The sequence below is a fragment of the Bos mutus genome, chromosome X (assembly GCF_027580195.1).
Source record: "Bos mutus isolate GX-2022 chromosome X, NWIPB_WYAK_1.1, whole genome shotgun sequence".
NCBI lineage: Eukaryota > Metazoa > Chordata > Mammalia > Artiodactyla > Bovidae > Bos > Bos mutus.
The window spans coordinates 28,712,574-28,784,662 of record NC_091646.1 but is presented as its reverse complement, the minus strand read 5'-3'; the positions used below and the strand labels follow the sequence as shown (position 1 = coordinate 28,784,662).

The window sequence follows — 72,089 nt, the reverse complement described above, 5'->3', positions numbered from 1 at the left end:
ATGACCACAGTGGAGAGCAAGATGGCCTCAGCAAGTAAAGAATGCCGAGCAGAGACCCAGGCTGGTGCCCCATCTGAAGGCCGCGGTGAGGAAAGGAGGGCCTGGGGTGGCCACATCTTCTTAGTCATCCAGAGAGGCCAGAAACTTCTAAACAGGACACTTTCTCAACTCTAAGCTTAAACATGCCAATCCTTGAATCTAGTTAAAACTGTACAAGGCCCTACCTTGTGCCTGAAAATAGGTTTTAAAAGGTTTGTGCCCTTTTCCCCCATACAATCCCTGTTTTAACATGTTCAAAAGTAATCTGCCACTGAGTCCATGTATACCTATGGCCGATGTATGTTGATACGTGGCCAAAACTGTCACAATAATGTAAAGCAACTGTCCTCCAATTAAAATAAACTAGTTTTTAAAGATAATAAAGCAATCTGCTGCTCAACATCGCTAATTATTAGAGAAATGCAATTCAAAACTACAGTGAGGTATCATCTCACACCAGTCAGAATGGCCATCATCAAAAAGTCTACAAATAAATGCTGGAGAGGGTGTGGAGAAAAGGGAACCCTCCTACACTGTACATGGGAATGTAAACTGCTGCAGCCACTATGGAGAGCAGCATTGAGGTTTCTTAAAAAACTAAAAATAGAGTTACTATATGATCCTGCAATCCCACTCGTGGGCATATTTCTTGAAAACACAAAAACTTTAATTCAAAAAGATACATGCACCCCGATGTTCATAGCAGAATTATTTACAATAGCAAAGACATGGCAGCAACCAAAGTGTCCTCTGACAGCTGAATAGATAAAGAAGATTACACACACACACACACACACACACACACACACACACATATATATAAATGATAATCTCTAGTTCCATCCATGTTGCTGCAAATGGCATTATTTCATATATGTTTTTATGGCTTAGGAACACATATATATGAAATAATGCTTTTTGCAGCAACATGGATGGAACTAGAGTTTATCATACAAAGTGAAGTAAATCAAAGACAAATATCATGATATCATTTATATGTGGAATCTAAAAAAGATAATACAAGTGAACTGATTTACAAAACAGAAACAGACTCAGACATAAAAAACAAACTTATGGTTACCAAAGGGGAAGGGTGGGGGATGGATAAATTAGGATATGGGGATTAACAGATACATAGCGCTTTATATAAAAGAGATAAACAACTAGGACCTACTGTACAGTACAGGGAACTATATTCAATATCTTAATAACAATCTATAATGGAGAAGAATCAGTTATATACATATATAACTGAATCACTTTGCTGCATACCTGAAACTAATACAATATTGTAAATCAAACATCCTTCAATTTAAAAAGGAAAATTACTTTAAATTACATATATTATTTAGTAGATATAGTTACACATTTTATGCATATTTATATTTATTAATAAAAATGCATGCATGCTTAGTTGCTCAGTTGTGTCTGACTTTTTTGTGACCCCATGGACTATAGCCCACCAGGCTCCTCTGTCCATGGGATTTTCCAGGCAAGAATACTGGAGTAGGTTGCCATTTCCTCCTCCAGGGGATCTTTCTGACTCAGAGATTGAACTTGTGTCTCTTGCACTGGCAGGTGGATTCTTTACCACTGAGCAACCTGGGAAGTCCATTAATAAAAATATATCTACTCAAATAGGCAAAATCACTGAGATCAAGTTACCAGGATATGATTTAAAATTGATTCTTTAGAACAACCTAATTTGCCCTCCAAAATCACTGCAGATGGTGACTGCAGCCATGAAATTAAAAGATTCTTACTCCTTGGAAGGAAAGTCATGACCCACCTAGACAGCATATTCAAAAGCAGAGACATTATTTTGCGAACAAAGATTTGTCTAATCAAAGCTATGGTTTTTCCAGTAGTCACATATGGATGTGAGAGTTGGACTATAAAGAAAGCTGAGCGCCAAAGAATTGATGCTTTTGAACTGTGGTGTTAGAGAAGACTCTTGAGAGTCCCTTGGACAGCAAGGAGATGCAACCAATCCATCCTAAAGGAAATCAGTCCCGAGTGTTCATTGGAAGGACTGATGTTGAAGCTGAAACTCCAGTAGTTTGGCCACCTGATACGAAGAGCTGACTCATTGGAAAAGACCCTGATACTGGGAAAGATTGAGGGCAGAAGGAGAAGGGGACGACAGAGGATGAGATGGTTGGATGGCATCACCAACTCAATGGACACGAATCTGGGTAAACTCCAGGAGTTGGTGATGGACAGGGAGGCCTGGTGTGCTGCAGTCCGTAGGGTCACAAAGAGTCGGACACGACTGAGTGACTGAACTGAACTGAACTGAATATACCCTCTAAATAGTTTTTTAAAAATTGAGGTAAAGGGATTTATAACATTATATAAACTGTATGCATATAAATTATATGTCCACTACTGAGTACTCTACAGTGTGCTTAGCACCAGAAATTTAGTTTCCATTCAACACCATACAGTTGACCCCTTTATAATTTCACCCTCTCCCCTGCACCTTTCCCTCTGGTAACCACTACTCTGTTCTCTGTATCTGTGTGTTTGCTTTTCTTGGTCTGCTAATTAATTTTAGGTGTTGGTTTGCTTGTGTTTTATACTCCACATGTGAATGAGATCTTTTGGTATGTGTCTTTCTCTGACTTGTTTTACATAGCATAATACTCGATACAAGAGCCGAAACCTTGCCATCTGTGACAGCATGGAAAGACGTTGAGAGTACTATGCTAAACTCCCTTTTAATATGTCTGTGCTTCAATTGATAGTCATGGTAGAACTCATTAGCAATTTCCCCATCATTTTTACTAATCCCTGTCATATGCCTGATATAAGCTGAGCCCTGAGGGCAAGGAATGTCATAAGTATGGCCGTCATCAATGATTCAAAAATTGAATTTTAATCAAGATTTTTAACTATTCCCATGCTCTAGTATGTTCTACCATGGCCTCCTAGCCCCCTCACACATACACATATCTCTCTTCTAGCCTTGTTATGAAAAACAACACCACTGAGATCACTCATTCTTCAATGCCTTTGCAGAGGCAAATGAGAACTCCTCTAACCTTCAAAAATTAGAGTTATTCAATAATGTTTACACAGTGCACATTCCAGCAGTATCTTGTGTACACAGCTCTACCAAAGCATTTCACTCAACCAGTTCTCAACACGAGAACATTTCTAGCAGCTTCTCAGAGAACCGTGGCTGCTTTCTCTAGTCATGGGTCCGCCCCATCTTCCTGCCTCTATAGCTAGTAGCAAAGCTGACTAAATAGCAGCAGAATAAGAGACTAGAGAAAAGTAATCAGTTTTGAGATATTCCCTAAAACGGTTGTTTGAACCTGCAGTGAAAAATCAATATATTCTATGGGGTCTGCAAGCAAAGTTCCTCCAATACCTTCTCTCATTTCAGAAGATACCAGAGGGAGGACTCTGCTACACCTCAGGTGTTTTAGATCAGAACCATGACATTAAAAGAACCTGAGTCATGAGCAAAGTATGTTTCATTCATTTTCTCTCCCTTTTTCTCACGCTCATAAATACTCACTGTCAGGGTGCTAGGAATGCTATTTGAATGAGGCACATTTTTTTTAAAACAGTGAAAAAAAATAAGGCCATCTGCACAACTCAATATCCTCTTTCAAAGTGGTCCTTTGCTGCCTTTTTTCTTTAGGCTTCTGAAACTTAAAGTTAAGTCATTTTGAAAGCATTTAAGATGTATAAAGTTATATTGACATATTCATTGTCAACAAGGCAGCCAAAATGTCTTTGGGTCAAATCAACCTAGTCAATTTCCAATTTCTCAACTAGTACAGAATTCCAGTAAGTCTTGACCAAATAGAGGAGTTCCCTGGTTTTTCAGTCAAGAGGTCATGGATGAACGTTCAGGTGTTCTGATACATCATTAACCCGAACTATAATTTTTTAAAATACTTGTCTATTCGGCTGTGCCAGGTCTTAGTGGCAACATGCAACCTCCCTTGTGGCAGGTGGGATCTAGTTCCCTGACCAGGGATCAAGCCCAGGCCCCCTACATTCGGAATGCAGTCTGTCACCAGACCACCAGGGAAGTCCCCTGAACAACAATTTAAAAACTGAGGCTGACCATATGCTCTGATCTTAAAAGTCTTTAAATCACGTCATTAAAATGAGCAGCACACAGTGTTGCAATAAGAGGAAGACAACCAATCTAGGATCCACCAAATGACTAAATTCTCAAATTAAGATGGTCCTAAAGGGCTTATTGTGGCTCTGGGGGCTTTCAGGGCATAAAAGAAGTGACTTTTTGGAGATCCACAGCAATGACCAATTTGTGACCATGATATACTGCAGTCTTACTGAGAGAGAATCTCTTCTACCAGCACAAAGAAAATCTGTTCTAAAGTACGGTTTAGTACAAGAAATTTTGATCTTGAAATGAAGAAAACTGGATTCATGTTAACTCACCTCTTTCGGCAACTTAATTTCCTGTTTTTGTTTCCCTCTTTTAAAAGATCATATGAATGTTCCCTTTATGTGATAATGTTGGGGAAAGCAAAGTGTTTTTGAGAGTAATAAAAATAAATTAACCCAATTACTCAGCCATAAAAAGAATGAAATATTGACATTTGCAGCAATGGAGACAGACCTAGGGAATACTATGTTTAGTGAAAGAAGTCAGACAAATACTAATACTGTATAATATCACTTATATGTGGAATCTAAAAAATAATACAAATAAATATATATACAAAACAGAAACAGACTCAGACATAGAAAATAAATTTATGGTTACCAAAGTGGGGAGGGAGATGGGGAGGGACAAATTTGAGGACTGGGATCAACAACTACATAAAATAGATATGCAACAAGGATTTACTGTATAGCACAGGGAATTATACCTGATACCTTGCAATAACCTATAATGGAAGAGAATCTGAAAAAACACTGAATCACTATGTTATATACCTGAAACTAACACAATATAGTAAATCAACAATACTTCCATTAAAAAAATGTGTGTGTGTGTGCTCAGTCACTAAATTAACCTAAAGAAAGGTTTGTGTTAGGACTTTCAGTGCAAATACATTTATGCAACTCTGTTAGTATGAGAGTCAGTCCATGGTTGCAAGGGAGGGAGCTGTTATTTAAAATAGGCACATGGCAAAAAAAAAAAAAAAAAAATAGGCACATGGCAGTTGGAACACCTGTCTGACCAATCTTTTGGTCTTTGATCCCCTTTTCCAACACCTAGAACATTTTTGTTACAAAATCTCTCTCTCTAGACACTTCCAGCTAGGAATACCGCCTTGCTGCTGCTGCTGCTAAGTCACTTCAGTCGTGTCTGACTCTGTGAGACCCCATGGACAGCAGCCCACCAGGCTCCCCCGTCCCTGGGATTCTCCAGGCAAGAACACTGGAGTGGGTTGCCATGTCCTTCTTCAATGCATCAAAGTGAAAAGTGAAAGTGAAGTCGCTCAGTCGTGTCCGACTCTTGGCGACCCCATGGACTGCAGCCTACCAGGCTCCTCCGTCCATGGATTTTCCAGGCAAGAGTACTGGAGTGGGGAGCCATTGCCTTCTCCAAATACCGCCTTAAACCTTGTATTAATTTACTATGACGCTACTGAAGTAGACACATTGCTTTCTCTTCTTCATATTAGGGGGAAAAAAGCTATCAGGGATTTAATGGAATGTGGTTGGAGTATCTTCTGTACGTCTGCCTCACTCATTGAAGAGTCAGAGTACTTTTGTGAGAAATACTATTTGCATATCGTCAAGTCACCAGTGTTTTGCTTCTCAGGTTTCATCTTCACAACCTGAAAATTACCAGCAAGATTCCTGCCCACGAGTCGCCACCTACAGGGAAAAAGCGACCTTTACATGGGACCATGTTTTGCACTCCTAAGCAGTCTGTGAGAGCCACAGTATTTCACCTTTTTAAAATCCCAAGGGAAACTTATCTGAATACACATCCTGCAGGAGAAGATACTTTCCAATACCTTCTGGCAAAAGTGTGATAAAGGGAGGAAAGACTGGAGAAGCCACAATTCATGTGAATCCTTCATGGTGGACCTCTGTGTCATAGTACCCTGATCACCAAACACTGCCAAGGAGAAAGGGGGACAAAGTCAAAAGCAGATGCAGTGGTTTGAAAAAACAGGGCAACTGTATATTTATGATTTTCAGCATGAATAGCATGTGAGGTTTACACAGTTGTACTTACGGGCCTTCACAATCTGGGTTTGCACCTGTTGAATCACAATTCCAGAAATGACATAGTCAACACATTCCTCACTTTTTGTGCCTATAGCAAATTCTATATAGAGAGAAATTCTATATAAAGAGAAAGTCTACAGAAACTCTTTAGAGTTACTATATATTTGGTTAGATAGTCCCCTTCCCTTGGAATCTGTGCTGTCTTTTTTCTTTTCCAGGAGAGTGCCACTACCACTCTGTACTACTAGTATGAGAACAAGCACCACTAATGGAAATCTTTGTACAAATCTTTTAAAAAACTGTTTCCTCGAAATATGTTCCCATGTCAAAGGCCAGAAAAACATTTGCATGGCTCATTACATATTGTCAAGTTGTTCTCCTGAAAGATAAAGTCAATTTATCGTGCCAACGCCAGTGTTAACACGCCTGAAAGATAAAGTCAATTTATCGTGCCAACGCCAGTGTTAACACGCCTGATCTTCTTGCAGCCCTGCTCATGCTGGACACCTATTGGGTTTCTTTTTCACTTTTTATTTTATATTGGAGTTTAGTGATTAACAATGTTGTGCTACCTTCAGGAGCACAGCAAAGGGACCCAATCACAAATATACATGTATTGGGTTGGCCAAAAAGTTTGTTCAGGTTTTAGAAAAATCCAAATAAACTTTTTTGGCCAACCCAGTATTTATTCTTTCTCAAATTCTTTTCCCACTTAGACTGTTATGTAACATTGAGTAGACTTCCCCATGCCATACAGTAGGTCCTTGTTGGTTACCCACTCTAAATAACAGCACTATGTACATGTCAATCTCAAACTCCCCAACTATTTATTAGCAGCAACGTGGATGGACTAGAGATTGTCATACTGAGTGAAGTAAGTCAGACAGAGAAATATCATATAATATCGCTTATATGTTGAAGCTAGAAGGGATGGTACAAATGAACTTATTTACAAAGCGGAAACAGACTCACAGACTGAGAACAAACTTGAGGTTGCCAGGGGCGAAAGGTGGAGGGGAGGGATGGTTGAATCCTCACAGTCCTGATTTCCACTACCTTTGTTAGTTGCCACTATATAATAGCAACTTACACTGGCTCTAACTTGCATTTAATTTTTCTATAGGCTGGAGCTCCAGCCAACCCTAACACTGATATTCAACCACCCATTCAATGTCTCCAAGCTAAATGTCCCATTTGCACCTCAACCTTAATTTTCCTCCCCCAAACCTGTTCCCTACCTCAGACTACCCCCCACCCCCACAATCCAGTAACTCTTATCTCCCTAAATAGAACCGCCCTTCACTCAGGCGCTCAGGCTACCAGGCATTCTTCCTCCTCTCCTTTCAGATTCAATACTGCAGCAAGATCGTTTCCACTCCATTCCTTTTTTTTTTTTTTAAACTTTACATAATTGTATTAGTTTTGCCAAATATCAAAATGAATCCGCCACATGTATACATGTGTTCCCCATCCTGAACCCTCCTCCCTCCTCCCTCCCCATACCCTCCACTCCATTCCTTGTTCAAACATTCCAAATCCATCTCCATCTTCACAGCTACTCCCCAGGTTCACGCCACCATCGTCTCTAACCTGAATGACTGCAACAGCCCCCTGCTGGTCTCTCTCCTTCCATCCTTGCCCCCCATAGAGTTCAAGCTACACAACAGTCAAGATGATTTTTTTTAAAAATCCTAACTCAGATGGTGTTGCTCCTCTGTTCAAAACCCTCCAGTGGCTCCCCAACATGCTTTGTACCAAATCTAAACTGCTTCCCTTTAAACCCAACCCCCACCCACCTCTTTCACCCCATTACCCTTCTCCCCTACTGCCCCGTCCTCTCTGTTTCAGCCACACTGGCCTTGCTGACTGTTCCTTGAGCACAGTTCACCCCTCACAGAGCCTTTGCCCCCATGCTGGGTTCTGGCCGCAGCACTCTCCTCCAAGCTCTTCTCATGGCTGGCTCCTTCCCATTTTTCAGATTCAACAGAGAACACTGTTTTAAACAGGGCTGCCCCCACTCCCATCAGGTTGTAGTGTAGCAACCCATCTTATTTTCACTGTAACACTGAAGTGATCACGTGGACTAGTTAATCTGCTTTTTATCTGCCTCACCCCACCCCCATCCCCAGTTTGGAAGTTCTGTGAGAGTAGGGAGGGACTGCATGTGTCTTGTTCATCATTTTCTCTTCAGAACCTAGAACAGAGCCTGGCACGTGGTAGAGATTTAACAGTACTAAGTCTTTCCTGAAGCAAAGAATTTGCTTATCAACTACATTCAAAACAGACTCACAGATGTTGTAAACAAACTTACAGCTAATGAAGGGGAAAGCCAGGGGGAGGGACAAATTAGGAGCTTGGGATTAACAGATACACACCACTATCTAAATAAACAACAAAGACTTACTGTACAACACAGGGAACTACATTCAACACCTTCTAATGACCTATAATGGAAAAGAATCTGAAAAATATTACAATGCACAAATATATTTATATAAGTAAATCAATTTGTTGTATACCAGAAACTAACACAACATTGTAAATCAACTATACTTCAATTTTTTTTAAAGAAAAAGTGTTACTCCCATATTGAAAATACAAATAATAGCACCTGGAAATGAATAGTGAAATGCTAAAACAGACTTGTTGTTCTTTCAAGGCCCCCAGAGCTACTAATATTAATCAGTGAATGTGGAGATCAGTTAAGTGCACCTATAAGCAGCTACTCCATTTAAGTGTTTAAGACACTTTGGAAGCTACAGTGATGAAGTGAAGTGAATTGAAGTCGCTCAGGCGTGTCCGACTCTTTGCGACCCCATGGACTATAGCCCACCGGGCTCCTCCATCCATGGAATTTTCCAGGCAAGAGTACTGGAGTGGGTTGCCATTTCCTTCTCCAGGGGATCTTCCCAACCCAGGGATTGAACCCAGGTCTCCCGCATTACAGGCAAACACTTTACCATCTGAGCCACCAGGGAAGTACCACAGTGATGAGTTACCCTCAAAGAACTGTGTCTAGAAAGAGAAAGAAATTAAGACCACTGCAATCTGAAGAAGCAAATGGTGAGCACCATGGGAAGCACAGGATATACTCTGGGCCATAGAGAAGTGGTAATGGGTTTAACACTCTTCCTCGTGAAATGGATGTTAGAATTCCTGGGAATAGACCTCAGTGGTTTTCAAATGTGTTAGCACTGTGCCCTTCCAAAGTGGTGGGACAGGCATAGTTACCGTTGATTGTAGTTGACACAACAACTGGCACAGGGACAGGTACTGCTGTCACTGCGTGAGCAGAGGGCCAGAACTGCTAAGTGTCTTGCAGGGCCTGTAGAGACCTGCACCAAGAAGCCCTCTCACCCCAAACACCAGCACAGAAATGGCTCGTACCTGTCCCCCTAGAACATACATAGTGTCTTCAGTGACTTCCAGATTCACCTTTTTAACACGATGCTTTTCAGGTCACCATCTCCGAGTAGGTTCTTCTTCCCTCTGAACTCTTTTCATCATTTTGACCCAGATTCTCAGGAACAAAACCTGAGTCCAAGCAAGGCCTGCCAGACTATCTCTTTGGGACCCGATCAGAGCAGGCTTCGAAATCCCAGCCCAGAGGAAAGGTGCCACGTCAGGATGCCGCTCAGTTCCTGGTTAGTAACCCTTCCCCAGACAGGGCCACAGCACTCCTGCATGTTAAGAATATTCACATTTCAGAGTCGGGCCTTCTGCAGGTCTGACAATTCCCTAATTACACAGTAAGACACGAAGCTAATCCTAAATTAGCATCTTCCTGTATGAGGGATTGCTGCCCTGGAGTAGGGGTCTGGGGCCCACCAGGTCAGGTGTGTCCCAGGATGTGGGCGATGTGACCCCAGCCAATCAGCACTGCACGGTTCTGTCTTCCACGGGCAAAACCCCAGCCAAGTCTCTGGCATTTCAAGAGAAGCTCTCTGTTCACCTGAAACTATTGAAGGCAATGGCACCCCACTCCAGTACTCTTGCCTGGAAAACCCCATGGATGGAGGAGCCTGGTGGGCTGCAGTCCATGGGGTCACTGAGAGTCGGACACGACTGAGCGACTTCACTTTCACTTTTCACTTTCATGCACTGGAGAAGGAAATGGCAACCCACTCCAGTGTTCTTGCCTGGAGAATCCCAGGGATGGGGGAGCCTGGTGGGCTGCCATCTATGGGGTCGCACAGAGTCGGACACGACTGAAGTGACTTAGCATAGTATAGCACAGCAATACAAAATGTTTTGGTGTTAAAAAAAAATAAATTAAAAAAATTTTTAAATTTTAAAAGAAGAGAGAAGCTGGAAATCCTGATTTTTATTAGGCTCTTTGGTTTTTCAACATTGGCCCCTAATTCAATTGCTTAAAAAAAAATATTGTACAGGCTGAAGCACACCCATCTAGGGCTGAACTTGACCCCAGACTCCCAGCTTGCTCCTTCTGCTTGGTTGCATGTACCCGGTGCTCTCCAAAGTTTCAGGAAGTTTTAAAACAAGAGTTAAATATACTGACAGCTAGGCAAGGGTCTCAAGAAAGAGTGAGGCAAGGACAGGCCCGGGGACGCAGGTAGGGTACACCAAGGAATGAGGACTGGCTTTGACCTGCTTGTCTTTGCTCAAAAATTCTCAACCTTGCCCTCATTCTTACTGCATCAAGTCCCAAGTTCCTTTCAAGACTCTTCAGAGCACAACCCTACCCCCACCAGCTCTATTTAATCATGCCCTGTGTCCATCCCACATTCTAGCCAGGCCAGTCTCCCTCGAGTTCCTTCAAACCCCTCTCACTAAATGTCCTCTCTCCCTACATAAACCCCACCCTTCAAAGCCTTGCTCACATCCCACCTGGTTTCTGAAACCTCCTGTGTGACATGAAATGGTAAAATGTTTTCAAGCTCAAGGGCTAGTGTCAACCAGACCCGGGTTCAAACCCCACCTTTGCCACTGACCAGCTGGATGATTTACCTAACCTCTCTGAGCTTCAGAAGATAATAATGCCTACCTTACAGAATTGTCAAGTTTACAAAAAATGATGCAAGTATTTAATACTCATAAACGCTCAATTAAAGTGAATGCATATTATTATTATGGTTGGCCTTCTTCTGCTGTTAAGTGGTCCAGCCTTATGGTGTCTCTTCTGAGCAAACCACCACTGGATTCTATGCGGTCCACATCTGCTCAGACTGTGCCTCAGGCATTGGTCTACCTCAACCTCCAGCTTGCTATTAATACATAGCATCTTACAGCTTTAGGAGCATGCTGGCTCTAACATAGAACTGATACAGGCCCAACATGGCCACTGAGAGAATTACACAAGTAACACTACCCTGGCTCTGAAACACCTCAGCCAAAACCCCTCTCTCTAGCAAAAGTAGGAATGCAGGCTGGGAAGACAAACCCATAGCCAGGCTTGGTGGCAGAGAGCTGCTTTAGCATTTGAAACAAGTTTCTCTCCCTCACACATGTGTGCACACACAGACACACACCACCACCACCACCACCACCACCACCAGTGCCACCACTACGAGCTAGCTTCACATCCCCAAATCTCTGCACCTCATTTTTCCTTCTGATGCTGACGATGACACATGAAGCCAGTCAAAGGCCACGCTCTTTGCATGAGTGTATGGCAGGGAACCCAGACAAAAGGGCCACACTGCAGGTGTGCTCTCTGGCTAGGACTACATGGAAAGCCCTGAAGGAGGGTATGGCAATGCAATCCAGTATTCTTGCCTGGAGAATCCCATGGACAGAGGAGCCTGGCAGGCTACAGTCCATGGGGTCGCAAAGAGTCGGACCGGACTGAAGCAACTTAGTGCAGGCACCCACACATGGAAAGCCCAGGTGCCCTCACAGGAGCCAAGATGGTCTTCACTGGTTCCGCACCTTGGCTCTGTTACTCCACCTGCAGTTGTGCTCTGATCTACACCATAGCTGGGATCCCCTGACACCCATGCCAGCAGGCCTATTCCACTTGCTACTTTTCTCTGTGCTTAGCAAAAGCCAAGGTAAAAATAACTTCACGCACGTTATTCCACACTTCAAGCTACTCAATGCTTTGAGTGACTCCTCCCACCCAAACAGAGAAACGGAGCATAGAAAAATGTGACTACTGGAATGTCACATTCTTTAAAAAGCAAACAAACAAACAAACAAAACAGAACTGGAGAGACCCCAACTATACTATCTCAAAGAGTAGTTTTCTCAGCATGAAGACTGAGCCCTGTCCGTGCGTAAATTTGCTCTCAACAGAATGACGTTCCAAAGTTAGATGGAGGCAGGCAGGAGAGAACACAGCAAAATGGGCCTGATCTTTGAGACCTTAGTCCTAATCTAGACAAGATGCAGAGAAAATGGAAAAGTCAAAAGGGTGACCAGTCCTCATGCTGGAATCCAGTGTTCCAATAAAACTCACTCCTCGGAGTTAGCAGCATTCAAAAGTTCTCCAGTAACGGCTGGCTTTAAATAAAATCGCCAAGTGCAGGAGACCACGTGTAAAGAAGGGGTGAGTCCCACGCACCAAGACTACCTGACTTCGCGTTCGGCGACAGCGGTTTCTCCTACCGCCTGGGCCTCTCCAAACTGCTCTTCCCTGGCCCCGCTCCCCCCAACCCAAATTCAGAACCCCGTGCCATGGGTGGGCCCTGTCGTACCAGTCAGGTTGGGGACAGTTTTATTCCACACGCGCTGGAAACCTCTAGCGAGACTCTTGACAAATCCCTGAAGCCCAGGACCGGGTCACAGGGGGGCGGGGGCGGCGGCGCCCGGCTGCTGGTTAATTGGAGGAGTGCACCGGAGCCGGGGGTGAAGCTGAGCATCCGGCCTTTGGCCTGTGGATGGTACCGGAGAGGGCACCTTTAGTTCCCACTAGTGAGACGCCACTGTCAGCGTACCCCAGGGGAATGCCTCGAGTGACCTCGGCGGCCGAAGCGAGCTCTGGCGTGGGTGCCACAGCCGACCCTAGTGCGGCGCCACGGCCGGGGGAGGTGCGGCAAGGTCTAGGGTGAAAGGAGAGGACCAGGGGAAGAGCCCCGGCGCATCTCTGGGAACCCTGACTCTGCAGGGGCAGGCGGAGCGACCCAGGCCTCCTGAGCATCCCCTCCCCAATCCTCGCCGTGGGTCCCGCGTGGCCCTGTCTACAGGCACCCAGCTCCCAGCTCCCGTAGGCCAGGCCGGCCGGCCCACCGATACGCAGCGGGACGTGGCTGCCGCTCTGCAAGCAGAGCGGAGGGCATTTACCGGGATCCTGGGGTGCTGCTGCGTCTCCACCCGGGTCTCTGCTGGCGTACCCCGGTTGCCGCTACTGCCACCGCGTCTTTCCAATCGCCGCAGTCTCGACCGGCAAAGCTCCCAGTCGCTTCCTACGATTGTAGCCCGCGAGGCCAGCTGTTGAGTGGCTCGCGTCGAGCGCACGGGGAGCAGAAGCGTCCCCGCTGCATCCAAGTCGGCGACGCAAGCGCGCGTCCCGGTGCCAACGCCCCGTGCGCCCCTCGCCCCGCCGAAGCCCCAGCGAGCTCGCGCAGCCGCCTCCCGGCTACTGGCTGCGGACTCCCGGCTTCAGGCTCGCCCGCCTGCCGGCCAGCTCCCCTTGGTGGGCTTTAGCCTAGCCAATTGCCTTCCCTCATGGACTCCGCCCCCCTCGCTGCCATCCCTCAACTTGCCCTCAGGACCAATGGCAACAATAGACTAGTCCCGCCCCTTGGATTCCCCGGGGGCCAATCGCCTTCTCCTGAGAATCAATTCAAGTAACCCCGCCCCTCTCGTGCGGCAGAGCCCGAGCCAAAGTTTATCCCACGGTGCGGTTGCTCCTGAGGATTGCAAGGCTTTGCCGGGCTCCCCCAACCCCCCACCCCTGAACGAAGTTACAGCGATTTAGAGCCTGCAACTCACCTGGTCTGCAGACCGCGACGCGAGCCAGTTGCTTTGAATAAAGTAGTATAAGAAAGCGATCGGGAGAGGTACCATGCACCTCATTCATCCCTGAGGCAAGACTGCTGAGAAATGTGCACCCGCTTGGCCAGAACTTACACATCACAGGGTCAGCAGGAACCTCGAAGGTCGCACTGACTCTACCCTCGCACTGGTTGGTTTCGCTTTGGGTTTTTGGTTTTCTTTTCCCACGTACAGGGTCCCTGCCCTCTAGTCTGAACAACTTCCAGTGACAAGAACGCACTAGCCCCACAGACTGCTGCTTGTGTCTCTGCCTCATAGCTTGAGGCCAAGTGAAACCAGCCCCCTAGTTGCTGCTGCTAAGTCACTTCAGTCGTGTCCGACTGTGTGTGACCCTGTAGATGGCAGCCCACCAGGGTCCCCCGTCCCTGGGATTCTCCAGGCAAGAACACTGGAGTGGGTTGCCATTTCCTTCTCCAACGCATGAAAGTGAAAAGTGAAAGGGAAGTCTCTCAGTCGTGTCCGACTCTTCGCGACCCCATGACTGCAGCCCACCAGGCTCCTCCGTCCATGTGATTTTCCAGGTAAGAGTACTGGAGTGGGGTGCCATCGCCTTCTCAGAGCCCCCTGGTAACTTCACACAAAACTAAATTTGCCCCTCTTCCCAATGGTGGTCCAACAATTTGAAGAAAAATCTGGTCCCACAATTCTACCAGACTAGAGTCTACTCCAGAGACCCAGGTTCAAGGCTCTGCTTTCAGTTTAAGCCAATTCCTTTATATCTTTCAAAAGTAGAAGGCTGGAACTGGGTCTAACCTCCCTCCCACCCCTCCACAACCCCAGGGCACAGACCCTTCTGCACCATCTTGTCCCTTGTCCAGACACTAGATTCTTCTCCTCTAGCTTCTTAAGGATGGCATTTGCTTTCTTGGCTGCCATATCACATGGCCAGTGCATATTACATTTGTTGTCAACTCACCTCGGGGGCTATATCTCACTTCTACTGTTATCACAAGACTGTTTTCTACTTCATTAGCTGGTAAATGTCATCGAGTTTTGATTCAGGAGGGGGGTGCTAATTTCACTCTCTTCTATGGAGACCTCTTTGCCTGATAATTCTGTCCTAAATATTTCTGCATTCCTGCTTGCTACCTAACTGCCTTGCTCTGGTTCCCATGCTGTTTTCACAACTGCCAAAGAGCTTCCTAACCTGGCCCCTTGCCTCTAGCCTTGCGCCCTCCTAGCTGGCCCCTCAAAGCTCCTCTCCTCATCCATTTTACACCAGAAGTCAGAGTTGTCCTTAAACACAAATATAATCACACCACCACACTCTAACTTCAAAGCCCATCCCAGCTTCAAATCCTTTTTTACTTCCTTTCTGCTCTCCTTTGCTTTCAGGATAAGATCCAAAACCCATGGCAAAGCATATATAAAATCCTTGGGGATCTGGCCTCAGCCTCATTTCCAGTGGTTCCACCTCCACCACAGAGCACTGTACACTTCAGGTCAAAAACTCCCTGTTGTTTTTCAAATGATCCATGGTCTCCAACACTTCTATGCCTTTGGTACAAAGTCTAGAATAACCTGCTTCCCACCCTCCTAATCCTGACCTGCAACACTCTGATGTCTTTTTTTTAATTGAAGTTGACTTACAATATTGTGTTACTTTCTTTTCCATTATACGTTATTATAATATATTGAATATAGTTCCCTGTGCTATACAGTAAGTCCTTGTTTATTTTATATATAGGAGTATATATCTATTCATCTCGAACTCCTAATTCATCCCTCCCTCCTTTACCCTTTGGTAACCATAAGTTTGGTTTCTATGTCTATCTTTTTCTGTCTTATAAATAATTTCATTTGTATTATTTCTTTAGATTTCACATATAAGTTATATCATATAATATTTGTCTGACTTACTTCACTTAATATAATAATCTCTAGGTCCATCCATGTTATTGCAATTGGCATTATTTCATTCTTTTTTATGGCCAAGTAATAATATTCCATTATGTGTGTGTATGTGTATATATGTGTGTATATGTGTGTATACACCACATCTTTTTAATCCATTCATCTGTTGATGGACATTTAGGTTGCTTTCATGTTTTGGCTATTGTAAATAGCACTGCAATGAACATTGGGATTCATGTTATTTTTTTAAATTATGGTGTCTGAAGAAAAGCTATATGTTATAAAAATGAATCAGTTGGAATCACACAACAACTTCAGTATTAAAGGGGCCTTTTAAGCTAATGAAATCAAACCCCACCCTAGATGCTAGAATGACTGTGTGAGCAGTTTTTCAGGTTCTTTACAAAGTTCTTAGCTCCCTGGCCTCTGAAAACAGGTTTTGTTCTTACTCCTAAAATATATGGCTTTGCCTGGCTAAGTGCTTTGAGGGGCACCCAGAATGCTTCTCTGTCCATGTTTTCCCTCTAGGCTTAGATGTGTCCTTGGGATCCTCTCTTTCAAAATGCAGATCCCTTTTGGAAGATCCAATGCTAACATTTATTAGTTATTAACCCTTAGCATAAGGTAAAGCAGCATAGCTTAATTTAAAAAATTAAGCAAACTCCAGGAGATAGTGAAGGACAGGGAGCCTGGCATGCTGCAGTCCATGGGGTCGCAAAGAGTCAGACAGGACTTAGCGACTGAACAAGAACAACCAAAATGAACAGGAGTTTCAAAGCATTTTCATTTAGTCATATTTGATCCTCATAGTAACCTCAGTAAATATCCTGATTTCCATTTCACAGGGGAGGAAGCTAAGATTCATTTTGGTTAAATCACTCCTCAATGTATTTGAACTCCAGCTCCACTATGAACTTTCAGCAAGTAACCATGCCACTCTAGCCTCAGTTTCCCAATCAATAAATTCAAATGATTTGCTTTTCAAGGTTTCTTTCAGCTCTGTCTCTAATCCCTTATCTCTTGCTGGCTGAGATCAAGGAACTGGGGGCCTGGGCATTTTCACAGTGGCAGGAAATAATTTTGGCACTAGAGGTACGTTTTGGAAAGGACAAGCTCTGGTGGAATGCCAAAGCAGGCAGCATGAGAGCAGTGAATACTAGAAGCAAGACAATCTGAGAAAGGAAAGACAAGGGGCCTGAACTCCAAACTCACCTACTTGCTAAGCTATAATACAACCACTGGGATTCCAATTGTGAATTCAACATTCCAACTTGTTTCCTTTCATGATTAAAGAATCTTCTCTGCAAACTTTAATTAAAGTCGGCTTTGGCAAACAATTTTATCATATTCAGACAATAATTACTGCAATAAATTACATAAAGAAATCTATTGTGTCCACTGCTTATTCCACACAGCAAAAGGGCCGATAAGAAATTGCAGCCGAAGGAAGTCATTTGGAAGGAAAACCAACAGGCAAATAGATGCATTCTAATAATTTATGCAAGTCCACTGATGACACCCACCCCCTCCCCCACTCCATCATTCACTGACGACTAGAGGGGCACCGAGAAGCAGCCAATCTAAGGGCTATGCATTTGCTTAATCTTACCACCAAAATACAGGCTTTACGCCTAATATAAAAGGAATTTAAGATACCAGGTGAAAGTGGTGATCTTTAAACTGGCTGTGCAAGAAACTGAAAGCTAATTCTTAAGATGATATGCCTACTTAATAGTTTGTTCTTTTTGGAGTGATTAAAAACCTGTTTAATTACAGTAGAATTAGTTTGGGCTTCCAGACACCTAATCACTTTTCCAGTAAATAGCTCTGAAGTCAGAATAAATAACACTAACCTACTTCCCTGAGTTCTTACAATTAATTAATTGATTTTAAAGGGTTTCGGAAGTTTCATAAAACAGTGGCCTAGGAATTAGGAGACCTAAATTTAGTGCAGGCTCTGCCCTTAATAGCTGTGTGGCCTAGGTGGTTGACTTTACTTCTCTGGGGCTTAGCTTCTCCACCTGTAAAATAAAGGGGAATTGGGCTAGACAGTCTCCGTACTTTGGGTCTAACATTATAATAATACTCTAGGACTCACCATCATTATAGCCTTTTCTCTTAGTAGCTTAAGACCACAATAATCTACTTTTGGTTTTCCAGTTTTCCTAAAATTGGATTCCTGGAAAAATTTCCAAAATGTCTGCCTGTTTCCCAGACACAGTCACTTAGGCATACTGACCCCAACCAAACTTTCCAAGTATGAATAGAGAAAAATATAATAAAGATCCAGAAAGAAGAAAAAAATAGAATCTAGACTTTCACACTCATGAACAAGTAAATGGAAGCCATTTCTTAGTAACTGCAGACCCACACTTTTTTCTTCCCAACTATTTTCCATGCTTTTCTTTTCCACAGATTTTATTACTCTTTCTTTTCCCTAATGTAAATCTGGGGCCCTCATTACCAGCTTTAAAAACACTCACTATGACTATTTATAAGAGGACTTGAGATGTTTAAAGGGAAAATAACATTATATGGAGCGGAAGAAAAGCAGAATACAAAATTTTATGTACAATATAATCTCAACTGGGCTAGAAAATGGTCCATATGCTGAAGACTGGATAGCCATACACCAAAAGGTTAATAGGCTGGTCTTTAGCTGGCATAATCCAGGGTTAGATTTTCCCCTTCACATTAGCTTTTTTTTTTTTTTTTAACCCTCAATTAGCGTGTATTGTGTTTGTTAAAGATAATATATAATATATGTATGTGTATATATAGCGTGTCTTTAGCAAAAGGAGGAAGAGTGACTCCTTTTTATAGACATCATAGAGGCATAGAGTAGTGGTTAAAATGGTGGGATTCAACCTCTCTGAGACTCCATTTCCCCCTCTATAAAATGGCAATAATACTAATAAAGGACCTACTTCATAGAGTTATTTTCCAGATTAAATAAGCTACTCCATGTAAGTGCTTAGAGCAATGCCTGGCACCATTATTTGCCATTATTTAAAATGTTAAACCTGGAGAAGGAAATGGCAACCCACTCCAGTACTATTGCCTGGAAAATCCCATGGACAGAGGAGCATGGTAGGCTACAGTCTATGGGGTCACAAAGAGTCGGACACGACTGAGCGACTTCACTTTCACTTTCAAAATGTTAAATGTGACTATGCTCCAGTAAAAAATGCTAAACATTTACTGTAAATATAATGTGTGCAAGTGGTGGAAAAAAAAAAAAAAACGTACAGAAGACTTTAAAAAGTAAAGTGAAAAAGTAGAAATAGTTTTCCCTCTTTAACCCTCAGCCTCACTCACTGTCAACAGCTTCTTATGTAGACTTCCAGAATTTTTAAGGGCAGGCACACACAGAATCATAGCATTCATGTTATTTTCACCTTGTTTTTTAACTTTTTCAGTCACACACACACACATATGGGCAGGCACACACAGAATCATAGCATTCATGTTATTTTCACCTTGTTTTTTAACTTAATGATCTTTTTTGGAGATCTTTCCATAGCAGAACATCTAGATTTACTCCTTTTTTATTGTGGTTAAAAGACACATAGGGCTTCCCCAGTGGCTCAGAGGTAAAGAATCTACCTGCAATGCAGAGATGCAGGAGACCCAGGTTTGATCCCTGGGTCAGCAATATCCCCTGAAGGAGGGTATTGCAACCCACTCCAGTATTCTTGCCTGAAAAATCCCAATGGACAGGGCAGCCTGGTGGGCTACAATCCATAGGGTCACAAAGAGTCAGACACGACTGAAGCAACTGAGCACACAGCACACACAAAAGACACAACATAAAATGTATCATCTCAACCATTTTTAAGTGTATAGTTCAATAGTGTCAAGTAGGTCAACACTGTTTGTGAAACAGATCTCAAGAGCTTTTTCATCTTGCAAATCTGAAATTTTATATCCATTCAACAACTCTTCTTTCTCCTTCCTCCAGCCCCTGGTAACAGCCATTCTACTTTCTGTTTGTATGAATTTAGATAGCTCATAGACGTGGGATCATACAGTACTTTTTGTGACTGGCTAATTTCCCTCAGCAAAATGCCCTCAAGCTGCATCCATTGTGTAGTATGTGACAAGATTTCCTTCTTTTTTAAGGCTGAATAATATTCCACTGTATGTATATGCCACATTTTGCTTATCCATTTATGTGTCAGTGGGCATGTGGGTTGCTTCCAGCTCCTGGTTATTGTGAATAGTGCTGTTATTAACGTGGATGTACAAACATCTCTTTGAGAACTCATTTTCACTTCTTTTGGATACATATCTGGCAGTGGGGTTACTGGATCACATGATAATTCTATTTTTAATTTTCTTGAGGAACCTCTATCTTATTTTCCCCAGCAGCTGAGCCACTCTGTACATTCTCAACAACACTGTACAAGGGTTCCAGTTTCTCTACATGTTCACCAATAGTTGTTATTTCCTGTTTTTTTAAAATAATAGTTCTTCTAATGTACGTAAGGTGATTTCCTCCTTATTTCTAACAGTTACATAGTGCTTTGTAATGTGGAAAAATCTCTATCAATGGACAGTTTGACCCTGGTCTTCAGGTATTTCAAATAATGCTGCAGTGAACACCCATATATCTTTATATACATGTGGAGTACTTGTAGCAAAGGAATTGCCAGGATAAAGTGTATGTGCTATTTTTTTGGGGGGGGGGTACTGCAGATTTCAGAAGTTTCAACTGGTATCTTTCAGTGAATATATTAATGCTTTTGATTTAAAATAGTAAAAAAAAAATGTATGTGCTTTTTGGGTAACTTTTTATTATAAAATAATTTCAGACTTACCAAAAAAGTTGCAGGAACATCCATGTTCCTTTCATCCAGCTTCCTCTATTGTTAATAGTCAATTAATTTATCATTTCCTTTCAATATATATGCATATTTCTCTTTTTTCTAAACCACTTGGGACTAAATTTTAGCCATGATGTTCCTTTAACCCTAAATATTTGAGCATGTATCTCTCAGAACAAAACAAATATTTCTCTTACATAAGTACAGTGCAACTATTAAAATCAGAAAATTAATATTGATAAAATAGTATTATCTAGCCTACAGAAAATATTCCTAGTTCTCCTATTGTACAAATAGTATTTCTGTATCAAAAAAGAACTGGCAGGAGTGGGGCAGTTCCAGGATATAATTCAGGATCAGACATTGCATTTGTCATTTCCACCTGGCCTCCAAAAGTTCCTAAGACTGTTTTTGCCTTTCATGACCATGACAGTCTTTTCATTATTTATTATTATTATTTGGAAGCAATCACAAACTTACAGAAAAGTTGGAAATACAATATAGAATGTCCTGAATTTTTCCTCCTGAACCATTTGAGTACTCTCACCAGCCTATGCCCGATCATCCCTGAATAATATTGTGTATATTTTTTTAACCAACAAAGATATTTTCCTATCTAGCTATGATACCACCACCATCATCAGGAAATTCACATTAATAGATTACTAACATCGAATCCTCAGGTCCCATTCAAGTTTCATCAGTTGTCCCCAATGGGTCTATTATGGCAAAAGGATCCAGTTCAGACCTGTATGGTGCTTTTAGTTGTCACGTCTCCTCCATCTCCTTCATTGTGGAAGAGTTCCTTGGTCTTTCATTGACTTTTAAGACCTCGGCACTTCTTAAAATTTTATTTTTAATTGGAGGATAACTGCTTTACAATATTGTGTTGGCTTCTGCCATACAACAACATCAATTAGCCATAAGTATACATTTACTCCCTCCCTCTTGAACCTCGCTTCCACTCCCCCATCCTGCCCTTCTAGGTCGTCACAGAGCACCAGGTTGAGCTGTTATACAGCAACTTCCCACTAGCTATCTGTTTTACGTATAAGACTTAGGAATTTTTTAAAACTCTGAGCGGGTTGTTTTGAAAAATGTCCCTCAATTTGGGTTTGCCTGATGTTTGCTCATGATTAGATTCAGGTTACACATCTTTGTGAGGCCTATGACAGAAGTGACACTGTACACTTCATTCTGTCAGGTGGAGCGTGATTTCAGTGCATCCTGTTACTGGTGATGTTCGTTCTGATCGCTTGACTAAAGTGATATGTGCCAGGCTTCTTCACTGTGAAATTATTCTTTGTAATTAATTTTTTGTGGAGAAGTCCTTTGAGACTGTGCAAATCTTCCATTTCTCATCAAACTTTCAATTTATTCATCTGTTAATTTATATCAGTGTAGACTTATGTCTTCCTATTTTATTCAGTGGGTTATAATCCATTACGATCATTGCTTACTTTGACGCCCAAGTTATCCTTGATCTGACCACTGGGAACCCCTTCAAGAAGGCTTTTGTGTCCCTTCGATGTGTCCTCATCATTCTTTGTGCACTTCCTTATTTTCTGGTACAAGATAGTCCAGGTTCATCTTATACTTTCATTTATCCAGTCCTGAAACCAGCCATTGTTCTGAGACGTGGTTCTCTTTCGTGGAAAATAGTATTTGGAAGCCAAATCTGGGCACTAGGTATAGATAATGCCATTGTTGTGTTGCTGCTCCCTGACTCTCTAGAAGCTTCTTTTACACACTTTTATTCACATGCTTACACACACACAATACTCACAGATTTTATATCTCTATCTCTATCTATCTGGCCATGAGTTCACTCTGCTATATTCAAACCAACACCATAAAATTCATTCTAGCTTTCTCCCTTCCCATATTTGTAACAATTTATGATAATGAGGAAACTTTCTATTATTCTGAACACATTTTCTCATTTTATCAATCACCCTTATGCAATTGATGGAGAAGGAAATGGCAACCCACTCCAGTGTTCTTGCCTGGAGAATCCCAGGGACGGGGGAGCCTGGTGGGCTGCCGTCTATGGGGTCGCACAGAGTTGGACACGACTGAAGTGACTTAGCGGTATGCAATTGAACTGGGAGGTTTCTTTTTCATTTTTAATAATAACTACCATTTATTGACTGCTTATCATGTGCCAAGCACTGTCATATTGCTTGACAGCCAAAATTTCATTTACTTCTCACAAGTATACCTTGTGAGACAAGCATGATATCCCCATTTTAGAGAGGAAACTGAGGCATAGAAAGGGTAATTTGCTCAAGGTACAATAGCTAATTAAAATTAAGCCTGCCTGATTCAAACAAAGATCTAGATGACCTCCTAAGCACCATGCTATGCTAAGTCGCTTCAGTGGTGTCTGACTTTTTGCGACCCTACAGATTGTAGCCCACCAGACCTCTGCCCATGGGGATTCTCCAGGAAATAATATTGGAGTGGGTTGCCTGGAATCCTCCAGGGGATCTTCCCGACCCAGGGACGGAACCTGAGTCTCTCATGTTTCCTGCATTGGCAGACAGGTTCTTTACCACTAGTGCCACCTGGGCAGCCCCCTAAACACTGTACTATTCTTTTTTTTTTTTTTTTTGCCTTTTTTTTTCACTGTGGTAACAACACTTAACATGAGATCTGTCCTCTCAACATATTTTTAAGGTTACAGTAGACTGTTGGTCTAACGGTCATACTATTCAGGTATGACCTACATCAAATCCCTTACAATTATACAGTGGAAGTAACAAATGGATTCATGGGAGTAGATCTGATAGAGTGGCTGAAGAACTATGGACAGAGGTTCATGACATTGTACAGGAGGCAGTGATCAAGACCATCCACAAGAAAAAGAAATGCAAAAAGGCAAAATAGTTGTCTAAGGAGGCCTTACAAATAGCTGAGAAAAGTGAAAGGCAAAGGAGAAAAGGAAAGATATACCCATCTGAATGCAGAGTTCCAAAGAATAGCAAGGAAAGATAAGAAAACCTTTCTCAGTGATCAATGCAAACAAATAGAGGAAAACAACAGAACGGGAATGACTAGGGATCTCTTCAAGAAAACTAGAGATACAAAGGAACATTTCATACAAAGATGGGCACAATAAAGGACAGAAACTATATGGACCTAACAGAAGCAGAAGACATTAAGAAGAAGTGGCAAGAATACACAGAAGATATACAAAAAAGATCTTAATCTCAGATAGCCATGATTGTATGATCATTCATCTAGAGCCAGACATCCTGGAGTGTGAAGTCAAGTGGGCCTTAGGAAGCATCACTACAAACAGCTACTGGAGGTGATGAAATTCCAGTTGAGCTATTTCAAATCCTAAAAGATGATGCTGTGAAAGTGCTGCACTCAATAAACCAGAAAATTTGGAAAACTCATCAGTGGCCACAGGACTGGAAAAGGTCAGTTTCCATTCCAATCCCAAAGAAAGGCAATGCCAAAGAATGTTCACACCACCACACAATTGCATTCATCTCACATGTTCACAAAGTAATGCTCAAAATTCTCCAAGTGAGGCTTTAAAAGTATGTGAACCGAGACCTTCCAGATGTTCAAGCTGGATTTAGAAAAGGCAGAGGAACCAAAGATCATATTGCCAACATCCACTGGATCATAAAGCAAGAGAGTTCCAGAAAAACATCTACTTTTCCTTTATTGACTATGGCAAAGCCTTTGACTGTGTGGATCACAACAAACTGTGGAAAATTCTTAAAGAAATGGGAATACCAGACTACCTTACTGGCCTCCTGAGAAATCTGTATACAGGTCAAGAAGCAACAGTTAGACTGGACATGAAACAACGGACTGGTTCCAAATTGGGAAAGGAGTACGTCAAGACTGTATGTTGTCACCCTGCTTATTTAACATATGCAGAGTACATCATGTGACATGCCAGACTGGATGAAGTACAAGCTGGAATCAAGATTGCTGGGGGAAATATCAATAACCTCAGATATGCAGATGACACCACCCTTATGGCAGAAAGCGAAGAGGAACTAAAGAGCCTCTTGAGGAAAGTGAAAGAGGAGAGTGAAAAACCTGGCCTAAATTCAACATTCAAAAAACTAAGATCATGGCATCCAACCTCATCACTTCATAGCAAATAGATGGTAAAAGAATGGAAACAGTGAGAAACTTTATCTTGGGGGCTCCGAAAACACTGCAGATGGTGACTGCAGCCATGAAATTCAAAGATGCTTGCTCCTTGGAAGAAAGGCTATGACAAACCTAGACAGCATATTAAAAAGCAGAGACATTACTTTGCCAACAAACGCCCATCTTGTCAAAGCCATGGTTTTTCCAGTAGTCATGTATGAATGTGAGAGTTAGGCTATAAAGAAAGCTGAATGCTGAATAATTGCTGCTTTTGAACTGTGGTGTTGGAGAAGACTCTTGAGATTCCCCTGGACTGCAAGGAGATCCAACTAGTCAATCCTAAAGGAAATCAGTCCTGAATATTGATTGGGAGGACTGATACTGAAGCTGAAGCTCCAATACTTTGGCCATGGGAAGAGCTGACTCACTGGAAAAGACCCTGATGCTGGGAAAGATTGAAGGCAGGAGGAAAAGGGGATGACAGAGGATGAGGTGGTTGGATGGCATCACCAACCTGATGGTCATGAGTTTGAGCAAGTTATGGGAGTTGGTGACAGACAGAGAAGCCTGACGTGCTGCAGTCCATGATGTCTCAAAAAGTCAGACACAACTGAATTACTGAACTGAACTGACAGTAGACTATAAGCACAAAGTTGTACAGCAGATCCCTAGAACTTACTCATCTTACATTAGTGTATGTGCCATGTGTGCGCAGTTGCTTCAGTTGCATCTGACTCTTTGTAATCCCATGGAATGTAGCCCCAGGCTTCTCTGTCCATAGATTTTCCAGGCAAGAATATCGGAGTAGGTTGCCATGCCCTCCTCCAGGGGATCTTCCCAACCCAGTCATCGAACCTGTGTCTCCCACATCTCCTGTATTGCAGAAGGATTCTTTACCCACTGAGCCACCTGGGAAGCTCACTTATCTTACATAACAAAAACTATATATTCTTTAAAAGCCCCTCCACATTCCATACTCCCCCAAACCCCTGACTACCACCATTTTACTGTCTTTTTCCACGAAGCTGACTACTTTAGATACTCATCTAAGTAGAAACATGTGGTATTTGTCCTTCTGTGACTGGCTTATTTCACTTACCATAATGTTCTCAGGATTTATTCATGCTGTTGCATATGGCAGGTTTCATTATATTTTAAGGCTGAATAATATTCCATTGTATATGTGTGTATATGCATATGTGTGCAACATTTTCTTTATCCCTTCCTCTATCAATCAATACTTATGCCGTTTCTATACCTTGAAAGTGAGTTAGTCATTCAGTCATGTCCAACTCCTTGTGACCCCATGGACTCTAGCAGGCCAGGTTCCTCTGTCCATGGGATTTCCCAGGTGAGAATACTGGAGTGAGTTGCCAGTTCCTTCTCCAAGGTATCTTCCCAATCCAGGGATTGAACCCAGGTCTCCTGCATTGCAGGCAGTGTCTTTACCATTTGTTCTATATCTTGGCTATTATAAATAATGCTGCAGTGAACATGGGAAAATAGACACCTCTTTGAGATGTCAATTTCAATTCTTTTGGATACAAAGCCAGAAGGGGCACTGCAGAATCATATGGCCCTTCTATTGATTTTTTTTTTTTGAGGGAACTCCATATTGTTTTCCATAATGACTGCACATTCCCATCAAAAGAGCACAAGGATTCCAATTTCTCTACGTTCTGGCCAACACTTCTTATCTGTTGTCTTTTTGATAATAGCCATCCTAACAGAGGTGAGGTAATTTTGATTTGCAGTTCCATCATGATTAGTTGGGCTTCTCAGGTAGCTCAGCAGGGGAGTTACAGCAATGCAGGAGACCCCAGTTCCATTCCTGGGTGGAGAAGATCCCCTGGGGGAGGGCATGGCAACCCACTCCAGTATTCTTGCCTGGAGAATCCCCATGGACAGAGGAGCCTGGAGTCACAAAGAGTTGGACATGACTGAGCGATCAAGCACAGCACAGCATATGATTAGTTATGTTGAATAGTTTTTCATATATTTGTATATATTCTTTAAAAAAATGAAAAGGCAGAAAACAGACTTTATTCCAAAACAGACTTTTAAAAGATGCTGTTAAAGAAAAGGACACGTTATGTTACTAACACATATGTTTTTCACGATTTCTAAGTTTTCCTTCTCCAAGGCGAGCACTCCAGCCAAGCTTTCACGGGTTGTGTTCAAAGTCCTTGGCCCATAAAAATCTGGCCTCACTCTTCTTCCCGAGGGGGCCTCTCAAGTCTTCTGAGCCAGGCAGTAAGAAGGGCTACAAGGCAGGTGACTGCTGTGGGTCCACAGGGTCCTAGGCTGGCGCCCACTGGCATTTCCAGGAAGGACCCCCCCATGCAGGGCTGTCCGCTGTGTGCCAGCAGCACGCAGAGATGACTGAGTGAATAAGATCTCTGAAGACCAGACGTGACACCAGAAGCCATCGTGTGTCCCCTGGAAGGAGCCAAGATAAGCCGATCATCCTCGACCTGCCAGGGCCACTCAGCCCTGGGTTTGGCGGATAATGGCAGCATCTGTACAGCGTGCCTCACCCTGGGCTGGGTTGGGGTGGGGGCAGGGACCAACTCCGGCACTTCTGGTCGCCCAGCTCCAGGCTGCACAGAGCATGGCCCAGGGCATGGAGGACCCTGACACTCTCAGGCCCCATTCAGAGCCCCGCGGCTGCCCTTGCTGAGCAGGCAAATGGTCCTGAGGCCAGGGCCAGGCTCCAAAGGATCAAGGAGGAGGTTCAGATGAGGGACTTGACGAGAGTCACCATGTGATCCACACCACATGCCATGCCCACGGGCTCCCCAGGAATAGTCACCCTCCACGGGAAGTACTGGTCTTCCACCCGGGCACCCTTGGATGTTCTTGCCTCACACAAACAGCTCTCCTCTGTTGGTCAGGGCAGCAAAATGGCTAAGTCCACAGCGAATGCAGGAAACCTGGACTCCTGGGTTGAACTCCGTCAGGCCAAAGAGAGTGGGTGGAATCATTTCTGAAAGACCAGTTTCCAGGAGGTTTGGTCCCTTCCCAAGAATTCCGTAGCCCCAGACAAAAACGTGTCCTTCTCTGTTTAATACAGCACAGCCTGTCCCCCCACCCCCACAGCCTGCTTCACCCACGCCACTCCTGAGAAGGGCAAGCACCAGGGGGACGTTCACCTGTCTGGAGTAGGTGACAGAGGCAAGCTACAGGTACTCAGAGTTCCCCCACCTGAAGAAGCCCCCACTGGCCAACACGACCAGGCAGCAGTCCCCATAGGTATCCACCTGGATGACGTTCACTTCAGCAAGATCTCCGCCCAGCTTGGTGGGCATGCTGGTGATGTCATAGTGACCCAGACCTGTTTGCACACCTGTGACCAGGCCACAAGAATACACTTATCCTTTATCCGTCAGGAACAGACTATGGTCCTGACCACAGGCGACCTGGACTATCTGTCCATCGAAGTCCTGCATCCTATGGACTTTGTGACTTTCACTATAATTTCGTTTTCCACCACCTTTCTTCCACACTGCCTGTAAGAATTATTCCCCATGCTGAAGACTCCTTCACCATCTGTCAGGACAAGCAAGTGGGCTCTACCACAGGAGACCTGCAGCACCTGCATCTCCTGAGGTCTGTCCAGCAGCAGTGGCACAGGTGAGGGCTCCAAAACACTCTTATCCCCTCATTTTATCTTCCCGGCTCCTGTGAAATCTGAGCTGAGAATCTTTGTTGAGCCTCATACCCCAAACTTTCATTAATATCCTTGGTTTTAGAGGACAGTGAATCCATAACCACAGGCAGCAGATGAAATCTTTTGGCCCAGCTCCAGGCAGTGGGGCATGGCCTGGATCCTGCAGCATGGGGCTGGGGTCCATAGCTGGGCAGCACGAAGGTGGGCACGCCTAGCACCCAGGAGAAGCTGAAACCCCGCACGAAGATTCGGTCAGCGTGAGTCACACGCTCGCCCACGTAGTAGAACACGGGCGCATCCGCCTTGGCTTCTGCCGCCTCGCATCAGCTCCACGAGTGCCCAGCAGCTGTCCATTGTCCGCGAGCCGGCCCCAGCCCTTTCAGCCGGCAGCCCAGCCGAGCCCCCGCTGTCAGTGCTGCCAGCGCCACTCTGTTTCACGCCTTAACAGCCTGTATATATTCCTTGAAGAAATGTCTGTCTAAGTCCTTTGTCTGCTTTATACTTTGATTATTTGATTTTTTTTTTTTTTTTTTTGCTGTTGAGTTGTAGAAGTTTCTCATATATTTGGTATATTAACCCCTTACCAGATATATGGTTTGCAAATATTTTCTCCCATTCCATAGGTTGTCTTTTGACTCTTTAATGCAGTGAAGCTTTTTAGTTTGATGCAGTCTCATTTGTCTGTTTTTGCTTTTGTTCCTTATGCTTTCAACGTCATATCCGTGAAATGACTGCCAAGACCCATGTTATGAAACTTTTCCCCTATGTCTTTTTTTTTAACTGCTGTTTCTGGTCTTACACTTAAATCTTTAATCCATTTTTAGTTGATTTTGTGTATGCTGTAACACAAGGGTCCAATTTCATTCTTTTGCATGTCTAGTTTTCCCAACACCATTTGGGTTTTTATTTTGTTGTTTTCAGTGTTTTAATTTTTATTTTTTACTGCTTTGTCTTATTTTTTGATGTTTATAAGATTTTTTTTAATTTTTTTCCCTTAAGTTATTACAAAATATTAGCTATATTCCCTGTGTCCTAACACTGTTTGCCAAAGAGACCATCCTTTCCTCATTGTGTACTCTTGTTGACTATAAGTATGTTGATATATTGTTGGACTCTCAATTATGTTCCCCTGGTGTATATGTCTATTTTTATGCCAGTACCATACTGTTTTAATTACTGTCACTTTGTAATGTGTTTTGAAATCAAGACATATGATGCCTCCAGCTTTTTCCTTCTTTCTCAAGATTGCTTTGGCTATTCAAGATCCCTTGTGGTTCCATATGAATTTTAGGATTGTTTTACTATTTCTGTAAAAAAGTGCCATTGGGGTGTTAATAGGGATTGCATTGAATCTATAGATCACTTTGGATAGAATGGATATTTTTCTCTAAGATGGCCCTCAAGAATCCCTTCCCAGTGGTATTCATTCACTTGTGTATCACTTCCCCTTAAATGTGAGCTCAATCTAGTTAATCACTTCTAATGATAGAATATGGCAAAAATTATGAGATGTCACTTCTAAGATTAGGTTACAAGAAAACTCTGACTTCTGTCTAATTTTCTCTCTCCTTCTTTCTCTCTCTCTCTTCCTCTCAGGGAACCTAAATGCCTATAAAGAGGCCCATATGGCAAGGAGCTGAGGGAGGCTTCTAACCAACAAGCATGGAGGAACTGAGGGCCTCAGTCAACAGCCCATGAGGAACTAAATCCTGGTAACAATAACATGAATGTACCTGGAATCAGATTCTTCCTCAGTTGAAACTTCAAATGGGAGCTTTGTGAGCCTCTGAGTCAGAAGCACTCAGCTAGGCTGTGCCCAGATTCCTGACACACAAAACTGATATGATAAATGTTTGTTGGCAGTTCCCTGACAATCCAGTAGTTAAGACTTCATGCTTCCACTGCAGGGGGCACAGGTTTGAACCCTGGTAGGGAAACAAAGATTCCCATATCCCTCACAGCCAAAACTAAATAACTTAAAAAAATTAAAATTAAAAAATAAATGTTTGTTGTTCTAAATCACTGAGTTTGGGAGTAAATTGTTATGCAGAAATAGGTAACCAGCACAGTAACCAATTTCCATTGTCACTCTCCTGACACTATGTCTGCTTCCCTTGCTTGGAGCCTCTCATTCTCCATTACCAGCTGCTCCCCTACATAGATTTCCTCTTCATCCCTCTCAGGTTCTGACTCCTCACATCAGGCTGCCCCTCCCTGACAATACCTGCATCCACTTGTTTAGACTCAGATCCACCCTCTGCAGGGACACGTCCTCACTCTGTTGGATCTGCAAGACCCCAGTCTGCACCCCACAACACTCCCCACCATGGATGTCCACCTTGCTCCATCTCACCTAATGGCTTTAGGACTGGATTTTTCAGGAAGGTTAGGCAAAAGGACAGTTGTTGTTTAGTCGCTTAGTCCTATCTGACTCTTTGTGACCCCATAGACTGCAGCATGACAGGTTTGCCCTTCTTTGGGGTTGGAATGAAAACTGAGCTTTTCCAGTGTGTGCGTTTTGATTTTTAACATATATATATATATATATATTGTCAAGTTATCTTCCAAAAATCTTACATCAATTTATACTCTAGTCTCTCTCCTTCACCCTGTCCTTTCCTCATCTCATAGAATGCTCATTGGTTTTTTCTTTCTAGTACTGTTTCTAGGTCTCATCCCAATGAAATGTCAAATGGTTCAATTCTTAAAACCCTTGCTGGGTTTCTCTGAACTGGCATGTCTAAATAGAGAGCTTGTTATTGTTGCTTTGTTAAGTCCCTAAGTCATTATGACTCTTTTAGGATGCCATGGACTATAGCCCACCAGGCTCCTCTGTCCATGGGATTTCCCAGGCAAGAATACTGGAATGGATTGCCATTTTCTTCTCCAGGGGATCTTCCTGACCCAGGGACTGAACCTGCATCTCCTGCATTGGCAGGTGGATTCCTTAACACCAGGGAAGCACCCAAATAGAGAGTATTTTCCCCTTAAAATGCAAACCCTCTTTCATGCTTACTGACAGTGATGGGCTTCAATCTTTGGTCAGTGAGCTATGATGCAGAAAACTGTAAAGGAGGAAAGAGAAAGTATGTGTTTATGAAGAACAGCAGTATGCTATCCAACAGTTGGTGACAAGGACATACATTTAAATTGTAGATCTACAGGAACTTTTTCAAAAAGGGTACCCTTTGTTAAGTCCTGAATTAGGACATACCAAGTCAAGAAGGAGCCGTGTCTTCCTCAGCCCTTCTTTTAGCATTTAGGTTGAAATTTGTGCACATATATATATTTCCTCTACCAGGAGCTCTGGCTATTCTGGTTTTATGACTCTGTCTCTTAAACAAATTCATTTAATTAATATGTATTATTAATATAATTATTATAATAAATAATATGATACATTGTATAATATATAGTGTTATATATATTATACACATACTTTATATATAATATAATACCTAATTATATATAATATAATACATAATTATATATAATATAATACATAATTATATTATAATACATATGGTATGTGATATATATGTAAAATATTATAATATATATGTGATATATAGTATATAACCTACTATGCTATACTACATATGTAACTTAAAACATGATATATATTATATAATGACATTAAATACATAATTATTAATATATCACAAAATATAATATATAACATATGTTAAAATTATATTGTATAACATATAATATACATAATTGTTAATATAAATAACATAAAATATAAAAGTTATAATATATAGTAATATATATTATATAATATATTTTAATTAATTACATTATAGTGTAAGTGGATAAGACTCTTGAGTCCCTTGGATTGCAAGAAGATCCAACCAGTCCATCCTAAAGAAAATCAGTACTAAATATTGTTTGGAAGGACTGATGCTGTAACTGAAGCGCCATTACTTTGGTCACCTAATGTGAAGAACTGACTCCTTGGGAAAGACCCTGATGCTGGGAAAAATTGAAGGCATGAGGAGAAGGGGAAGACAGGATGAGATGGTTGGATGGCATCACTGACTCGATGGACATGAGTCTGAGCATGCTCCAGGTATTGGTGATGGACAGGGAAGCCTGGCGTGCTACAGTTCATGGGGTGGCAAAGAGTCAGACACGACTGAGTGATGAACTGATTGAGTGTTCATGGGATTCTCAAGGAAAGTATTCTGAAGTGGTTTTCCATTCCCTTCTCCAGTGGAGCATGTTTTGTCAGAACTCTCCACTATGACCCATCCGTCTTGGGTGGCCCTACACGGCATGGCTCAGTAGTTTCACTGAGTTAGACAAAGCTGTGGTCCCTGTCCAAAAGACTCTTAAAGAGTCTTCTCCAGCACCACAGTCCGAAAGCATGAGTTCTTCCACACTTAGCCAGGTGACACTAGTGGTAAAGAACCTGCCTGCTAAGGCAGGAGATGCCTGAGACAAGGGTTGGATCCCTGAGTCAGGAGAATTCCCTGGAGGAGGGTATGGCAATCCACTCCAGTATTCTTGCCTGGAGAATCCTATGGACAGAGGAGGCTGGTAGGCTACAGTCCATAGCATTGCAGAGTCAGACACGACTGAAGTGACTTAGTACGCATTCATGCACAGTATTCTTTATGGTCCAAACTCACATCTGTACATGACTCTTGGAAAAACCACAGCTTTTACTATATGGACCTTTGTCAACAAAGTGATGTCTCTGCTTTTTAATACACTGTCTAGGTTTGTCACAGTTTTTCTTCCAAGGATCAAGCATCTTTTAATTTCATGGCTGCAGTCACCATCTGCAGTGATTTTGGAGCCCAAGAAAATAAAGTTTGTCACTGTTTCCATTTTTTTCCCATCTATTTGCCATGAATTGATGGGACCAGATGTCATGATCTTCGTTTTTTGAACGTTGAGTTTTAGGCCAGATTTTTCACTCTCTTCTTTCACCTTCATCAAGAGGCTCTTTAGTTCCTCTTTCCTTTCTGCCATAAGGGTGCTGTCATCTGCATATCTGAGGTTATTGATATTTCTCCCAGCAATATTTATTCCAGCCTGGCATTTCGCATAATGTACTCTGCATATAAGTTAAATAAGCAAGGTGAGACTATACAGCCTTGATGTACTCCTTTCCCAACTTTTAACCATTGTTCCATGTCTGGTTCTAACTGTTGCTTATAATATAATATAAGTAAGTATTCATATATAATTAATTATAAACAAAATATTATATATTACATTACATCTTATATATTATATTGTATATTATCATATTGATTTCATATATTATAATATATCATATATAATTCATTACTATATACTATATAATAATACATGATATATTCATATATAATTATAATAATTGTACATTATATATTACATTATATACATTAAATAATATATTGTGCTTAGTTATAATATATATTATATTTAAAGTATAACACATAATTATAAATATTATTATATAGTATATATTATATAATAAATATAATAAAGCACTTATGAAATGCTGTTAATTCATCCCATCCTTACAACAGCATTATGGGCTTGAAATTTCTGCCCCTACATAACTCATGGGGAAGAACTGAACCTCCCACCATGTGACTTACCCAAGGACATACAGCTAGTTAGTGGCAAAACTGGGAGTGGAACTCAACTCTTCTGACTCCAGACTCTGAGATCTTTCTACACCATTGTACTAGCTCTCTGAGTTCTTCTCCTTCAAACAAGTGTTCCTGAAGACTGAGCTCCGCTTCCAAAGTGGATCCTGAATTGGTAAGAGCCTCTGCCCAGCCTGGCAGACTCAATCTGGCCTGCTTTTCAGTTGTTTGGAAGTGATCTGTCCTGGGATTTACCTGCAGCTTTTTATGGCATCACTACAATACAGTTTTTTTAATGTCTTGGGTACACTAAGATTATTACTGAAAAATACAAATTAAACAGAAAGCAAAGAGAGAAAAATCCAAAATGTTCATCAGTAACACCATGTTGGGGATTGGTTTTGCTGTTCAGTGGTGAACTTTAAGAAAATAAACCAGATGTCATTGAAATAAATTAAATGTCCTTCATAGGGGACTGGTTAAATAAACTGCAGTACAAAGAAGTACTATACAGATGTTAAGAAAAGAATAAGACAAATAAATATAAGGAGTGATTTCCAAGCTATATTGTTAAATTAAAACAGATAAAGAGGGAAAAAACAGTGTCAATAGTACCCTATCATTTGTGATATATTTATATATGTATAGGATAACAGAATGTCTCCAGAGTGATACACAAAAATTGGAAATGATGAATGTTCCTGGGAAAGACAAATGAGTGACAAGGATGGGATGGAGACTTCCTTTTCACTATCTCTTTATACCATTTGTTTATACCATCTGAATTTTTACCATATACCTGTATTACCTGTTAAAAATATTTTAGTTATACAGTGCTTTACATTTTTTAAATATTTTAAATATATGACTTTATTTAATATACATACAATTCAGGTAGTAAATCTTGTGCCTTTCTCATGGAGAACTTAAAACTGGTTTCTGCTCAACCTACTTTCCAGCTTCCCCTCTCTCCAGTCCCTGCACACTCTAGACACACCTTAGAGAAGACTGATCTACACTTCCCCTCTCTCCTGCCATCAGGGCCTCCAACTCCACTCTCACTCTCTTCTAATTAATGTAACTAGGTTCTGTGTTCCATAATTACAGGGTTTGTCAGTGAAATCAATAGTTGCCTCCCTTGCGACAATGACATTTTAGCTCCCTCAGTCTCCCCAGAGCCCAGCAGCTTCTCTGTGCCAACAAAACTCCCAAGACTATTAACATGTTCCTTGGCTCTCACTCATGTTCATGCATGCAAGTAAATGAGCAGATTCTCAAATCACATGATCTCATACACCCTATCCATGATTATTGTTGTTATTTAGTCACTAAGTTGTGCCCAATTCTTTTGCAACCCCATGGACTGTAGCACTCCAAGCTCCTCTGCCCGTGGGATTTCCCAGGCAAGAACAGTGGAGTGGGTTGCCATTTCCTTCTCTAGGGGATCTTCCCAACCCAGGGATCAAACCCATGTCTCCTGCTTGGCAGGCAGATTCTTTACTGCTAAGCCACCTGGGAAGACCCTATCCATGATTATTTGGAGATAAAATTACAATCAAATATGTATTTTTAAGACTTTATCAAGGTATAGTTTCAGTTCAGTTCCATTCAGTCACTAAATCATGTCCAACTCTTTGCGACCCCATTACCGCAGCATGCCAGGGTTCCCTGTCCATCATCAACTCCCAGAGCTTGCTCAAACTCATGTCCATCAAGTCGGTGATGCCATCCAACCATCTCATTCTCTATCGTCCCCTTCTCCTCCTGCCTTCAATCTTTCCCAGCCTCAGGGTTTTTTCCAATGAGTCAGTTCTTTGTATCAGGCAGCCAAAGTATTGTTTACATATTACAAGGTATTGTTTACATAATACAAAATCCAGCATTGTATGCCTATGATTAAGTGATTTTTAGTAAATGTGATTTACTCAATCACATTTAGTTAATGTGATTTATGTGATTTTTAGTAAATACAAATATGTATTGTTTACATATTGCAAGGTATAGTTTACATTTTACAAACCCAGCATTGTATGCCTATAGTTACATGATTTTTAGTAAATGTAAAGAGTTATATTTTTTAATAATGTTTTTCATGTATTCTTTTGATGATGACTTGAAGAACCTAACATAAGATATCCTACATCATATTAGGTTTCTGATATGACTCAATTTCTTTCTTCTTTTTTTAAAAATTTTTTATTTTTTGGCCACTTCACGTGGCCTGTGGGATCCTGGTTCCCTGCTCAAGGATCGAATCCATGTCCCCTGCATTGTAAGCATGGAGTCTTAACTACCGGACTGCCAGAGAAGTCCCTCAATTTCTTTCTTCTGACTTCAACTCTCAAATTTGTTTCCTGCTCTACTCCTTAATGAAAGAGATCTAATCCTATTGTTCCTTAAAACCAGAGCATGTCAGAGTTGGTAGGACCCTTAGAAATCAACTAGAGATGGGAAAGTTTGCCTAAAGTCATATAACAGGTAAACAGCAGAATCAGAGCTAAAATCCAGGATTCTTGCCCTTAGCCCCCATAACTTCAAACTATGGGACAGAGCCTCTTCTCTTAAGTGCTGGTAGTGTCCTGGAAATCAATACACCAACTACCATCAATCAATTTGTCCAGCTAAATCTAAAGATCTGATGATGGAGGAAGGGCTTGGGTTGAGGATGGGCCTAGAAAACAGGTAGGAAATATAAGCTCTTTCCTTCACAATTCTTCTGGGTGAATTTACCACTTCATGGGAAATAGATGGGGAAACAGTGGAAACAGTGTCAGACTTTATTTTGGGGGGCTCCAAAACCACTACAGATGGTGACTGCAGCCATGAAATTAAAAGACGCTTGCTCCTTGGAAGGAAAGTTATGACCAACCCACATAGCATATTCAAAAGCAGAGACATTACTTTGCCAACAAAGGTCCGTCTAGTCAAGGCTATGGTTTTTCCTGTGGTCATGTATGGATGTGAGAGTTGGACTGTGAAGAAGGCTGAGCGCCAAAGAATTGGTGCTTTTGAACTGTGGTGTTGGAGAAGACTCTTGAGAGTCCCTTGGACTGCAAGGAGATCCAACCAGTCCATTCTGAAGGAGATCAGCCCTGGGATTTCTTTGGAAGGAATGATGCTGAAGCTGAAACTCCAGTACTTTGGCCACCTCATGCGAAGAGTTGACTCACTGGAAAAGACTCTGATGCTGGGAGGGATTGGGGGCAGGAGGAGAAGGGGACGACAGAGGATGAGATGGCTGGATGGCATCACTGACTCGATGGACGTGAGTCTGAGTGAACTCCAGGAGTTGGTGATGGACAGGGAGGCCTGGCGTGCTGCGATTCACGGGGTCACAAAGAGTCAGACACGACTGAGCGACTGATCTGATCTGATCTGATCACAATTCTTCTGGGTGAATTTCTTTCTTCTAATTTAGCATGATTAACCAAGATAGTTTCTTTTCTGTCCAGAGAAGGACCTTATAATCACTAGTCAAGAGTATCTATTATTATTATTGCATTTTCTCCAGTATATGTTAACAAGATGTGAAGGTGGTATGAAACAGTAGTAAATGAAACCAACAAAGTCACTGCTTCCTGCTTTTGTCAAAAATTACGCTAAAATTAGCCTCTATTCCCCATGGATTTGAGCCAGAGAAAGCAATTTCGCTTCTCATTTTGTTTTTCTAGCAATCAGTTTGTAACAATTAAGCTATTGGTAATAAAGCAAGAAGTATACTTTATATATTTTTATGACCAAAACACATTGTTTTCTAATTTCAATGACAGTGGCAATTGTTGTCACCATAGTAGGAGGGACCTTGCCAACAACAGTTCTGAGGTACTGAATATGGCATTCTGAACTTCAGAAGAAAACTCCAAAGTGTTCAGATTGACATGGAATCACTGTCAACTGTTTTTTCTAATTTTTATTAGAAGTCATGCTTTCCCCCCATAATTCCCATCTAAGAAAAAGCAGACTTTTATGTATAAAGATATTCATCAGAATTTTTATGAGTGAAATCTTAGAAATAATTAGAAGTCATTAAATAAGATATGATAATTTCATAAAAGAGAATTTTATGCATCCATTAAAGTCACATTTTCAAATATTTTGTTCATTTTTTTAAATGTTTTCCCAGGTGTGTCTTAGAGATGACTATAAGATTTTTTAAATATTTACTTATTTGGCTGCACCAGGTTTTAGTTGTGGCATGTAGAATCTAGTTTGCTGACCAGGGATCAAACCTGGGCCCTCTGCATTGGGACTGCAGAGTCCCAGCCACTGGACCACCAATGAAGTTCATAAAAGAGAATGTTATGCAGCCATTAAAGTTACATTTTCAAATATTTTGTTCATTTTTAGTTTCTTTACTGAGATATAATTTATATACCATAAAATTCACCGGTTTAAAGTGTTTATATTCAAAGCTTTTTAGTGTATTTACAAAACTGTGGAATGATCACTGTAACCTAATTTTAAAATATTTTTCATCCCCCCAAAGAGAAATTTGTACCTATTAGCAGTCACTCTCCATATCTCCAACCTATAAATTTATAAGAAAATACATGACTGCCCTGGTGGCATAGTGGATAGGAATTTGCCTGCCAATGCAAGGGACATGAGTTTGATCCCTGGTCCAGGAAAAATCCACATGCTGTGGGCAACTAAAGCCCCTGTGCCACAATTACTGAGCCTGCACTCTAGAGACCCCAAGCCACAACTAATGAGCCCCTGTGCCCCAAATACCGAAGCGGGCGCACTTAGAGCCCACGCTCCACAACAAGAGAAGCCACTGCGATGAGAAGCCCACGCACCCCAACAAAGAGCAGCCCCTGCTCACTGCATCAAGAAAAAGCCTGCACACAACAGTGAAGACCTAGGGCAAGCCAAAATAAACAAACAGCTGTTTTTTCAAAAAGAAAAATATAAATAACTCCAAAGACCACTGGACAAAGGAAAGCAACCACAGAATAGGGGATACAAATGAATAATATACATATGAAAAGATGTTCAACTTGGTAGGTAATAAAGGAAATAAAGGAAATCAACACAAGAAACACTTTCCCCCTAATCAGATGGGCGGAAATGAAAAAGACTGATAACATCTGGTACTAGTAAGAGTGTGGGGAAAGAGGTATCCTCAGACACTGCTGGCCGGAGTCTGAGTTGTTAACAACTGTTTTTGGAAAATAATCTGAATCCTTTTATTCACTATTTTTAAAGCACATATCACTGGGGTCAGCAACTCCACTTTGGAAATCTATCCTAGATTTCCAGTATGTAAGGGTGTATGTACAAGACTGGTTTCTACAAGGACTGCAAATTGCAGAGCAGTGTGTATAGTACGATCCTACCTTTGTGCTGGGCACTGCTCTTGGCATACGCAATACATGCCTACTTTCAGGCCTCCTAGCAACCCTATGATGGCAAACAATAGTCTCACACTCCATGGGGAAGCTGGGGCTTGGAGAAGTGAAGCAACTTGCTTTGGGTCTTATACCAAATGGCAGAGCCAGGACTCATACCTAGGTCCACCTGACCCCCAACCAAGATATCTGCCAAGAATGATAAGTTCCTGGTTATCATTACCCTCCTTTATTGGGGGGTGGTGGTGGTTAATCTTCGGGGACATCAGTTTTTAAGATGCAATGTGAACTCCTGTCTCAGTGAAAAGGGTGGAAGTTTGTGATGCGAGAATTGGGTGAGAGAATAGTAAGTGGGGGATTGGATTGTGGGGAACATATAAAATTCACTAATTTATCCATCCAACAAATACTTATTAGCCTTTACTATATGACAGGGACTGTTTAAAGCATGCGGAGGGGATTCATCAATGATCAAACAGAAAAATCTCGGCCCTTGAAAACTTACCTTTGGTGGGGATGAGGCAGACAATTAACAAATTATACCTTCTGTAACAAAATATACTCAATATATAATTATATTATAAAATATAAATATATATAAAGATAGGGATACTATGGAAATGGTGAATAGAGCTATGGAAGAAAATAAAGCAGGAAAAGGGGTGGGGAGATGGGGGTGTTGGAAGGGATACTGTGATTATAGAAATGGTGGCCAGAAAAGGACTCATTGAGAAGGAAATATTTAAGCAAAGAGCTGGAGGATATGAGACAAGAGCCATGCAGATACATGGTGGGGAGGCAGGGGGGAGGCAGAAGAGCATTGTAGTAGGGAGAGCAAGGGACCAGGTGGTAAAAGTCTACCTAATATGTCCAATGAGGAGAGAGGAGGCCCAGGGGCTGGGACTGAGGGAGGGAGGGGGAGAGAAGTGGATAACGAGGTCAGAGAGGGATCTGGCAGCCAGACTGTATGTGCAGAGGCTTGGGGGTCATGACATTACCTTGTCCTCAGAAGGAGATGAGGAACCATCGGAGCTATAAGAAGACGACTGACAAGATGATGACCTTTTTTTTTTTTTTTTTTTTTTTTTTTTACTTTTAAGAGGGCCACTGTGGCAGCTGTGTTAGAAAATTTTTTAAAAACGGAGGCAAGCATGGAAAAAGGAAGACCAAATGGAAGACTAATGCAACGATTAAGGAGAAAGGTGATGGTGGTTTTGATCCAGGTGGTAGAGGGGAGATACAAGAAGTGGTTAGATTCTGAATATATGTTGTGGGTAGAGTCAACAGGCTTTGCTGACTATTTAGATGTCTGATACGAGAGGAAAAGTCTTTGCATGAGAAGCTGGCAAATTGGACTTGCTATTTACTAAGATGGACTTCCCTGGTGGCCGAGCAGTAAAGAACCTGCCTGCCAATGCAGAAGATGCAGGTTTGATCCTTGGGTCAGGAAGATCCACCGAGAAGGAAATGGCAACCCATTGGAGAGGCAACCCACTCCAGTATTCTTGCCTGGAGAATCCCATGGACAGAGGAGCCTGGTGGATTACAGTCCATGGGGTCGCAAAAGAGTCAGATACAACTTAGCAAATAAACAACAACTATTTACTGAGATGGGAAGGGACTGTGGGAGGACCAGTCTGGTGCAGGGAGTAGGGGTGGGGAGGGGGCATACAGGCCAAGGATTTGATTGACTGGTATGAACTCACAAGGACAGGCCACTTAAGAAGACTCACCAGCTTCACTCCTTAAACCCTGTTGTGAATGAAACCCAGAAAGCTTAGGACTAGCTTACATTCAGGGATACCCTGACAGTGAGGACTGAGGCCATCCTTTTCATCCTGAGGTGAAACTGAAAGTGTTAGTTGCTCATTTGTGTCCAACTCTTTGTGACCCCGTGGACTGTAGCCCATGAGGCTCCTTGGGATTCTCCAGGGGAGAATACTAGAGTGGGTTGTCAGGCCTTCCTCCAGGGCATCTTCTCAACCCAGGGATTGAATCCAGGTCTCCTGCATTGCAGGTGGATTCTTTACCGTCTGAGCCACCAGGGAAGCATCCTGAGGTGCATCTGACTAAAAGCAAAAGAGGAAAAACAACTAAGTAAAAAACTAAAAATTTCTTATATATCTGTACAGCGAATATAAATGGAAAGCCCAGCACCAGGCATTATGGAAGATGCCACAAGGAAAGGTGTCTGTAGATGGCAGAGAGCAATGGCCTCTCCCAAGTAGAGATGGGAAATCATGGTAGACAGAATACTACCACATCTTAACACAGTGGCTTGCTTTCCAGACAAGATATAAAGGTTGTGAGCCTTCACCAATTTTTCCAGGGGAAAGAGAGCTCATTTCCTTTCCCTGGCAGTTGGCCCTTCTCAAATTGGGAAGAATTCTCCTTCTTCACTCAATGTCACTTTTACAGCCTCCTCTGGAGACTTCCTACAATTCCCGCTCTCAGATTTTCCATTTATGTTGATGCTTGCATCACATGCAAAACCCTTTTAGAAATCCCAATGTATTATAGGGCTTCCCAGGTGGCGCTAGTGGTTAAGAACCCACCTGCCAATACAAGAGACAGGAGACCCAGGTTTGATCCCTGACTCAGGAAGACCCCTGAAGAAGGGAATGGCAACCCGCTGCAGTATTCTTGCCTGGAGGATCCCACGGACAGAGGAGCCTCTCGTGCTGCAGTGGGATGTGCTAGAGTGGGACAAGACAGTGACTGAGCACACACGCACAACATATTATATGATTTCAAAGCATTAGTACTGCCTGCCTGTTAAGCAGAGAGAGCTGAAGGACAGGAGGAAAAAAGCAGTGGGGAAAACGTGCCAAGGAATCCCCTACATAACCCTCCAGAAAATTTGCTAAATATCTGACCGGTGCTCACAGTTTCATTGGTGTGATCCTTGGCACACAGAAGAGAAAGGACTCAAGGCCTGGGAGGACACGTGGAAGCGCAGGAGCCTCTCCAGTGATCGCGGAAGGGCCACCCACTCCCCTTATGAGGAGCGGAGCAGGACCAAGGGTGGTGGGCAGCCTGCGGACCGAGGCTCCGACCGCACCCCTGAGCATAGCCACAAGGAAAACCGTTCCAGTGAAGGGACCAAGGAGTCCGGCAGCAACTCCCTCAGCAACAGCCGACACGGGGCGGAGGAGCGGAGCCACCACCACCACCACGAGGCTCCCGATTCTTCCCACAGGAAGAAGACCCGAGAGAGCGAGCGCAATCATCGGACCACTGAGGCCGAGCCCAAGCCTCTGGAAGAGCAAAAACACGAGACCAAAAAGCTCAAGAATCTTTCAGAGTATGCCCAGATGCTGCAGCTGGGTTGGAACGGGCTTCTGGTGTTGAAAAACAGCTGCTTCCTGACATCTATGCACATCCTAGAGGGGGACCAGGGGGTGATCAGCAGTCTCCTCAAAGACCATACTTCCGGGAGTAAGCTGACCCAGCTGAAGATTGCCCAGCGCCTTCGCCTGGACCAGCACAAGCTCGATGAGGTCACACGACGCATCAAGCAGGGGAGCCCCAATGGCTACGCAGTGCTCCTGGCCACCCAGGCGACCCCCAGTGGGCCTGGCTCTGAGGGGGATGCCTAGGTGGAGCCTGGCCTACAGAGGCAGCTTCTCAGGAACCTGGTCTCCTACTTGAAACAGAAGCAGGCTGCAGGGGTGATCAGCCTGCCAGTGGGTGGATCCAAGGGCAGAGACAGCACAGGCATGCTCTACGCCTTCCCGCCCTGTGACTTCTCACAGCAGTACCTCCAGTCAGCGCTGAGGACATTGGGCAAGCTAGAGGAGGAGCACATGGTGATAGTTATAGTGAGAGACACAGCCTAGCCCGAGCCTGGCTTTTCCAGCCTGTTTGTCACTAAAGCAGTTATTTTAAAATATGACCACCGCTGCCCTGCCCCTCCAGCCCATACTACACCCTTGATTTGAATTCTCTGCTGGGTTACTCCATTTCATTTGGTAGGGGACCAAAGTCCTATCTCCCCACCAAAAACTAAGTTCTTAGGTTTGGGTTTTTTGGTTTTTTTTTTTTGTTTGTTTGTTTTTTTTTTTACCGTGATGAGAAGGGACTCCTGTCATGTCGGCTTCTAGTGTATGAAATACTGTCTGCTGTGTTCTGTATTTTTTTATTTTTTGACTAACTGTATGGAAAATTGTCAGTAAAGCCTTTGTCAGAGGATGGATTTAAAAAAAAAAAAAAGAAGAAGAGAAAGGACAGAAGAACCCCCACCAGGCATTATGGAAGATGCCACAAGGAAAGGTGTCTGTAGATGGCAGAGAGCAATGGGCATACAGGCCAAGGATTTGATTGACTGGTATGAACTTACAAGGACAGGCCACTTAAGAAGACTCACTAGCTTCACTCCTTAAACCCTGTTGTGAAAAAAAAAAAAAAAAACCCTGTTGTGAATGAAACCCAGACAGCTTAGGACTAGCTTACATTCAGGGATACCCTGACAGTGAGGACTGAGGCCATCCTTTTCATCCTGAGGTGAAACTGAGGCTCAGCAGATAGCGCCTTTGGGACATGCTGAGGAGTAGCCTCTCCAGAGTCCCTCAATCGTGCCCCTGCCACCGGCCTGTTCACGGGAGGTTCGAGGAAACAAGAAACGAGAGATTGTAAAAGGTCCCTCCAGCCATAGGAGCGAGGACCTCTTACCTTAACCGGAGGTCTTCTGGAATCTGAGACTAGGCCGCGGGGGCTTTCTGCTGAGTTCGTTTTTCGCTGTCCCGGTTTCCAGCACGATGGGCCTTTCCCTGTGCTGGGTTTCTTCACCTTCTGTTTCTAGTGCCGGAGCTTCGCTGAGTTGGGCTCCTGCTGTGCTTGGCCTCTTCCGCGCGGAGGTTGTTTCAGCCAGGTTAAACCCGAGTCATGGCACCATAGATGTCACGCGAGTGTATGTTCCTGGTTCTTTGTCTCCTCACAACAAAGATTTGGAGCAACGGACGTTAAAGCCCTCAGCGCGTCACAGCTCTCAGGTCTTTGTCAGGACAAAATACAGCCCAACATCTAGCCAATCACATCAAAGTACAGGCTAGGAGTCATCCAATCAGGGCAAAGTACAGACTAGGAGTCAACGTATCAGGGCCAAGTAAGAAGTCAGCCAATCATGGAAAAGTATAGGCTAACTATCAGCCACTTAGAGCAAAGTACAGGCTAGGAGTCAGCCTATCAGGGCAAACAACTGGTTAGGAGTCAGCCAATCCGAGCAAGCTATAATTTAGGACACAGCCAATCCAGGCAAACTACTGCTTAGTATGCAGCCAATCAGGGCAAAGTATAGGGTCGTAGTTAGCCAATCAGGGTAAACTACCTTCTAGGAGTCAGCCAATCAGGGCCAAGTACAGGCTAACAGTCAGCCAATCACATCAACATACAGTCTAGGAGTTAGCCAATGATGGCAAAGTATGGGCTAGTTGTCAGCCAATCAGGGCAATGTACAGGCTACGAATCTGCCAATTTGGACCAAGTACAGGCTAGGAGGCAGCCAATCACATCAACGTTCAGTCTAGGAGTTAGCCAATCTGGGCAAAGTACAGGCTGCTGCTGCTGCTAAGTTGCTTCAGTCATGTCCAACTCTGTGTGACCCCAGAGACGGCAGCCCACCAGGCTCCCCTGTCCCTGGCATTCTCCAGGCAAGAACACTGGAGTGGGTTGCCATTTCCTTCTCCAATGCATGAAAGTGAAAAGTGAATGTGAAGTCGCTCAGTCGTGTCCGACTCCTAGCGACTCCATGAACTGCAGCCTACCAGGCTCCTCTGTCCATGGGATTTTCCAGGCAAGAGTACTGGAGTGGGGTGCCATTGCCTTTGTCAGCTAATCAAGGCAGTGTAGTGCCTGCTATTGTTGTTCAGTTGCTAAGTCCTCTCGGACCCTTTGCAACACTATAGCAGCTACTTGGGCCTGAAGATTTCCTGAGAGTTTTTACATGATAAATTCAACTGTTTATTAAATATAGGGTGATCGAAATAAACCTATGGGTTGAAGAGGAAAATGGCCCTGCCAACACCTTGATTTTTTATTTCTAGGCTCCAAAACTGAGACTGTAAGTTTCTTTTGTTTTTAAGCAATGCAGTTTTTAGTATTATGTTTTGGCCACCCTGAGAAAGTGGTACAATGTCTATTGATCATCTTTTTTCAGTCTGTTTGAAATCTTCCTGGTTCTTGGTCTGATGAGTGATTTTTTATTAAAACCTTGACATTTGGAGTATTATGAGACTCTGGGTCCTATGTAAATGCTCTGTCTTAGCTGGCTTCCTCTGACACATTTGTTAGGGGAAGAGGAGATGCTGTCATACTCCCGCCAGGTAGTGGTAAAAGCCCAGGTTACCCCTGAGCTTCCTTTCACACCTTGGAGGGCTGCTGAGTGGGGCGCGAAGCCCCATCACCCCACTCAGGCTCTGCTGGTACCTTGCTGGCCAAGAGGTATCAATGCTTTGTCACTGGCATCCACGTGGTTTCTAGTGACACCGTGAGGGGAGGTGGCCTCATTACTGCTGGGCAGCACTGAGGTCTTCACTCTCCCCCACACCTCCTCTGATGCCACTCTGACAGGCGGCTTGAGTGCTTCACTGCAACATGGTGAGGTGGAAATCTCAGCTTTCCACTTGGTCTTTGCTGATGGGGATAGGGGTGAGGCCACTTTTTTTTTTTTTTTCTTTTTCTGTAATGCGAGTAAACTGGAGTAAAGCAGTTTTTGTCTAAGGCAGTTTTTGTCTAAACATTTTCTATCATTCTAGGCTGTCCATTTTCTGGTCTTTGGCTAAAGAAAGCAGGCTTTTCTTGGGGCTTTTATGCCTGCATTCATTACCAGTTCTGGGTTGCCACCTTCCTCAGGTCCAAGTCTAGGCTATCTGAGGCAAAAAGGAAACCCACAGAACTCACCACCAACTCATTCCTTGGGTCCTAAAATCCCTAGATGGGCTGTCTTCTTCTCTCCATCTTTCCAAGTCTTCATATGACTGTTTCATATAGAATGTCAAGAGTTTTTTGTTGTATTGAACCAGAGAAATAGCAAAAAGAATGTGTATCCCACCTTCTAGAAAGCAGAAGTCCTGGGCTTTAAAAAAAAAAAATCAAAGAATATAGAACAAAGGTAAAAACACTTTCTCAGTCTCACTCATAATCAAGAAAAAAGACAGTCTCAGGACCCAGGGATCTCTCTCTAAGGAAATACGACTCTTGGCTTTACTATCCTGTGGTCAACTGGGAAACTCCAAATACACACTTTAAAAAGAGTATTTTGAACTGCTTGTGTTCGTTCCTATTCATCGGGGTTTTTGTTTGTTCAAATTGAGCTCCACAGAACACGTTCCTCAAAATCACCTTGTGATGCTTATTAAAAATGCATTCAGGCCAACTGTGAGAGGAAGAGGAAAATGTGGACACAAACCAGGAGGAACACCATGTGAATCCTGAGGCAGAGACTGGAGTTATTCTGCCTTAAGCCAAGAGATGGCTGGCCACCAGCAGAAGCCAGAAGAAAGTATTTGGTAACCAGACTGATGGAATTTGAAGGAATTGGGAATTCTATGAAGAAAGTGGCTTCATCAAAGATCAAGCCCTGAGCCTTTGGAGTGGGAGCATTGACTCCAAGACTCTAGACTACCAGAGAACTAACACTAGGGAATATCAAATAGTGAGAACTCACATAAAGGAAACCGCTTGAATACAAGACCCGACATCACCCAACCACTGATAGCACCCTGTGCAGGACCCCTCATCTAAACAAAAAACAAAACAAAAATACAAATCATTAGCAGACAGGATTACCACCTTGCCCAGGATTACCAGCCTTGCCCATCAGAGGAAAAACAAACAAACAACAACAACAAAAAAAACTCAGCACAAATCTCACCCTATACAAAGCTTATACAAACCACTGGACCAACCTTAGGAGGGCAGAAACCAAAAGGAAGAAAGAATTCAACCTTTAAGCCTGGGGAAAGGAGACCCCAAACACAGTAAGTTAAAAAAAATAAATAAATAATGAAAATGCAGAGAAATACTACACAAATGAAGGAACAAGCTAGAAACACAAATAAATGAAGAGGAAATAGGCAAACTACCTGAAACAGAATTCAGAATAGTGATATACTATCACCATCACTATCACTATCACTAGATGATCAAAAACCTTGAAAACAGAATGGATAAAATGCAAGAATCAATTAACAAAGACCTAGAAGAATTAAAGAATAAACATACAGAGACAAACAACACAATTACTGAAATTAAAAATACTCCAGAAGGAATCAATAGCAGAATATCTGAAGCATAAGAACGAATCCGTGAGCTGGAAGATTAAATGGTGGAAATAACTTCTGAAGAGAAGAATAAAGTAAAAAGAATGAAAAGAGCTGAGGATAGTCTCAGAGACCTCTGGGACAATGTCAAATGCACCAACATTCGAATTATAGGGGTCCCAGAAGAAGAAGAGAAAAAGAAAGGGTATGAGAAACTTATTGAAGAGATTATAGTTGAAAATTTTCCCAACATGGAAAAGGAAATAGTCAATCAAGTTCAAGAGGTGCAAAGAGTCCCATACAGGGTAAACCCAAGGAGAAATGCACTAAGACACATACTAATCAAACTAACAAAGACTAAACACAAAGAAAGAATATTAAAAGCAGAAAGGGAAAAGCAACAAGTAACATACAAGGGAAACCCCATACACTTAACAGCTGATCTTTCAGCAGAAACTCTGCAGGCCAAAAGGGAATGGCAGGATATATTTAAAGTACTGAAAGGGAAAAATCTACAACCAAGATTATCGTACCCAGCAAGGATCTCATTCAAAATTGATGGAGAAATAAAAAGCTTTTCATACAAGCAAAAGTTAAGAGAATTCAGTACCATCAAACCAGCTTTACAATAAATATTAAAGGGACTTATATAGTTAAGAAATACAAAAGAAGAAAAAGATCTACAAAATCAACCCCAAACAGTTAAGAAAATGGCAATAGGAACATATATATATATATATATATATATATATATATATCAATGATTACTTTAAATGAAAACAGATTAAATGCTCCAAACCAAAAAAGACACAGACTGACTGAATGGATACAAAAACAAGACCCGTATATATGCTGTCTACAAGAAACCCACTTCAGACCTAAAGACACATATAGGCTGAAAGTGAGAGGACGGAAAAATATATTCCATGAAAATGGGAAGCAAAAGAAAGCTAGAGTAACAATCTTCATATCAGACAAAATAGACCTTAAAATAAGAGTACTATAAAGGACAAGGAAGGACACTGCACAATTATCAAGGGATCAATCCAAGAGGAAGACATAGCAATTGTAAATATCTATGCACCCAACATAGGAGCACCTCAATACATAAGACAACACTAACAGACATAAATGGAGAAATTGACAGTAACACAATAATAGTAGGAGACTTTAACACCCCACTCACACCAATAGACAGATGATCAAAACAAAAAATTAATAAGGAAACACAAGTAAATGATACATTAGATGAGATTGATCTCATTGATATCTTCAGGACATTCCATCCAAATGCAGAATATATCTTCTTCTCAAGTACACGTGGAATATTCTCCAGGATAGACCACACCTTGGGTCACAAATCAAATCTCAGTAAATTTAAGAAAATTGAAATTATAACAAATATCCTCTCTAACCACAGTGCAATGAGACTAGATATCAATTACAAGAAAAAAAAAACTGTCAAAAAACACAAACTCATGGAGATTAAACAATATGTTTCTAAACAAACAACAGGTTCCTGAAGAAATCAAAAGGGAAATAAAAAAGCCTCTGGAAACAAATGAAAATGAAAACATGACAACTGAAAACCTATGGGATGTAGCAAAAGCAGTTTTAAGAGGTAAGTTCATAGCAATACAATCCTACCTCAAGAAATAAGAAAAACATCGAATAGACAACCTAACTTTACACCTAAAACAACTAGAAAAAGAAGAACAAAAATAATCAAAATTAGTAGAAGGGAAGAAATCATAAAGATATGAGCAGAAATAAATGAAAAAGAAATGAAAGAAACAATAGTAAAGATTAATAAAACTAAAAGCTGGTTCTTTGAGAAATGAACAAAATTGACAAACCTTTAGCCAGACTCATCAAGAAAAAAAGAGAGAAGAATCAAATCAACAAAATTAGAAATGAAAAAGGAGAGGTTACAACAGACAATGCAGAAATACAAAGGATTTTAAGAGACTATTATGAACAACTGTGTGACAATAAAATGGATAACCTAGAAGAAATGGAGAGATTCTTGGAAAAGTTCAATCTTCCAAGACTGAACCAGGAAGAAATAGAAATTATGAACAACCCGATTACAAGCACTGAAATTGATGCTGTGATCAAAAATCTCCCATAAAACAAAAGCCCAGGATCAGACAGCTTCACAGGAGAATTCTATCAAACATTTAGAGAAGAGCTAATGCCTATCCTAAACTCTTTCAAAAAATTGCAGAGGAAGGAATACTTCCAAATTCATTCTATGAGTCCACCATCACCCTGATACCAAAACCAGACAAAGACAACACACAAAAAAGAAAACTACAGGCCAATATCACTGATGAACATAGATGCAAAAATCCTCAACAAAATTTTAGCAAACAGGATTCAGCAATACATCAAAAAGCTTACATACTATGATCAAGTTGGGTTTATTCCAGGGATGCAAGGATTCTTCAATATATGCAAATCAATCAATGTGATACACCATATTAACAAATTGAAGATAAAAACCACATGATCATCTCAATAGATGCATAAAAAGTCTTTGACAAAATTCAGCACCCATTTATGATTAAAACTCTTCAAAAAATGGGCATAGAACGAACCTTCCTCAACATAGTAAAGGCCATATATGATAAGCCTACAGCAAACATTATTCTCAATGGTGAAAAACTGAAAGCATTCCCCCTAAGATCAGGAACAAGGCAAGAGTGTCCACTTTCACCACTATTATTCAACATAGTTTTGAAAGTCCTGGCTACAGCAATCAGAGAAGAAAAAGAAATAAAAGGAATCCAGATAGGAAAAGAAGTAAGGCTCTCACTCTCTGCAGATGACATAATATTGTACATAGAAAACCCTAAAGATAGTATCAAAAAAATTACTAGAGCTAATCAGTGAATTTAGCAAAGTTGCAGGATACAAAATCAATACACAGAAATCACTTGCATTTCTATATACTAACAATGAAAAATCAGAGAGAGAAATTAAGGAATCAATCCCATTCACCATTGCAACAAAAAGAATAAAGTATCTAGGAATAAACTTACCTAAGGAGACAAAAGAACTGTACACAAAAAAATTATAAGACACTAATGAAAGAAATCAAAAATAACATAAACAGATGAAGAGATATTCCATGTTACTGGGTGGGAAGAATCAATATTGTGAAAATGCCTATACTACCAAATGCAATCTACAGATTCAGTGTGATCCCTATCAAATTACCAATGGCATTTTTCACAGAACTAGAACAGAAAATTTCACAATTCATATGGAAAACAAAAGACCCCAAATAGCCAAAGCAGTCTTGAGAAAGAAGATTGGAGCTAGAGGAATCAACCTTTCTGACTTCAGATTACACTACAAAGCTACAGTCATCAGAAAAGTATGGTACTGGCACAAAAACAGAAAAATAGACCCATGTAACAAGATAGAAAGCCCAGAAATAAAACCATGCACCTATGGGTACCTTACTTTGACAAAGGAGGCAAGAATATACAATGGGGCAAAGATAGCCTCTTCAATAAATAGTGCTGGGAAAACTGGACAGCTACATGTGAAAGAATGAAATTAGAACATTTCCTAACACTATACACAAAGATAAACTCAAAATGGATTAAAGACCTACATGTAAGACCAGAAACTATAAAACTCTTAGACAAAAACATAGGCAGAACACTTGATGACATAAATCAAAGCAAGATCCTCTATGACCCACCTCCTAGAGGAACGGAAATAAAAACAAAAGTAAACAAGTGGGACCTGATTAAACTTAAAAGCTTTTGCACAGCAAAGGAAACTATAAGCAAGGTGAAATGACAACCCTCAGAATAGGAGAAAATAATAGCAAACGAAACAACTGAGAAAGGATTAATTTCCAAAATATACAAGCAGATCATACAACTCAATACCAGAAAAACCAACAACCCAATCAAAAAGTGGGAAAAAGACCTAAACAGACATCTCTCCCAAGAAGACATAAAGATGGACAACAAACACATGAAAAGATGCTCAACATTGCTCACTCATTGCTCAATGCAAATCAAAACTACAATGAGATATCACTTCACACCTGTCAGAAAGTCTACAAACAAATGCTGGAGAGGGTGTGGAGAAAAAGGAACACTCTTAAACTGTTGGTGGAAATGTAAATTGATATAGCCACTATGGAAGACGGTATGGAGATTCCTTAAAAAAAAACTAGGAATAAAACCACTATATGACCCATCAATCCCACTCCTAGGCATATACCCAGAGGAAAACAAAACTGAAATAGACACATGTATCCCATTGTTCATTGCAGCACTATTTACAATAGCTAGAACATGGAAGCAACCTAGATGTCCACTGACAGATGAATGGATAAAGAAGTTGTGGTACATATACATAGTGGAATATTACTCAGCCATATAAAGGAACGCTTTTCAGTCAATTCTAATGAGGTGGATGAACCTGGAACCTATTATACAGAGAGAAGTAAGTTAGAAAGAGAAAGATAAATATTGTATTCTAATGCATATATATGGAATCTAGAAAAATGGTACTGAAGAATTTATTTACAGGGCAGCAATGGAGAAACAGAGGGAATGGACTTACAGACATGGGGAGAAGGAAGGAGAGGCTGAGATGTATGGAGAGAGTAACATGGAAACTTACATTACCGTATGTAAAATAGATAGCCAACAGAAATTTGCTGTATGGCTCAGGAAAGTCAAACACGGGCTCTGTATCAACCTAGAGGGGTGGGATGGGGAGGGAGATGGGAGGGAGGTTCAAAGGGGAGGGGGTATATGTATACCTATGGCTGATTCATGCTGAGGTTTGACAAAAAACAACAAAATTCTGTAAAGCAATTATCCTTCAATTAAAAAATAGATAAATTAAAAAGAAAGAAAAACAACAACAACAAAAAATGCATTCAGACCTTCCAAATCAGAGCCCAGGGCTGGAGACTTAGAATCAACATTTTAACAAGCAACCCCTGCCCTCAAGAGATTCTGGTGTACCTTAACATTTGACATGGAGAAGGCAATGGCACACCGCTCCAGTACTCTTGCCTGGAAAATCCCATGGACGGAGGAGCCTGGTAGGCTGCAGTCCATGGGGTCGCTAAGAGTCTGACACGACTGAGCGACTTCCCTTTCAGTTTTCACTTTCAAGCATTGGAGCAGGAAATGGCAACCCACTCCATCGTTCTTTGCCTGGAGAATGCCAGGGACAGGGGAGCCTGGTGGGCTTCCGTCTACGGGGTCACACAGAGTCGGACATGACTGAAGCGACTTAGCAGCAGCAGCATTTGAGAACCAGTGATCTAAGTCATTTCAGTTCAGTTCAGTCGCTCAGTCATGTCCGACTCTTTGCAACCCCAGGAATCACAGCACGCCAGGCCTCCCTGTGCATCACCAACTCCCGGAGTTCACCCAGACTCACGTCCATCGAGTCAGTGATGCCATCCAGCCATCTCATCCTCTGTCGTCCCCTTCTCCTCCTGCCCCCAATCCCTCCCAGCATCAGAGTCTTTTCCAATGAGTCAACTCTTCACATGAGGTGGCCAAAGTACTGGAGTTTCAGCTTTAGCATCATTCCTTCCAAAGAAATACCAGGGCTGATCTCCTTCAGAATGGACTGGTTGGATTCCTTGCAGTCCAAGGGACTCTCAAGAGTCTTCTCCAACACCACAGTTCAAAAGCATCAATTCTTTGGTGCTCAGCCTTCTTCACAGTCCAACTCTCCCACTCATACATGACCACAGGAAAAACCATAGCCTTGACTAGACGGACCTTTGTTGGTAAAGTAATGTCTCTGCTTTTCAGTATGCTATCTAGGTTGGTCATAACTTTCCTTCCAAGAAGCAAGCGTCTTTTAATTTCATGGCTGCAGTCACCATCTGCAGTGATTTTGGAGCCCCAAAAAATAAAGTCTGACACTGTTTCCACTGTTTCCCCATCTATTTCCCCATGATCTAAGTTAGTGTGTGATAAAATTACAGACCAGGTGTAGGATGAAGCTTTTATCACAGGCCTGGAGGCTATCCTTCAAGGGACTATTAATCATTAATCAGGGCCCTCCAGGCAGCAGTGATCAACCAGTTACTAATCCCCCTCATTGCCTTCACAGCCGGTCATTATTATGCTGCTTTGCACAAATGTCTGGAAAGTCCTCAGCCAGTGCTTTTCTATATTTCACTTGCTGCCCAGAGGTACCATTCTGCTAAAACCACCAAAGACCATGAAACTGGGTCCATTCAGTGAAAACAAATCATCCTTTTAAAATACATCATTTTAGATTACCTCCTGGAATCAACATCAAGCTTACTGATCTGTCCATTACGCTTCCTCTCTTGTTTCCTTTTTTGAAACCTATGATCACATTTGCCTGCCTTCAGGCCTCTAGCACCTCTCCTAGTAAATAAAAGTATCCATGAGAGTGGTTTCAGTTTGGTTCAGTAGCTCAGTTGTGTCCAACTCCTTGCGACCCCATGGACCACAGCACACCAAGCTTCCCTGTCCATCACCAATTCCCAGAGCTTGTTCAAACTCATGTTCACCAAGTTGATGATGCCATCCAACTAGTTCATCCTCTGTCATCCTCTTCTCCTCCTGCCTTCAATCTTTCCATCTTCAAGAGTGGTTTAGGGGTCTGATTTGCAAGCACTCCAAATACTCGGAGAGATGTAATTTGCCCTGACTGGAAAGTTGACCTTGCTTAATGCAATGAGATTCTTTTTTGATAACCATTTTACCCATCCTGGACTTCTCTTCCTTTACCAATGTTTGGTCTAGATTCTTTCTATTCAAAGTGGGGTTGGGGGAAGGGATAGCTATGGAGTTTGGGATGGACATGTACACACTGCTGTATTTAAAATAGGTAACCAACAAGGGCCTACTCTCTAGCACATGGAATTTTGCTTAATGTTACGTGGCAACCTGGATGGGAGGGGGATTAGGGGGAGAATGGCTACATGTCTATGTATGGCTGAGTCCCTTCACTGATCACCTGAAACTATCACAACATTGTTCATCAACTATACCCCAACACAACAAAAAAAGGTTAATTTAAAAAATTTAAAAAGAAATTGGTAAATATTAATAAAAAAAAAAAAAACCCAAAGTGGGGTTGGAAGTCCAGTTTCATCAGCATCACCTGGGAGCTTGTCAGAAGCACAGGATCTTGGGCCCCACCCAGACCCACTGAATCAGAATCTCCATTTTAACAAAATCTTGAAGTGATGCACATGCATGTTAAAGTTTGAAAAGCCCCAGGTTAGACTTTTCAGTATGAAAAATTTTCCTTGATAGAAAAGATAGGTACAAAGTGAACATAGAGGAGCTCTGCTCTGTCTTTATCATCCATCACTGTGTCACTTTCAATTGTATCCTTTTCTTTTTTTAAATTTGTTTTATTTTTTTTGAGAGCTAAGAGCTTTTATTCATGCAGAAAATATACTCACAATTTTCAAAATTATGATTCTTTTTTTATAAAAGGCATTTTCTAGATCACTGACTCAGAGTTTTACATATGTGTGTGTTAGAGACTTATGACACTGATAAATTTTCAATAAAAATAGAGAAAATATATTGTGAATATCTGAAGTGCACATTCACTAAAAAATACTGATTGATTGATTTGGCTGAGACAAGTCTTAGTCGTGGCATGTGAACACTTGGCTGTGGCCTGTGGGATCTCGTTCCCTGACCAGGGATTGAACCCCGGCTTCCTGTATTGGGAGTGCGGAGTCTTAGCCACTGGACCACTAGGGAAGTCCCCGTATCATTTTCTTGACTGTCTTCCTGCCCTTAACCTTACTGTGAAATGCTCTTTATGATGATCTTGCCAGTCTTTAAAAGCCCCAGGTCTACATCCAGTGTTGAGTCTTCTGAACAATTTATACAGGTCTATACCAGCCTCCTGCACTTATCAGTGACCTTGTGGGGCTCCTTCCCAAATTTAACCTTCTAAGAACTGAAGATAAGGGACTTTTCTTCATCAAGAATCTACAAAGTGCAGTGATTCTCTGCACAGAGAAATCTGTTGCAGTCCAGGGTACAGAGCACTCAGGAGTGGCTACATACCTCTCTCTCTGCACAGACCCTGAAACAAACCTAGATTTCCAAGATTGGCCCTAATATTGGCTCCTGAAGGATCTTGTTACTTATTCCAGAAAAGCAGACTATTCCATGTTTGGCTACCAGTGAGTGATACATGCTTTCTTAGGTAAGTACAGACCTGGGAGACCACACACCGCTTTCAAGTGTCCCACCCCAGCCCATTTGTTTCTGGGAGTCACACCTTGGTTTCTTTGCTTGTTCCTATACTGTTCCAGCTTCCAATTCTCATGCCCCCTGCTTGCAAGGCTATTTAGAGCAATCTGACAGCTTGGCATCCATGATGAGATACGAATATCCATGCTACCAGGGCTTACTGTAGCTCCTCCCAGAGCTTGCAAGCCTTGGGGTGCCCAAGTGGTTCTGGATTAGATGGGTATCCTCCCCAATTCTGTGCCATTCTCTGCTCCTGGGCCTCAAAGAGGAAAGAAAGCCCTGCTTTCTTTCAGTCTCTCAAAGTCTCCCTCAGGCAAGTCCAGAAACTCACGGTTCTCATTTGCTTAAGCACTGAAGTGAAAGGTCTAGAAAAGGAATCCATGCCATTTTATCCCCTCAGAACTCCTCTTGCCTTTGTCTAGCCCTCTTCACCACCAACAACTTATCTTTTCTCGTGTTTACAGAGCAAAAGGTCTTCCCTTGTGGCTCAGGTGGCAAAGAATCTGCCTGCAATGTGGCAGACCTGGGTTTGATCCCTGGATTGGGAAGATCCCCTGGAGAAGGGAAGGGCTATGCACTCCAGTATTCTGGCCTGGAGAATTCCATAGACTGTATAGTCCATGGGGTCACAAAGAGTTGGACACGACTGAGAAACTTTCACTTCACTTCACAGAGCAAAAGACTCCACAAATTCATATATATATTCATATATAGATGGATATAAAGACACTGTTAGGTGTTTGGGGGAGAAAGAAGGGGTATTGTATACTTTACCAGTGACTGGCCTCCAGTCAATTCAGCCAGAAGTGCCCAAATATCACTGAATTTTTTTAAGATTTTTTTAATATGGACCTTTTATAAAGTCTTTATTGAATTTATTCAATATTGTTTCTGTTTTATGTTTTGGTTTTTTGGCCCCGCAGCATGTGGGATCTTAGCTCCCTGACCAGGGATCAAACCTACGCCCAATGCATTGGAAGGTGAAGTCTTAACCACTGGACTGTCAAGGAAGTCCTTGCATTTGTTTAATTTCCAAACATTCAGGGAATTTCCCAGTTATCTTTCCAATTATTGATTTCTACTGTAATTCTTTTTCTACTGTGGTCAGTAAACATGCTCTGTACTATATTCATCTTTATAAATTTATTGATACTTTCATTATGGTCCAGCATGGTTTCTCATGCTGAATATCCCTCATCCACTTGAAAAGACTGTGTCTTCTGCTGTTGTTGGAGGGAGAGAGCTGTGAATGTTAATTAGGACAAGTTGTTTGATGGTATCTTAATGACCATCTACTTTTTCTATTGATGACTGAGAGAGGAGTGCTAAAGGCTTCAACTATAATTGTGGATTTGTTTATTTCTCCTTTAAATTCTACCAGGTTTTGCCTCACATATTTCACAGCTCTGTTATTAGGGGTACACACATATTCAGAATGATGACTTCTTATGGATTGAGCCTTTCATCATTATGAAATATCCTTCCCTATCTCCAGTAATACTCCTTATCTTAAAGTCTGTTTTCTCTGATGTTAATATAATCACTAGATTTCTTCAGCTTCATGTTTGTGTAGTATATATTTTTCCTTGTCCTTTTACTTTTTTTTTTTTTGGCAGCACCATGCAGTTTTCAGGATCTTTGGGGCTCCCTGCAGTGGAAGTGCTGTGTCCTAACCACTGGACCTCAAGGGAATTCCCTGTGTTTCTACTTTTACCCTAGTATTTAAACTATTAGACTGGGTTTCCCTTTCCTATAGGGAAGACTACCTATTTCTGTATTGCCAGGCTGACAGCATCTAGCTTTCATTTGGAGTGTTTACCACAGTCCCTGTAATTATTGATATGGTTGTTTCTAAATCTCCCATCTTGGGATTTCTTCATATTTGTCCTATTCTTTCTTTTTTCCCCCTCCTTTTCTCCCTTCCTTAACATTTCCTGAGTATTTTTAGTATCCTATTTTGGCTTTTTAGCCATATGTCTTATTTTATGTTTTAGTAGTTGATCTGAACACCACAGTAGGAATCCATAACTTATCACAGTGTACTTTGAATTAATACTGTACCAGTTCACATAAAATGTAACAGCCTTTTAACAGCACACTTCCCTTTACTCCTTTCCTTCCCATTGTAATCTTGTTTTCTACTTCTAAATAGATTACAAATTCCACAAGACACTGTAATTCTTTTTGTTTAAAATACTCAATTGTCTTTTCAGTACATTAAGAAATGAAAAATGAGTCTTTTATGTTTACCCAGACATTAACATGTCCAGTGCTTTTCATTCCTTCACATAGCTCTGAATTTCCAGCTGGTATAATTTCCCTTAAGTCTGAAGAATTTCCTTTAATAATTCTTATGGAACAAGTCTGCTGGGGATGAATTACAATTGGTTCTCATTACTGAAAGTTCTGTAGTTATGTTCTATAGAGTCACCATGCACACTGAGTTAATGAAGCCTGAACCAGTGCCTCTAGGGCAAATACAAGGTTAGGGTTCTGCTACCGTCTGGTCAAAACATGGTCATCAATGGATCAATAAGTAACCCTGTTTTATGTGTTTCCATTTAAAGATAACTTACTTAATATACCGACACATGTACTTTCTCTGTAAGGCACGTCAAGCCTTCTTGCACTTGGGAACACTAGTCAGCACTTCAGCACAGCCTTGAGGGTCATTTTAAATAGCAAAATCACCAATAAAAACGTGGCAGTAAACAGACCACAGAAACGACACTTTTTTTTTTTTTTAACAACATGAGAGCTGAAACAAGAAGGCATTGCTTTGCTTGACCTCAGCTGGGAATGTGCACTTTGGGAATTCAAAATTTTGCCACTCTGTGCATGTCTCTGAATGACTTCAAAAGTGCCACAAGAGCGTTGATTTGGGGGGTTACAGATAAATTTCAGCCAGTAGGTGAATTTGTAAATATGGAATCCATGAATAATGAGAATTGACAGTATCTGATCTTTCTAGAATTTGTTATCATCCTTTAAAGAGTGTTGAGCTTAGTTCTAGCAGTTCTCACTCATCTGATGCCTGAAAATAATTGTTCCATATATTTTGTTTACTTACATATGTTCACAGCCAGAAGGTAAATCTGATGCCCATCACTCTATCATGCCCAAGCCATCCCTGAATTTGGAAAGGAAGATGTAAACTCTGTATTCAGTCTCCCAACAAGTATTGTGTGGATGTGAATGAAGAGGTGTCCAGGGGTACCTTTGCAAAATTTGTTTATTGTATAAATGACTACTTTTTAGCATCCTGTTAGGTGTTGTGAAAAATGAAGAAGAGTAAAAACTCTGCTCTTCTTCCTAAGGAGTTTTCATTTCAGAAGACAAGATGTCATACATGAAATGTCAGCATTTCTCTCACTACAGTCCTGATTGCTGGCCTTAACTCTGTTCCCCTGCAAGCCCTGCCCACAAAACTGTTACAGAGATGTCTTCAGGCTGAGGGATCAAGCAAAATCTCCACTGGATACAACACTCTCAAGTTGCCCTATTACACGTGGGTCCTATTAATACATTTGACATTTGGGGTGACCAACTGATTCTGCTTTAACCAGAACTTTCTCAGGAAATTCTATGTCCCAGGAACCCCATCAGTCCCAGGAAACTAGACTAATCAGCCACTGTAGCCCATGTTCCCCACAGATTTCCATTGCTTGGACATGGTTTTTCCAGTAGTCATGTATGGATGCGAGAGTTGGACTGTGAAGAAGGCTGAGCACCGAAGAATTGATGCTTTTGAACTGTGGTGTTGAAGAAGACTCTTGAGAGTCCCTTGGACTGCAAGGAGATCCAGCCAGTCCATTCTGAAGGAGATCAGCCCTGGATGTTCTTTGGAAGGAATGATGCTGAAGCTGAAACTCCAGTATTTTGGTCACCTCATGTGAAGAGTTGACTCATCGGAAAAGACTCTGATGCTGGGAGGGATTGGGGGCAGGAGGAGAAGGGGACGACAGAGGATGAGATGGCTGGATGACATCATCGACTCTATGGATGTGAGTTTGAGTGAACTCCAGGAGATGGTGATGGACAGGGAGACCTGGTGTGCTGTGATTCATGGGGTCGCAAAGAGTTGGACACGACTGAGCGACTGAACTGAACTGAATTCAAAAAAAGGTGTAATATGTGGAGTACAGAGGAATGATCTCTAGTCCTCAAATACTTTTTTTTTTAACCTGCAGTGTCACATGGCTCATAATTCCATCAGAAATAATGATGCTGGGTTGGTGGCATTCTATTGGAAATTCTTGTTAAAATGCAAATATTTCTGGAAATCATGACATTAAACAATTATCAATTATTAATATGCGATGGGAATTTAACAGATCAGCCAGTAGAGACCAGGACTATGAGAGAACAAGAAAGATTAGATTTGACAGAAGGCTGCCAGTTTTAAGTAAGTGGTAACACCTCCCTTTTCCAAGTGTTGGGCAAGACAAGTAGTGGTTCTTTACTTGTTTGTTGTTGTTCAGTCACTAAGTTCTATCCAACTCTTTGCAACCCCACGGACTGCAGCACACCAGGCTTCCCTGTCCTTCACCATCTCCCGGAGTTTGCTCAAACTTATGTCCACAGAGTTGGTGAAGCTATCTCATCCACTGTCACCCCCTTCTACTTTTGCTTACAATCTTTCCCAGAATCAGAGTCTTTTCCAATTAGTCAGCTCTTCCCATCTGGTGGCCAAAGTACTGAGGCTTCAGCTTCAGCATCAGTCCTTCCAATGCCTATTCAGGGTTGATTTCCTTTAGGACTCACAGGTTCGATCTCCTTGCAAGGAGTCCAAGGGACTCTAAATGTCTTCACCAGCACCACAGTTCAAAAGCATCAATTCTTCAGTGCTCAGCCTTCTTTATGGTGCAACTCTCACATCCATACATGATTACTGGAAAAAACATAGCTTTGACTATAGGGACCTTTGACAGTAAAGTGATGTCTCTCATTTTTAATATGCTGTCTAGGTTACTCATAGTGTTTCTTCCAAGGAGCAAATGTCTTTTAATTTCATGGCTGCAGTCACCATCCACAGTGATTTTGGATCCCAAGAAAATAAAATCTGTCACTACTTCTCCACTTTTCCCCTTATATTTGCCATGAAGTGGTGGGACCAGATGACATAATTTTAGTTTTTCTAATGTTGAGTTTCAAGCCAGCTTTTTCACTCTCCTCTTCTACCCTCATCAAGAGGCTCTTTAGTTCCTTTTCACTTTCTTCCATTAGAGTGGTAACATCTGCATACCTGAGGTTGTTGATATTTCTCCTGGCAATTTTGATTTCAGCTTGTGATTCATCCAGCCTGGCATTTCACATGATGTACTCTGCATAGAAGTTAAATAGCAGGATGACAGTATACAGCCTTGTCATAGTCCTTTCCCAATTTTGAACCAGTCAGTTGTTTCATGTAATGTTCTAACTTTTGATTCTTGACCCACATACAGATTTCTCGGGAGACAGGTAAGGTCGTCTGGTATTCCCATCACTTTAAGAATTTTCCACAGTTTACTGTGATCCACACATTCAAAGCTTTAGTGTAGTCAATAAAGCAGAAGCAGATGTTTTTCTGGAACTCCCTTGCTTTCTCCATGGTCCAATGAATGTTGGCAATTTGATCTCTAGTTCTTCTGTCTCTTTGAACCCAGCTTGTACACCTGGAAGTTCTCCGTTCATGTACTGCTAAAGCCTAGGTTGAAGGATTTTGAGCATAACCTTGCTAGCATGTGAAATGAGCACAATTGTCTGCTATCTTGGGAAGATGGCTTGGAGAAGGAAATGGCAACCCACTCCAGTATCCTTGCCTGGAAAATCTCATGGACAGAGGCGCCTGGTGGGCTGCAGTCCATGGGGTCGCAAAGAGTCGGGCATGACTGAGTGACTAACACTTACTCACTTTGAACATTCCTTGGCATTGGCCTCCTTTGTGATTGGAATGAAAACTGATCTTTTCCAGTCTGAGGCTACTGATTTTTTCAAAATGTGCTGACGTAGTGAGTGCATCACTTTCACAGCATCATCTTTTAGGAATTGAAATAGCTCTGCTGGAATTTCATCACCTCCACTCCATTCTTTGTAGTAATGCTTCCTAAGGCCCACTTGACTAGGTGAGTGACAAGGCCATTGTGGTTATCCCGGTCATTAAGACATTTTTGTATAATTCTTCTGTGTATCCTTGCCACCTCTTCTTAATCTCTTCTGCTTCTGTTTGGCCCTTACCTTTTCTGTTTTTTATTATGCCCATCCGGCATGAAACATTTCCTTGATATTTCCAATTTTCTTAAAGAGATCTCTAGTCTTTCCCAATCTACTGTTTTCCTCTACTTCTTTCCATTGTTCATTTAATGGCTTCTTATCTCTCCTTGCTAATCTCTGGAACTCTGCATTCAGTTAGGTATAGCTTTCCCTTTCTCTCTTGCTTTTTGCTTATCTTCTTTCCTCAGCTATTTGTAAAGCCTCCTCAGTCAACGATTTTGCTTTCTTGTGTTTCTTTTTCTTTAGGATGGTTCTGGTTACTGCCTCCTACACAGTGTTAGGTATCTCTGTCCATAGATTTTTCAGGCACTCAGTCTACCAGATCTAATCCCCTGAATCTATCTTAACTGCCAATATAAGGGGCTTTGATTTGGGTCCTATCTGACTGGCCTAGTCATTTTCCCTACATTCCTCAATTAATCTACAGGCTAGGAGTCAGCCAATCAAGGCAACGTAGAGGCAAGGAGTGAGCCAAACAGGGCAAACTACAGGCTAGCAGTCAGTCAATCAAGACAAACCATAGTCTAGGAGCTCGCCAATCAAGGCATACTACAGCCTAGGAGTCAGCCAATCATGAGAAAGTACAGGTTAGCTTTCAGCCAATCAGGGCAAGCTACAGGCTGGGGCTTCCCTGGTGGCTCAGGGGTAAAGAGTCTACATGCAAAGTAGGAGCCACAAGAGAAGGGGGTTTGATTCTTGGGTCTGGAAGAACCCCTTCCAGAGGGCATTGACAACTCACTCCAGTATTCTTAGGTGGAGAAGCCCATGGACAGAGGAGCCTGGTGGGCTACAGTCGAGGTCCCAAAGAATCCAACATGACTGAGAAACTGAGCACGCACGCATGCCTGGCAGTATCCACCTAGGACCAGCCACAGATCATCCCCTCTAGATAAGACCATCAAAATAAATAAGTAAATCACAGTAACAAGAACTACCTTTTATTGAGTGGACTCTAGGTCAGAGAGTGTTGGAAGGGATTTATAGACATAACCCCATGAAATCCTCACCACCACTCTGTAACATGGGGACCATTACTATAAATGAGGAAACAAAGCCACAGAGAGGTTAAAAATGTAGTCCAGGTCACAGAATTACAGAAGAATTCAAATTCAGGTTTTCCTGACTATGCAGGAACTTTAGATTTTTTTACCTTCAACTTTTTATTATGAAAAACTTCAGGCATATACAAAAGTGGAGTGAAAATCTCAAGACCCTGCTGTGCCCCTAGCTTGAGTGACTATCAATTCAAGGCTAATCTCATTGCATCTATACCCACATTTACTTCTCCTCCTCTGGATATTAAAGCAAACAATAGACATCATTATTCCAGTATAGTTCTCTAAAATGACTCTTTTTAAAAGCATAGTCACAACATTTTATCACACCTAAATATTAACAAATATTCATCAAAGATTCAATCAGTATTCAAATATCCTTGATAGGTTCATGAATTTTTACAGATATTTTTTGTTCCTATCAACATTTAGAGAAGACCACATAGTGCAAATAGTTGGTGTATCTTTTAAGTCTCTTTTAATCTATAGGTTCCTCCACCAATTATTTTTTTCTACTGGAACTTTTTCTTGCAGATGTCGGCTGGTTTCGACTGGAGAGTTTTCCACTATCTATGGATTTTGGTGATTATATCCCAGTAGTATCCTTCAAGAAAACTGGTAGTTAGATGTAGAGATTCATTGATGATTAATTTTTTGGCAAGAGAGCTTCATAGGTGGTGCTGTGTGTTTTCATCAAAAGTATGTAATATCTGGTTATCTCTCTTCTTGTGATGGTAACAGCCATTAATGAGCATTGTCTAGATCCATTATTTCATTGTTGTTCCCGTTGTTCAGTCACCAAATCATGTCCAACACTTCGAGACCCCATGGACTGCAGCATGCCAGGCTTTCCTGTCCTCACCAGCTCCCAGAGTTTGTCCATGTTCATGTCCATTGTGTTGGTAATGTCATCCAGTCGTCTCATCCTCTGATGCCCTCTTCTCCTGCCCTCAATCTTTCCCAGATCAGGGTCTTTTCCAATGAGTTGGCTGTTTGCATCAAGTGGCCAAAGTATTAGAGTTTCAGTTTCAGTCCATTGAATGAATATTCAGGGTTTATTTCCTTCCTTATTTCATTTCTGCTGCTGCTGCTTCTAAGTCGCATCAGTCGTGTCTGACTCTGTGCGACCCCATAGATGGCAGCCCACCAGGCTCCCACGTCCCTGGGATTCTCCAGGCAAGAACACTGGAGTGGGGTGCCATTTCCTTCTCCAATGCATGAAAGTGAAAAGTGAAAGTGAAGTCGCTCAGTCGTGTCTGACTCTTAGCAACCCCATGGACTATAGCCTACCAGGCTCCTCCATCCACGGGATTTCCCAGGCAAGAGTCCTGGAGTGGGGTGCCATTCCTTATTTCATTAGGGATTGTCAAATGGCGATACTCTGTAATCCCTTTTTCACTCATTGGCTCATGTACTTCTATAAACAAAAACCTCTTGTCACCAAGTTTTTAGTTACACTAAATGCTATATGTATAGAAGAGACTGCAGTGACAATGTTGCTGGTGTAGGTCTCCATGTGCACCTCAGGCTTGGGCTCCCTGTGTTTACAATCACACCTCCAGCCTTTCTTTCCTAAGTATATCTTGCATACTAGTGTGTCTGGGTCCAGCCTTGACCACAAGAAATTGGGAGAAAGATTTTTAAATCTATGAAGTATAAATCCAGGGACTTGCCTGTCAATCTAATGGACGTCACCTTCCAGTACAGGGGATGCAAGTTTGATCCCTGGTCAAAGAGCTAAGATCCCACATACCTCATGGCCAGAAAAAAAAAAAAAAAAACATAAAACAGAAGCAATATTGTAACAATTTAATAAAGAGTTTAAAAATGGTCCACATCAAAAATATTTTTAAAATAAAATATAAAATATAAATTCAGGAGGGTCAACCTCCATTTAAATAGAATTTCAGAAAGAAAGAAAAACAGTTGAGGGGAGGAAGTAATGTTTTAAAAAAGAAGAAAAATTCTAACTGAAAACTTCAGTTTGAAAAGACCACTGAGTTGTAAGTAGAATGAAAGACAAAACACTTGTGTATAAGCACAGCTTGTGAAATTTTAAGATTTCAAGAATAAAGGGGTGAGCCTTAAAACTTCTGGTGAGAAAAGAAGTCTACAAAGAAATGACAATCCTCATTAGCAGCACTTAAATGCTAAAACAACAACAACAAACACAAAAATATTTGTAAAGTTAGAGAAAATGACTTTGAATGTAGAATTCTATATTAGTTAAATATAAGAACAAAATAGACATTTTTAGACATGAAGTATGAAAGAAATGGCAACCCACTCTAGTATTCTTGCCTAGAGAATCCTGTGGACAGAGGAGCCTGGTGGGCTGCTGTCCATAGGGTCACACAGAGTCGGACACGACTGAAGTGACTTAGCAGCAGCAGCAGACATGAAGTAAGTCAGAAGTTTTAACTCCCAGTTACCTCCTCTGAAAAAATTAATTACTTGAGGATGTACTCCAGCGATCAAAAAAACAAATCTAAGAAAGAAGACCTGGGATCTAAGGAGAAGAAATTCTAAGCCAGGAACACAATGGAAAAAATTCTAAGATGGCAACTGTGAAGAGGGGAGGCCTGGAAAGAGTCAGTAGATGTCAGAGCATTTAACAAGTTGTCCATCCAAACAGTTGGAAGAAACGAGTAATATCATGATAAAAACACAAAAACCTTTTGCCAACAACAACAACAAAAAAGACAATTAGAAACTCTAAGAAAAACACACTTCCTCCAAAAGTCATGACCCACATATAAAACAATGTAAAATGTGGCGTGACAAAGCAACTGGTGGACTGTAAGCAAAGAGAAATGATTTGAACTGGAAATTTGTGCTATTCTCCCCTTCAAGTGTTTTTTTAAAATAAGATCATATTACATATACTTCCCAGCATCCTGTCTTTTCCACTTAACAATACTTTGAAGAATCTCTCTAAATCTGTTGCTATAGACCTAATTCTTCATTGTTAATGGACAATACTCAGTGATGTAGATGCACCAGATTTCTATGCTATTAACGACTGATTGGAATTGATTCTATTTCCTTTTTTTGCCACTGCAAACTGAGCTACTGCTAACATCCTTATACATATATCTTTGTTTATATAGTAGTGTTACTATTTCTGTTGGTACATTTCTTTTTCTTTTTTTTTTTTTTTTTTTGGCCCCGTAGCATGTGGGATCTTAGTTTTCCAACCAGGGATCGAACCTATGCCCCTCACATTGAGAGGTGGAGTCTTAACCACTGGACCATCAGGGAAGTCCTATAGTACTTTTCACTTTAAACTTTATATACTGTTTGAATTTTTGCCATCAACAACTATTAATTTTATTTAGGACAAAGCAACTATTCATTTTATTTAGGGTTTTGAAATTACATGCATCTGAATTCAGACCCACTAAGGCTCAGAATCTGCTGGTGGAAGTGTGAGGTAATGCACCCCACTTTGAAAAATTATTCAGCATAATTAACCAGACTTGAGCATGCACAGCCCTATGACCCAGCAGCTCTACCCTTTAGCACATCCAATGCAAATGCATACACACGTGCCCCGAGAGATATGGGCAACGTTGTTCTTATCACTTCTATTTGTAATAGCTCAAAACAGAACACTACAAATGTCTAACAACAGTAAAGATAAGTAAGTTGTGGTATATCCCTACACTAAAACACTGTACAGTAGCTCTTCTAAAAACTGTGGTCTGTGGGCCCCTGGGGAATCCCTAAAACCCTTATGTGGATCCTGAAGGTCAAAACCCTTTTCACAATAAGACTAAAAGGATATTTTCCTTTTTCACTACATGGACATTTGCACTGATGGTGCAAAAGCAAAGGTAGATCAAAAAAAAATTGCTGGTGCCTTAGCACCTCATGCGAAGAGTTGACTCATTGGAAGAAAACTCTGATGCTGGGAGGGATTGGGGGCAAGAGGAGAAGGGACGACAGAGGATGAGATGGCTGGATGGCATCACTGTCTCGATGGACGTGAGTCTCAGTGAACTCCGGGAGTTGGTGATGGACAGGGAGGCCTGGCGTGCTGCGATTCATGGGGTCGCAAAGAGTCGGACATGGCTGAGCGACTGATCTGATCTGATCTGATCTAGCACATGTTAAGGCAGCAATACCAACTGTATCACTATTCACTGCGTTCTTCACCCCCACACACTCCCAGTAAACAAAGCCCTTGATGAAACAGTATAAAAGTTAATTGTATTAAATTTCAACCATTGAGTACAGTTACAAAATTTTCCATGTGATGAAATAGGGAGCACGCATAAAGCACATCTGTTACGTATCAATGTGCAATCGTTGCCTGAAGGAAAAGTACTTGTTTTTGTGAGCTGAATTAGACACTTTTTTCATGGAACACCATTTTTGCTTGAAAAGAAGACCCACAGACAGACTATAATTATTCAGACTGAGGCTTTTGGCAGATAGCTCCTTGAAAATGAGTGAAGTGAGTCTGTCACTTAACTGACAGTGTTTGCTACCAGTGATAACAATGGAGACAATGGAGCTTTCAAATAAAAATTCCAATTTTTGCTCTAACCTCCTCATCTCCAAGATGACCAAGGAAAGAAAGAACTGTGGTAATGCCCCAAAGGGCCATGGCCACATACAACCTATTCGCTGTACCAACTGTGCCCAATGTGTGCCCAGGGATAAGGCCATTAAGAAGTTTGTCATTTGGAACATCGTAGATGCCACAGCCATCAGGGACATTTCTAAAGCGAGTGTTTTTGACACCATGTGCTTCCCAAGCTGTATGTGAAACTACATTACTGCATGAGTTGTGCCATTCAGAGTAAGGCAGTTGGGAATCCAGGAAGTCCAGAAGGACCCAACACCTCCATCACGATTTAGACCTGTGGTTGCTGCCCCATAGCTTCCACCAAAGCCCATGTAATGAGCTAAGTCCTTAAAGACTGAAGAAATACTGTTCCCTGAAAAGATAATAAAATGGAAATTACATTTTAAAAAATTCAAATTTGGGGAAACCTATCCACCACTATGGGGGCTTTCCTGGTGGCTCAGACAGTAAAGAATCTGGCTGCAATGCGGGAAACCCAGACTCCATCCCTGGGTCGGGAAGATCCCCTGGAGAAGGGAATGGTAACCCACTCCAGTAATCTTGCTTGGGAAATGCCACGGAGAAAGGAGCCTGGTGGGCTACAGTCCACGGGGTGGCAAAAGAGCCAGACATGACACAGCAACTAACACTTTCACTTTCTTCATCCACCACCGTGAGTTTGACAGCTTCCCAAATGGTTAAAGACTTTGCTGATGGGACCTGTGCTAATAGTAACAAATGTGATTTTTTTGCTACTGTATAGTAAAATGTGTTAATATTTGGAAAGTCTGCACACCTCAGTGAAACAATATTTTCCAAATGACCAATAGAGAATGTTGTAAAATCAAGCATGGGTGAAAGATTGATTCAAAGTGCAAGATAGATCAATGGGATTTTTCTAAAGCAATTGTATCCAAGAATAACTGACACACAATAAACTGCACATATTTAAAGTATAATTTGTTAAGTCTTGACATATGTCAACACCTATGAACCCAGCACTATAATCAAGATAATGAGCATTTCTAAAACCCCAAAAGTTAGCTCATGCCTCTGTGTAATCTGTCTCTTGCACCTCTCTCTCCTTCCCACACCATCCAGAGGCAACCACTGATCTGTTTTGTTGTGTGTATTAGTCGCTCAGTCGTGTCCAACTCTTTGCGACCCCACAGACTACAGCCCGCCAGGCTCCACTGTTCATGGGATTTACAGGCAAGAATACTGGAATGGGTTGCCATTCCCTTCTCCAGGATATCTTCCCGAGCCAGGGATCAAACCCAGGTCTCCTGCATTTCAGGCAGATTCTTTATTGCCTGAGCTGCTTTGTTAATAGAGATTAGTTTACATTTTCTAGAATTTTATGTGAATAGAATCATATAGTACATACTCTTTTGGTCTAGCTTCTTGTACTTAGCATATTGTTGCATGTAGTATTCCACTGTGTGGGTACATCACAATTTATCCATTCACCTATTGATGGACATTTGGGCTGTTCCTAGGTTTGGTCTACTATAAATGAATCTGCTGTGGACATTCTTGTACAAGTCTTTGTATGTACATAGACTTTGATTTCTCTTGGGTAAATAACCTAAGAGTGAATATGGTAGGTGTATGTTTAACATTTCTAGAAACTGACAAACGTTTTCCAAAGGGAGCTCCTGACCTTTAATCAACCTTTAAGCAAGGACTGTTTCTCATCTATCCAGCTCAGGGTCAACTTGACAACAGAAGGTTAATTAACCAGCCACTGATAAAGTAAATGAAAATGACCTGAAATTCTCTGAAAGGTTTGGACCAGCCTGCTCCACTCATCACAGATAAATCAGTAAATAGGTACTGCATTCCTGTGTGCAATGCCTCATAGGGAGACATTGTTGTGGATAGAGAAGCAAGTACCACTGACTGCCTGGAGCTGTACTAGAAGGTAGGGACTCATCAGTACCTAAGACCCACGGCTTATCCTAGTTCATAGTCTAGAGGGGAAGACAGACACTTGGATGATGATAACAAAAGATTGTCAAATTCTAAGACAGAGATGAGCACAAAGTGTTATGGGAGCATAAGAGAGTGGATATGAGCTGGAGTGGGGAGGTAAGGGAAGTAGTTTGGTGCCTAGGAAGATGCTTAAGAGGAGGAATGTCAGGTGGGTCCTGAGGGTCACCAGTTTACCTGGTAGTAAAGAATGGAAGAAGGATGCCACTGCAGGTAAAGGAGATAGCATGAAGAATGGACAACATGGATGCATGTGTTTGCACCTATCTAGGGAAAGAAATGGCTGGAGCATCAGAGTGACAGATGGGGCCTGAAAAGCCAACTAGGGCCATGAAAACCACACCAAGGGGTTTTCCCTTCACCCTGACAAGTATGTCTTCTGCCTTCCAAGCAAACAGATATTATCTTCTGCCAACATTCCCATCTCCACTTGCCTGGACAGAACTTTCCCATCCTCTTCACTTCCTACCCAAACTGGATCAACTTTATTCCTTACATCATGCATTTACACATTTACCAAATGTACTGGGTGCTTTGCAACATACTAATGTCGTGTCTCCTAGGCCGGCTTATTTGTATCTATTGCTAATTGACATGCAGAACTCAAAAGATGACAAATCCTTCTGCCCCATCACCATTCCTGTGGCCTCTGGGGTTTGGCCAAGACCTCTGGAACCCAGGCCCTCCCAGCAGCACACAGTGTCAGTCTTCTGATATATTTGCCCAGACTCTCATTCATACTCACTGCCACATTTCTCCCTCTTTTTTGTTCTAGAAAATACAATTATTTTCATTAAAATGCGTTATATATATATTAACATGTAATGAATTTGATATTTTTAATGAATTGAATATTTTTTTAATTTCTCAGTTTAATTTCCTATACAGTAAATATCTTAGATACAATTCACAGAAACACAAGTTCTTTAGGTTCCTCAATAGTTTTTATAAATGGAAACAGTTTCCAAGACCAAAAAGTTTGAGAATTGCTATACAGCTATGAAAATGAGCAACTACTGCTACTCACAACACCATTTATAAATTTCACACACACAGACACAAAAGCATAGATACTGGATAGACCATTTATATAAAGCTCTGAAACAAGAAAAGCTAATTAATGGTGTTGGAAATCAGGATGGGGGTTTCTCTGGTGGTTCAGTGGTTAAGAATCCACCTGCCAATGCAGGAGACAGAGGTTCTATCCCTAGTCCTGGAAGATTCCACTTGCCTTGGGGCAACTAAGCCCAGGAGCTACAACTGTTGAGGCTAGCGCTCTAGAGCCTGTGCTCTGCAGCAAGAGAAGTCACTGCAATGAGAAGCCCATGCACCACAATTAGAGAGTAGCCCCTGCTTGCCACAACTAGAGAAAGCCCATACATACACAGCAACAAAGACATAGGGCAGCTAAAAGTAAATGAATACAATTAAAAAAAAAAGAAATCACTATGGTGGTCACCTGGGGGAAGAAGGGGGGGCCGTGTGGTTCAGAAGAGGAGTGTGAGGGGTTCTAGGATGCTGTCCCTGTGCTGTTTACTGGCCTAAGTGCTAGTTACCCAAGTGTATTCAACTGGTGACAATTCATTGGTATATCACACATTTTCCTATACATGTGTTTGGCTTGGCTTTTTTTTTAAGTTGAAAAAGTATGCCCCATCCACCTTAGCTCTGCTATCTTGTTGTGAGTTGGAAAAGTTACTTGACCTCTCTTCACTTATTCAACCAACAATTCTCAAGAACTGCTCAGACAGGCACTGTGGTACACAGTAGGCACAGTAGCAGGACGGAATACATGGTCTCAGCCTTGTCTAGTGCAGCGCAGGAGACACAACCGTTAAAAATGTAATCACAGGGATGACAAAAAGAGAGCTACGGGGACTACAGAATGTATAACAGGAGACTTAACCTTCACAGCCAGTCTGAGATGGGGAGGGAACTGTCGGGGGGTGGGGGGTGTTGTAATTTCCTCGGTTCTGTCTTGCCACAGCAAAAATTTGAAATGACGGATGGATCAGTGTTACAGCTCAGTTTTATTTGGCAAGTAAAGGAAAATACATCCTAGACGCATGAGGGCAGGCCAACCCAAAAGAGGCGAAGAGAAGAGAAGCCAGTGGCTCA

The 72,089-nt window shown here is 41.8% G+C and overlaps 1 protein-coding gene and 2 pseudogenes across 1 annotated transcript; 2 read left to right on the top strand and 1 right to left on the bottom strand.

Annotated features, from left to right (window-relative positions):
- Window positions 1–27,708: 27,708 nt before the first annotated feature.
- On the bottom strand, window positions 27,709–28,693 carry LOC102280615 (RCC1-like G exchanging factor-like protein; annotated as a pseudogene).
- Window positions 28,694–40,954: 12,261 nt separating this feature from the next.
- Window positions 40,955–43,620, top strand: LOC102280903 (putative RNA-binding protein 15B). Its single transcript, XM_070366559.1, is given in 2 exon segments — window positions 40,955–41,012; window positions 42,500–43,620. Coding segments are annotated over 2 exon segments (981 nt in total). The 3' UTR covers window positions 43,423–43,620.
- Window positions 43,621–67,973: 24,353 nt separating this feature from the next.
- On the top strand, window positions 67,974–68,315 carry LOC102275370 (small ribosomal subunit protein eS26 pseudogene; annotated as a pseudogene).
- Window positions 68,316–72,089: the final 3,774 nt, after the last annotated feature.